This window comes from Podarcis melisellensis (assembly GCF_964234715.1).
Source record: "Podarcis melisellensis genome assembly, chromosome: 13".
Classification (NCBI taxonomy): Eukaryota; Metazoa; Chordata; class Lepidosauria; order Squamata; family Lacertidae; genus Podarcis; species Podarcis melisellensis.
Genome location: NC_138545.1, coordinates 5410151 through 5464166, shown reverse-complemented (window position 1 = coordinate 5464166; position 54016 = coordinate 5410151). Strand labels below are relative to the sequence as shown.

At 48.3% G+C, this 54016-nt stretch overlaps 2 protein-coding genes across 2 annotated transcripts in view; both read left to right on the top strand.

The window, feature by feature from the left end:
* LOC309355737 (polyunsaturated fatty acid lipoxygenase ALOX15B-like) overlaps positions 1 to 9796 on the top strand; it is a 43140-nt gene extending 33344 nt beyond the window's left edge. Inside the window, exons 11-16 of the mRNA XM_081886829.1 lie at positions 781 to 984; positions 1914 to 2000; positions 3919 to 4088; positions 6137 to 6359; positions 7256 to 7426; positions 9280 to 9796. Coding sequence (XP_081742955.1) covers positions 781 to 984; positions 1914 to 2000; positions 3919 to 4088; positions 6137 to 6359; positions 7256 to 7426; positions 9280 to 9459 — 1035 coding nt within the window. The 3' untranslated portion in view covers positions 9460 to 9796. The remainder of the gene's footprint in view (positions 1 to 780; positions 985 to 1913; positions 2001 to 3918; positions 4089 to 6136; positions 6360 to 7255; positions 7427 to 9279) is intronic.
* A 6834-nt stretch (positions 9797 to 16630) lies between these two features.
* On the top strand, positions 16631 to 52951 carry LOC309355715 (hydroperoxide isomerase ALOXE3-like). The gene is made up of 14 exons (XM_081886790.1): positions 16631 to 16982; positions 25518 to 25722; positions 27449 to 27533; positions 28747 to 28869; positions 32896 to 32999; positions 35664 to 35836; positions 37550 to 37693; positions 39336 to 39539; positions 42607 to 42693; positions 45635 to 45804; positions 47386 to 47507; positions 49217 to 49317; positions 50059 to 50229; positions 52253 to 52951. The coding sequence occupies exons 1-14, from the start codon at positions 16836 to 16838 to the stop codon at positions 52430 to 52432; spliced, it is 2016 nt and encodes a 671-aa protein (XP_081742916.1). The 5' UTR covers positions 16631 to 16835; the 3' UTR covers positions 52433 to 52951.
* The last annotated feature ends 1065 nt before the right edge of the window (positions 52952 to 54016 follow it).

The following is a 54016-nucleotide window of genomic DNA, read 5'->3' as shown; positions in this document are numbered from 1 at the left end:
TATGATACCAAACAGCCATGGCTTCCCTCAAAGGATTGTGAGAGCTGTACAGTGGTACCTCGGGTTAAGAACTTAATTCGTTCCGGAGGTCCGTTCTTAACCTGAAACTGTTCTTAACCTGAGGTACCACTTTAGCTAATGGGGCCTCCCGCTGCCACCACCACACGATTTCTGTTCTCATCCTGAAGCAAAGTTCTTAACCCAAGGTACTGTTTCTGGGTTAGCGGAGTCTGTAACCTGAAGCATCCGTAACCTGAAGCGTATGTAACCCGAGGTACCACTGTATTCAATTCCAAATAAGAAATTGCTTTATAGACTAATAATTTTGCAAAAATTCCATTTTGAGACTGAAATTCAAGAGTTTAGTTTGTTAAGGGGGCTGGAAATTGTGAAGAGACCCCTATTCCCCTCGCAGAGATACAATTCTCAGAGTGACTTGACAACCAATCCCTCTTGGGATTTATGGGGGGGGGGGAGTCTCCCAACCACTGTAGCAAACTACAGCTCCCAGAATCCTTTGAGGGAAGCCATGGCTGTTTAAAGGGGTACCGTAGCGCTTGAATGGAATGTGGCCTCAGCCTCCTCCGTATTTGAGGTTACTGGCAGTGGAGAGGTTTGCCCCCCCAACACAAACACAACATGCTCTGGCAAAGAAAGTAGCCACTTTGGCTCGAACCCCAAACCTGCTGGAGGGGGAGCATTTCCCAACCTGCTACCCCACCCTCTCTCCTCAGCCACCCCGACCACCCCATCACAAACTCCTCTCCTTCTTTCCCTCAGCTGAGACAAACTCCAGGACCCAACAACCCCATCTTCCTCCCCAGCGACTCCGTGTGGGACTGGACCCTGGCTAAGATGTGGGTCCGCAACGCCGACTTCCACGTCCACCAGAACATCTCCCACCTGCTCCAGACACACCTGGTGGCCGAGGTCTTTGCTATCTGCACTCTGAGGCATCTGCCATTGTGCCACCCGGTCTTCAAGGTACGTCGGCGGCGAGGGTGGGGAAGGAACAGCGTCCGGCCCTAGGGTCACGTTAGGGTTCGCACAGCCAAGTGAGGAAAGGCAAGGAAAAGGTTTCGCTGGACCCCCCCCTCCTGCCGTTGCGGCAGCCCCTGGGAAACCCAAAGGTTGAACGGGAGCGACTCCATCTTGGAAGTGCCGGCGGGATGAGGGTAGAGGGGTGTGCCGCTGCCTGAGGGCGAAGGACAAGAATCTGTGCCCCGCGAAAGGATCTTTCTTGCCGCAAGGCTGGGCCTGTTTTACTTGTGAGTCGAGCACAGCCCAGTACCTTTTTGTGTTGTGACCTGTTGAGAGGTGTGCAATCGCGCTGCCTGGTTTTGGGACTGAAAGGGAGCTGGATCCAGTGCCTTGGCTGAAGGTTTCGGCTGTGTGACTTTCAAGTCTCTCTCCAGGCCAAGGATTCCAACAGTGTTAAGTACTGAAGTTCTCACCCTGGGACAGCAGGGGGATACTGTAGATAGGTATGCAAATAAGGGATCAAAAGTGACGTTCAGTGATTGGATAGTTTTAGAAAGTTGTTACAGTTGCGTTGTAGTGGAGCTCTATATAAGCAGGCTGGCTGAATCCTCCAGTTCAGTTCTGTCCTGGCCTGTGAATAAACAAGAGCTGTTTGGAGAATCGCTGTGTCGTCTGATATGTTCACCCACAACCTAACAGTTTTCACTCAGGTCCACATATGCAAATAAGGGATTGAAAGTGACATTCAGTGATTGGCTAGTTACAGAAAGTTGTTACAGTTGCGTTGTAGTGGAGCTCTATATAAGCAGGCTGGCTGAATCCTCCAGTTCAGTTCTGTTCTGGCCTGTGAATAAACAAGATTGAAGAATCGCTGTGTCGTCTGATATGTTCACCCACAACTTAACAAACAGGTTTTCTTTCCCGCCTTGCAGCTCCTGATCCCACACTTCCGATACACCCTCCAGATCAACGCTTTGGCCAGGGTCAGGCTCATCATGGAAGGTGGAATGATGGACCTGGTAAGAGAGAAGGCCCCTTTCCCCTTTTGAGTTTGCTTGTCTGTCTGGTGCATCAAAGGCAGAGCTTAGCTGCTGTGCATCTGGGGGCGGGGCTAGCGTCCCAGGGGGCGAGACGCCCATGGGGGCTGCTTCCTGGGTGAGGAAAGAGGGAGCTACACTGCTTTGCCAACAGCCTTCCTCCCTGTTGGAATCTCCGTTCTTTCTGCCGAGCTGATAAAGCTCACCTTCCGGAATCGCCTCCGGCGTGATTAACGGCCTCTAGGCATGTTCCCGTTACGCAGAGAATCAAAACAGCACGCGGAAGTGATGAGATTTATGGCTACATCGCTATGCTTTGTTTTCTAAGCTACGCAGACAGAAAAGAAATCATCCTCTCTCTGTGAGAGCAGAAAGCAACTGAACAACAAAGGAACAGGAAACCAGTAATGTTACATCCGTCTCCTGTCTTCCGTGAGAATTCCAACAGCCTGGAATGTCTCTGGAATGTAAACAGAGTCTTGTGACTCCAAAGCACTGCACAGGGGCATACAGAAACTAACACTCCCTTCCCTCTTCCTTTTGGCAGCTCGGGGGAGGCCTCCCCCCCCAGGAAGCAGCCCAGGCGCGGGGGCAATGGTGCGCCACCCGCCTACGACTCCCAAGCCTCCCCCAAGCTCTCAAAACAAAGGGAAAAGTGGGGAAGGCTGCCGACAAGGCAGCGTAGCTCCACGCCTTTTCCCGACAGCTCGGGGTAGGCTTGGGAGTCGTGGGCGTGCAGCGTCCCGAATGTAAACCCCCCCCCCCAGTGATGACACCCAGGGCGTACCGCCCACACCCCACCCCTCCTCTGACCCTGTGGTGCATCCTCCTGCCTGCTCTCAGAGATGGATTTTGAGACCCGAATGAGAATGTGCATCTTTCTGCTTTAGCTTGGGGCAGCACAGCCAGATTAGCTGCCCCCACCGGCCCAAATTGCACAAAGAAGCAAGCGATGGGAGAGATGTCCATGCAGAAAATGCTGTCTGCAGTTCAGCAGCTTTTCTTTGAAATCTGCACCCAAAGGGTCAAATTCGGAAATGTATCTCAAGTTGTTCTCCAGCTTGGACATTTTTGAACATGGGATCTTAAATCTCATGCACCTAAATGTGTCACACCAGAATCCAGCATTGTCCATGGCTAAGAACTTTGTAGCAACAACAGCATATAATATAAAAATTTGCCTCACCCTCTTATCACCATCCTCTTACGTCTATGCTCCTTGGATCCGAAAGGAGAGGGAAAGTGAAACAAACAACCCAAAATCAGTGTGCTAATTTCCACTTTTTAGTGTCTGGTCCCCACGTCCCCTCACCCCAGCCTCCCATCTAAATCTGTTGGTGCCCGTACTTCGGAATACCGATATAGATAAAATATTCCACGTTTTATCTTTAGAATGAGAAAGGCTTACTTGCAAATTTATTTTGCTGTGGAACTTATTCCACCTGCCCCCTAAGGCTGAACCCGACAACCCTTCTCCTTCAGTATCGTCATCTAGAAAAGCGGCACACAATTTGGAAATGGAACGAAATATACAGTGGTACCTCTGGTTGCGAACGGGATCCGTTCCGGAGGCCCGTTCGCAACATGAAAAGAGTGCAATCCGCAGCGGCGCATCTGTGTACACCGGGTTGCAATTCGCTGCTTCTGTGCATGCGCATGACGTCATTTTGTGCTTCTGTGCATGCGCGAGCAGCGGAAACCAGAACTAACCCTTTCCGGTGCTCCCGGGTCGCTCGCAGGACATAACCTGAAAGAACGTAACATGAAGCAACCGTAACATGAGATATGACTGTAATGACCTGGTTTTCTCGCAGTGCAGGGAGCTTGAAGATAACGCCTTTTCTTCCTGTCCTGTCCCACCCTTTGAATACTCACGTCTGACTGTTTCCCCCTCCCCCAGGCTACCTCAGCAGGCTACAAAGGAATCGTGCCCATAGTGGGGAAAGGAACCTACAGCATGGCTTATGCCTCCCTCTGCCTCCCCGACGACATTGAGGCCCGCGATGTCGCCTCCATCGCAAACTACCACTACCGGGACGATGGGCTGAAGATTTGGGCCGCCATAGAGAGGTGACGCCGGCAGGGATGGGAGCCGTAAACACCTAGATAAAATCGCTCAGATTCGGGAAGAAGTAGACTCCACCGTGGGAGCAGGGCCGGGGCGGGAGAGTGCTAGAGTCCTGTCTGGTCAAGTTGTGTGGGATCAATTTCAATCTGTTACCTCCGAGGATGTGGACAGGCTGCTTGGACGAGTGAAGCCAACCACCTGTCTCCTGGATCCTTGCCCATCCTGGCTTATAAAAGCTAGCCGGGAAGGACTGGGCGATGGGCTTCGTGGGGTGGTGAATGCTTCCCTCCGTGAGGGAGCCTTCCCAGACCCGCTGAAAGAGGCGGTTATCAAACCGCTTCTTAAAAAACCATCTTTAGATGCGAAGCCACAATGGCCAATTATCGCCCAGTCTCAAACCTTCCATTCTTGGGCAAGGTGATTGAGCGAGTGGTTGCGGAACAACTCCAGGCACGCCTGGAAGAAGCGGACCATTTGGATCCCTTCCAGTCGGGATTCAGGCCTCATCATGGGACTGAAACTGCCTTGGTCGCACTGGTTGATGATCTCCGGCGGGCTAGGGACAAAGGTGAGAGCTGTTTCCTAGTTCTGCTGGATCTCTCAGCGGCGTTTGATACCATCGACCATGACATCCTTCTGGACCGTCTTGGGGGGCTGGGAGCTGGGGGCACTGTCATACAGTGGTTCCGCTCCTTCCTCCTGGGCCGTGTTCAGAAAGTGGTGGTGGGGGATGAGTGTTCAGACCCCTGGCCGCTCACTTGTGGGGTGCCTCAGGGTTCTGTCCTCTCCCCCATGCTTTTCAACATCTACATGCAGCCGCTGGGAGGGATCATCAGGAGGTTTGGGCTGGGTGTTCATCAGTATGCAGATGATACCCAGCTCTACCTCTCTTTTAAATCAGAACCAGTGAAGGCGGTAAAGGTCCTGTGTGAGTGTCTGGAAGCGGTTGGAGGATGGATGGCGGCTAACAGATTGAGGTTGAATCCTGACAAGACAGAAGTACTGTTTTTGGGGGACAGGAGGCGGGCAGGTGTGGAGGATTCCCTGGTCCTGAATGGGGTAACTGTGCCCCTGAAGGACCAGGTGCGCAGCCTGGGAGTCATTTTGGACTCACAGCTGTCCATGGAGGCACAGGTCAAATCTGTATCCAGGGCAGCTGTTTACCAGCTCCATCTGGTACGTAGGCTGAGACCCTATCTGCCTGCGGACTGTCTTGCCAGAGTGGTACATGCTCTGGTTATCTCCCGCTTGGACTACTGCAATGCGCTCTACGTGGGGCTACCTTTGAAGGTGACCCGGAAACTACAACTAATCCAGAATGCGGCAGCTAGACTGGTGACTGGGAGTGGCCGCCGAGACCATATAACACCGGTCTTGAAAGACCTACATTGGCTCCCAGTACGTTTCCGAGCACAATTCAAAGTGTTGGTGCTGACCTTTAAAGCCCTAAATGGCCTCGGTCCAGTATATCTGAAGGAGCGTCTCCTCCCCCATCGTTCTGCCCGGACACTGAGGTCCAGCTCCGAGGGCCTTCTGGCGGTTCCCTCCCTGCGAGAGGCCAAGTTGCAGGGAACCAGGCAGAGGGCCTTCTCGGTGGTGGCACCCGCCCTGTGGAATGCCCTCCCACCGGATGTCAAGGCGATGGACAACTACCTGACATTCAGAAGACATCTGAAGGCAGCCCTGTTCAGGGAAGTTTTTAATATGTGACATTTTAGTATATTTTTCATTTCTGTTGGAAGCCGCCCAGAGTGGCTGGGGAAACCCAGCCAGATGGGCGGGGTACAAATAATAAATTATTATTATTATTATTATTATTATATTAGAGCAGCCTTTCTCAACCTGTGGGTCCCCAGATGTGTTTGAACTACAACTCCCATCACCCCTAGCTAGCAAGGTCAGAGCTCAGGAGCTGTAGTCCAACAACATCTGGGGACCCACAGGTTGAGAACCGCTGACCTAGAGAGAACCTGGTTGGGAGGTGGGGCAGCTGCCATCTTGGATCGACGCCTGGCAAGGCCTCACAGCATGCACTTTTTTCATGTACCAGGTTCGTGGCCAGCCTTGTCCGGTTCTACTACAAGAGTGACGACCGCGTCCAGAGCGACCCGGAACTCCAGGCCTGGATCCGAGAGATCTTCAAGGAAGCCTTCAAGAACAGGAAGACCTCCGGTGCCCCCTCGTCTCTGGAGACCATGGAGGAGCTGACCAAGTTCTTGACAATGGTGATCTTCACCTGCTCAGCGCAACACGCTGCTGTCAACTCTGGCCAGGTGAGAGGCCACACTTACCGTATTTTTCACTCTATAAGATGCACCCAGCCATAAGACGCACCTAGTTTTTAGAGGAGGGAAACAAGAGAAAAAATAATTCTGAATCAAATGTTGAAGAGGGAGGATCACGCTAAGACATCACAACAAGAGGCACTCTGCAGCTCTCCCTCTTGCTGTGCTGGCTTCAGCGATAGCTGCACAGTCTACATTCACTCCGTAAGACGCACACACATCTCCCCTTACTTTTTAGGAGGGAAAAAGTGCGTCCTATAGAGCGAAAAATACGGTACCTTCCTATCCTCATCCACGTGACTCACTCCCCTCTTGAGCAGCAAAGCATAGATTTGGCCTCTATTTGAAGCACCGCCCTTCTGCGTCTCTCCCCATCCCCTCCTCTTCTTCCTCAGGCCGCCTCCTCAGTCGCCTCTGGCTTCCCCTGGCAGCGTGGCGGAAGTCTCGCAAGAGAGGGGCTGCCCGCCCGCCCGCCGCCACCCGTCTCCTCACAACGCGCCCCTGAGGGGGAAAGGGAGAGACGGAGATGCAGCAGCTCGTGTGCGCTCTCTCTCTCTCACGGCGGAGGACCCTGAGCTGCTGCTTCCCTCCCCAGCCGGGCGAGCATGAAACCCGGGAAATTTAAGGGACATCATCAATAAGGGGCAGCAGCAGAACACGGTGCTGGGATAAGGGAGTTTCCCACCAAATAAGGGACGGTTGACAGCTATGCTCCGGGCTGTTGAGACTGCTGCTGCTGCGTTTCCCGGGGACATTAGATGAAATCCAGGGACATTCCAGGGACGGAATTTGTCCGTGGACGTATTCGCAAATCCAGGGACTGTCCCCAGGAAACGGGGACGTCTGGTAACCCTAATTTAACTTGGTCCTTTGCTTGCCCACAGTATGACTATGGCGCATGGATCCCCAACAGCCCGCCCTCCATGAGAAGACCCCCACCCACCATGAAGGGCACAGAGACCTTGGAGACCGTCCTGGAGACCCTCCCTAAGGTCAACACCACCTGCATCGCCCTCTGCTCCTTGTGGTTGCTAAGCAACGAGGCAGGAGACACGGTAAGGATTTGGAGTGAAGGAAGCACTCGGTTAGGTACCAGATTTTCTGTGTCAAGAAACTTCGAGCCAGATCTCCCTTCCAGTTCCTTGCCAGCAATATTCTAGCTGCGGCCGTGGCGTATAAAAATAACCTTTTCTAATCTTGTGGACTGTCCCCACAATGGAGGATTGGATAAACAAATTAAGTGATTTTATAGGATTGGCCAAATCAACGGCAGGCGTAAGAAATCGGTCTAACCAGAATTTGAGGAAGGAATGGCAATGTTTTGAGGATTATATGGAAAAAAACACTGGTCCAAAGGTAATGTGTCGGTATGCCTAGATAAAGTATGTGAAGATGAATCAATCTAAAATAAAACTAACAATGGATAGATAATTATTAGTATAAAGACACAATGTAAAACAGAGATTATTGTTTTAAGGACGTAAAGTTGAGGTGGAGGGAAGCCACACGGGTGTATAGTTTTGTTTTTATTGTTTTGATGAATACAGGTTTTGAATCGGTAAATTTGTAATTGTAAAATTATGTATTTTTTGTTGCTGTTGTTTTGTTTCTTTTTTGTGAATAATAAAAACTAAATAATAATAATAATAAAAAGAAACTTAGGGCCAGATACACCTCATATATTGAAAGCACATTCGATGCACCTTTAAAGCACATGACTTCTCCCAGATGATACAGAAAACTGTAGTTTGTTAAGGTGCTGGGAATTGTAGCTCTGTGAGGGGAAAGCTCCATTTCCCAAGATTCTTTGAGGGAAGTCATGTCTTTAAATGTTGGTCAAATGTGTTCTGAATACAGACGTACCTTGGAAGTCAAATGGAATCCATTCCAGAAGTCCGTTCGACTTCCAAAACATTCGGAAACCAAAGCGCAGCTTCTGATTGGCTGCAGGAAGCTCCTGCAGCCAATCGGAAGCCATGGAAGCACCATCGGACGTTTGGCTTCCAAAAATACTTCACAAACCAGAACACTCACTTCCGGGTTTGCGACGTTCGGGAGCCAAAATGTTCGAGAACTAAGCTGTTTGACTTCCAAGGTATATGTTGTGGATCTGCCCTTAGCGCTCCATGTTTATATCTAAACTCTTGAATTTCAGCCTCAAAATGGAATTTTTGCAAAATTATTAGTCTAAAAAAACAATTTCTTCTTTGGATTCTAATAAATTCCACAAAGAAAAGGTACACAAGAGAAAAAATGGGTGAGAACCACAAACATTAAAATGCTTGTTTCAAAACTCCGTGAAGAATAATATCAGGCAATACTATCGAAACTCTTATTTCCCCCACAATCATTATACAATTGTTAATTAAAATGAATTATTGTGGGGAGAATAAGGGTTTCAACAGTATGTCTGATGATTGCTTTAAATTAAGGTCCCTTACAAATTTGAATAAAAGGATTGATAACTTTCAGATCTTACGAAGTCATACTCAAATCATTAACTCAAAGACACAAATCTATATATTTATTGGCTCACATTGGGGGGACTACATTTAAGTACAGGCAGGAAACCTGTGGCCCTCCAGATGTTGCTAAACTCCAACTCCCATCAGCTCCCAACCAGCATAGGCAGTGATCATGGATGATGGGAGTTGTAGTCAAGCAACAACTGATGAACCACCAGCTCAACATCCCTGCATTACAGCAGTCTACATTTGGCCTAGCAGTCCCATTAAAAAAACCATACGAGGACAAAAACTTGACTTCGTTGTGAATATTTCCAAATGTGGGGGTGTCCAAGGAGTTTTACATTTGTGTTTTAGGATTGTGAATGTGAGACATTCACTGCAACTTAAATGGGAGTTTGAGGCACGGTCTTCACCACTGATTTCTCCCGAATCTTTTCCAGAGACCTTTGGGCCACTATCCCGATGAACATTTCACTGAGGACGAGCCAAAGCGGCTCATTGTGGACTTCCAGAACGACCTGGCTAAGATTTCTGAGGAAATCAACGAGAGGAACAAATCGTTACCCCTCCCCTACAACTACTTGAACCCGCCTCAGATTGAGAACAGCATCTCGATTTAGGTCTCGGGTGTGTTTAGCAATGTCAGCCTGACCTGCGTTACAAAGTCGGTCCGTCTTGTAACAGCGCTAAGCTATATTACGAGTTGATTCCTCTCAAAAGTTCAGAATGTAAAATGAGACACGACAAGATCCTCTGTCTTCTGTATGTAGTGCACTAAGCATGTAGATGTTTGTCAGTGTTTAAGATTTTTCCGAACTCCTCTCTGGCTAATGTGAAGTTACATAAACTGAAAGGCACCTTCAAACTTTTTTTAACGGTAATTTTCGTTGAGACTCTCTTGTCGATTCTGTGAACTAAGGCTGCATCCACACCCCAGAAATCCAATGGGACTTACAATCTTTACATTTATAGGATTGCTTGCAAGTGATCGTAGAGTGTCCTCTCTATTCAGTCAATTGCTTGCTACCAATGTGCCTACTGCTCCCTGTTCATGTCTAGAAAACCCTCTTTACCTATTCCAAGGTATGTTAGTTTGGGGAGGTAGGGTAAAGGTAAAGGGACCCCTGACCATTAGGTCCAGTCGTGACCGACTCTGGGGTTGTGGCGCTCATCTCGCTTTACTGGCCGAGGGAGCCAGTATACAGCTTCCGGGCCGTGTGGCTTCTGGCGAACCAGAGCAGCGCACGGAAACACCATTTACCTTCCCGCCGGAGCAGTACCTATTTATCTACTTGCACTTTGACGTGCTTTTGAACTGCTAGGTTGACAGGAGCAGGGACCGAGCAACGGGAGCTCACCCCGTGATGGGGATTCAAACCGCCAACCTGATCGGCAAGCCCTAGGCTCTGTGGTTTAACCCACAGCGCCACCCGCGTCCCGACAGTTTGGGGAGGAGGGGCAATTAAAATGTGCAAGGGGCTTTGTCTTGTGCCTGATGCTGGGAACTACAATTCTTGGTGGAGGCAATACAGTAAGGCACATTCATGTTCCAGCATCGTAACTTAGGAGAGAACTTTCAGACAGAAGATGAGCTTTACCCCAGAAATCCTTCAAGAAAGCTGTTAAATGCCAAACTGAGCCGAGCCGATTCTGCCATGAGTTGGGGATAGTCGTCTTGGCTGTGAATGCTTAAACGACTGTAGGAAGAAGGCCCATCACTGGGAAGGCCCATCACTGGGAAGTCATTTTAGACCAGGGGTCGGCAAAGTTTTGTGGCTTGGACCGGTTCACAGTCCAACAGATGCCATAGTGGGCCGGAGTGCGCGTGTACATGTGCAAACATGATTTCCGGCGCTCCTTCCAGCGCGGCAGGGGTCCATGGGCCAGTTAAGCGACCCCCATGGGCTGCTCGTGGCCCATGGGCCTTAGGTTGCTGACCCCTGTTGTAAGACAGTCCACCAGAGCATAGCTGTCAACCGTCTCTTATTTGGCGGGAAACTCCCTTATCCCAGCACCGTGTTCCGCTGCTGTCCTTTATTGATGATGTCCCTTAAATTTCCCTGGTTTCATGCTCGCCCGGCTCGGGAGGGAAGCAGCGGCTCGGGGTCCTCCGCTGCGAGAGAGAGCGCTGACGCCGTCGTCCTGGCGCAAGGAGTTCCATCGGCTTTTCCCCACCCAAGAGAGGGGTGGAGGGAGAGAGACTTTCGCCCACACCACCCGCAAGCCCTGAGGCGGCAGCAGTGGTGGCAGCTGAGGAGGCGGCCTGAGGGAGGAGGAAGAGGAGGGAATGGGGAGGGACACAGAAGGGCGGAGCTTCAGCGGCCGTCGCCGCACCGCAACCACCTCATGCCGGATTGACAGCATCTGTCAATCCTACCAATGTATGTACTCTTTGCAATAGCAAAATCCCTTATTTTGGCTGCTGATCCCTTATTTTCGAGGCTGCTGGTCCCTTATTTTCAAATCTGCAAGTTGACAGCCTATGCACCAGAGCAGCGCACTCCCTTTCCTCTCAGATTTCCAGGCGCCTGGCTACTGGCCACAATGGCTATGCTCTGCTTCCACAGGAACTATTCTGAATACCAGTTTGTGGAAACCACAGGAGGGGGAGAGTATTGCGTGGTGAGTTCCCGCCTCCCCCCAGTAGAACCGGAGTCGCTGAGCGGCAAAAGAGGGAGATCCACGGCCGCGCCTGCATTAAATAGCGCAGGCCACACCCCCTAGGCCAGCCGATTGGCTGGCCAAGGGATGACGTGGCCAAGGATTCCCTCAATCGCGCGGAGGCTGAGAGCCAGCCCCCGCGCGCATGGTGGGGGCATGAAGCCTGCAACACCACCTCCTTTCTACGTCGGAAGTGGCTTTACTGTATTGTGTTCGAATCCTGCTTGCGGGTTTTCCAGAGGCCTCTGGGTGGCTCCTGTGAGAATAGGTTGCTGGACCAAACTGGGGCATCAGCCTGACCCCACAAGGCTCTTCTTATGTTCTTAACGTACAATCGGTTGGCTTCAATGTTAACTTTCACAGGCTCTTCAAATAACCCAGTTGGTTAGAGCATGGTGCTGATAACGCCAAGGTCGCAGGTTCGATTCCCCATAAGGGACAGCTTCACATTCCTGCATCTGCAGGGGGTTGGTCTAGATGATCCACAGGGTCCCTTCCAACTCAGATCTATGATATGTGACTCAATAAATAAAATAAGTGTACAAACACAGTCCTCTGCATACTGAATCCAAATGAAAATGAGATGCATCCTTTCGGATCGGGGCAAGATTGCCGTCGTGATTTCAGGGCCCAGCTATATAGAGTCCAGGACACATTCCAGATTTAAAGCCAAACAGTCCCGTGCAATTTAAGAGAAGCTTGTCATCGTTTCCTCTCCTTTAGAAAAAGTCAATATAATAATTAACCACTAACCTGTAAGTGAAGGATTTGCATCTTACGATACGATAATCTTTATTGTCATTGCAACATCTTTATTGTCATTGTCCCATACAGAACAATGAAATTGAAAAAATCTACACCAGACTTTCAAAAACCAACAAGCCTGCTATCCCAGATATCCCAGCTTGGTTAACCACCTAAAAACTCTGATACCGCATAATTAAATACAATATAATCCCACAGAGACTACCTTACACTGCATTTAAAACCAAAATCTCATTTGTATAGAAACTGTCTCACAGGCGGCTAGTCCTAGTCTTTATAACCCTGTCCCTTCTTCCTGAAGGCAGAAGCTGAAAGAGATCATTTCCGGGGTGTGCACTATCCTGCGCTATCTCTGCAGCTTTCTTACGGCACCTGGAAGCATAGATTTGATCCAAGGTGGGAAGAGTGCACCCAGTTATTCTCTCCGCAGTCTTTACAACCCTGGACAGTGTTGTTTTTCCCCCTGACCGTGCAGCTCCCAAACCACACACAGAGACCATAAGTTAATGTACATATACATATACCCTGGGTTCACAGAGGCCATTTCCATTCTTTGTCACTCCCTGTGTTGACAGAGAAATCGAGGCACTCCTAGTCACATGAGGCTTGGATGAATCAAAACCAAGCCGTGTGTGGGAATAGGGCTCAGCGCCCTAATTAACGATTAGGAGCAGGAGTAGTTAAGATGAAATCGTGCTGTGGGAGGCAGCAGAACAGCTAGGTTGGGTTGAGTGAGCCAAGCCACACATGAATCACAGCAACCTTTCCCAACCTGGTGCCCCTCCAAGTTTGATGGAATACAACTTCCACCAGCACCAGACAGAGCCATAGTCTGAAATATATGGAGGACACCTGGCTAGGATTGTCATTAAAGGGATGCTTCATCCATCCATGGTCAGAGGCAACTTAGGAAAAAAACAAATTGACCTCGCAGACCTGATAAGAAAGCAGGTGTGCGGGTGGCGCTGTGGGTTAAACCACAGAGCCTATGACTTGCTGATCAGAAGGTCGGCGGTTCGAATCCCCGTGTCGGGGTGAGCTCCAGTTGCTCGGTCCCAGCTCCTGCCAACCTAGCAGTTCGAAAGCACGTCAAAGTACAAGTAGATAAATAGGTACTGCTCCGGCGGGAAGGTAAACGGCGTTTCCGTGCGCTGCTCTGGTTCGCCTGCAGCGGCTTAGTCCTGCTGGCCACATGACCCGGAAGCTGTACGTTGCCTCCCTCGGCCAATAAAGCAAGATGAGCACCGCAACCCCAGAGTCGGTCACGACTGGACCTAATGGTTAGGGGTCCCTTTACCCTTTACCTTTATGGGAATGCATGTTTGAATGGTTCCACACTTGTGGGAAACAAGTACAGTCGTTCAACGTCCAAAATGTTCGGAAACCAAAGCGCAGCTTCTGATTGGCTGCAGGAAGCTCCTGCAGCCAATCGGAAGCCCCATCGGATGTTTGGCTTCCAAAAATCGTTCGCAAAGCGGAACAGTCACTTCCAGGTTTTGATCGTTCAGAGCCAATTTGTTTGGGATCCAAGACGTTCAAGATCCAAGGTACGACTGGACAGGCAACTCCCCACTTAGGCACGGGTTGTGATCTGAGGCACCGCATGTTTAAGTGAAATTGTGTATATTGAGAACACCATTCAAATAACCAAAAAGCCACCAAACTCCACCACAGTTGCTCCTTCCCGTCCTCCTTGTTCAAACTCCCAACTCTTCACTGGTCTCAAAGGTTGGTGCAAAGACTCCTGAGGTTGCACTTGCAAAGGCTTGTGGGATTGTTAGATACTATTTTTGCACCATTTTTGCGCTCTTTTAGGGCTGTTTCCCCCCTTTCATGCCACTTCCAGGTTTGCAGCATGCCTCCAACTGATGAAAATGGGGAATTGGCTGTATCCCAAGGAGTCGTCTAGGCTACCTTGACAGCTGCAGAAACTGACCAGGAACTCACCTGCTACATCACCCTCCATAGCCACCAGGTGGCGCCACTGCTCCCCCCCTCTGACTGCAGGCCTCTTTTTCGTGTTTTCAAAATTGCTTAAAATTTGGGTATAGAGAGAGAAATGTCTCCCATTCCTGGCAAATGAACCCAGAGCAGGGATTCTTGGGGTACGCTCAGTTTGCTGAACGTACAGTAGTCCGAGAAAGCGCATGTACTGAGGCTATCTTTCCACAACCGCCAATACTGATGCCGAAATCCAGCATCACCTGAGCTCTGTGAGTGTGGCTTCCTTCTGATTGAAGTGCAGAGTGTTTGAGGACATTTGCAGGAAAACCAAAATGTTCGTTTTCAAAGCTATTGTACTACCAACCTTACTATACGCTTGTGGAACGTGGACCTCTTATAAACTTCATCTCCAACTCCTCAAAAGATTCCAAAGTTGAAAATTTTTACACATCATTTGGGAAGACAGGCGAACTAATATCAGTGTACTGGAAGAAGCAAAGATCACCAGTGTTGAAGCAACAATTCTTCAACATCAACTTCATTGGACTGGTCATGTTGTGCGGGTGCCTGATTATCGTCTTCCATAGCAACTACTCTATTCCAAACTTAAAAATGGAAAGCGTAATGCTGGTGGTCAACAAAAGAGGTTTAAAGACTGTCTCAAAGCAAACCTAAAAAAAATGTAGTATAAAACCAGCAATTGGGAAACACTGGCCTGCGAGCGCTCCAGTTGGAGAACAGCCTTTACCAAATATGTCATGGACTTTGAAGACGCTCAAACTCAGAACGAAAGGGAGAAACGTGCTAAGAGGAAGGCACGCTTGGCAAATCCACACCGTGATCAACTCCTGCCTGGAAACCAATGTCCCCATTGTGGAAGGATGTGTGGATCCAGAATTGGCCTCCACAGTCACTTACGCACTCATTGTTAAAACCGTGTTTAGGGAAGACAATCTTACTCGGCTACAAGTGATTGCCAAAGAAGAAGATTAACCACAACGGTTGCGTTCTCCCTCCATTGTCAGAAGCAGTAAACTGGGCATTATTGGGATTTCAAAGGTGGAATTGATGTCCAGCAAGGGGGGGGGGCGATTTCCAGAAGGCAATGCCCTGATCTTAGGCAAGTCAATCGAAAAATTGTGTTTTGGGGGTGCTTTGTCTTAAGAAAAGCTCAACAACCTCCGGGTCTTCTTGAAAACAGGTCTACAGGTTGGGTGGTTTCCTAAATAAAATCTCCTCCTAAAAAAAGCTCATCAGGGGTGTCCTGGTTTTTACTTTTTGAAACATGGCAACCCTAGAATGTTGTTGTTGTTGTTGTTTAGTCGTGTTTAGTCGTGTCTGACTCTTCGTGACCCCCTGGACCAGAGCACACCAGGCACTCCTGTCTTCCACTGCCTCCCGCAGTTTGGTCAAACTCATGCTGGTAGCTTCGAGAACACTGTCCCACCATCTCGTCCTCTGTCATCCCCTTCTCCTTGTGCCCTCCATCTTTCCCAACATCAGGGTCTTTTCCAGGGAGTCTTCTCTTCTCATGGTCATGAGGTGGCCAAAGTCTTGGAGCCTCAGCTTCAGGATCTGTCCTTCCAGTGAGCACTCAGGGCTCATTTCCTTCAGAATGGAGAGGTTGGATCTTCTTGCAGTCCATGGGACTCTCAAGAGTCTCCTCCAGCAGCAGAATTCAAAAGCATCAATTCTTTGGCGATCAGCCTTCTTTATGGTCCAGCTCTCACTTCACGGATCACTGCCTTGCCGTGGCGAAGGGGCTTGAATAACTCAGAGAAGCTATGAGCTATGACGTGCAGGGCCACCCAAGATGGACAGGTCATAGTGGAGAGTTTTGACCAAATGTGATCCACCTGGAGCAGGAACCGGCAAGCCACTCCAGTATCCCTGCCAAGAAAACCCCATGGACAAAGATAACCCTAGGATAGCCATCTTCAAATATCAAGTTGCAAGAAAGGAGATTTAGACTAAACATTAGGAGGAACTTCTCTGATGTTAAGAGCTGTTCGATAGCGGAGCGGACTCCTTGGAAAGGTGGCGAATTCTCCTCTTTTGGAGTTTTTGAAACAAGGGTTGGGTTGCTGTCTGTAGGGGGTCGTACGAGATGACATTTGACGGCACCTTCCAACTTTACAGTTCTGTGACAGCAACAGCGACAACGATGTGAAAAAGTATTGCAATATTCATTTTGCTCCTGCTGTGCTCATCTAAGCCAGCGAGTTGCATGCAACAAGTTGCTTGTGTGTGTTTGCAGGGATGCAGCGATGTCCCAATGAGCCAGAAAGTTATGAAACAGTTACACAATCAGCCGGTGCGGTCTCTGCCTTGGTCTTTCTGCATTTCGTTCTGGGAGCAAATCTGTCTTATTGTCGCCACCGAGCCCAGAAGTGGTCACAGCAGAACTTTTGCAGCCGAGACCCGGGGAATCCGATCTGAGTCACACCTTTCCCATCACAGCAGCTTCTGCCTGTGGCCTAAACGGCTCTGGAGGAGAGTTGAGAGAGGCGGGGTACTTGTGTGTGCAACAGCCCTTGAGGAGGAGCAGGCGAGGCTGTTCATACCTGCCTCGGCACTGACACTGCATAAACCTGTGCAATCGGAGCCTCGTCTCACCTCTTCCCAAATGGCTGCTTACAAGGTCCAGGTGGCCACCGGAGACATCTTGCTGGCCGGTACCTACAGCAACATCTCCATCACTCTGGTGGGGGCTCGCGGGGAGAGCCCCAAGCATCACCTGGACCACCAGGGCAGAGATTTTGTCCGTGGGGCTGTGAGTACCAAGAACGGAGGGGCTGGGGGGGGGTAAGGTGGCAAACCAGGCATCCTCTCTGGGCTGGGGGCATCTCAGGTGAACGCTCCTCACTGCTCGTGGGGCGGGGTAAATGGGCAAGTGGTTGCTTTTTTATAATACCGTATTTTTTTTGTCTATAAGACTCACTTTTTCCCTCCTAAAAAGTAAGGGGAAATGTGTGTGCGTCTTACGGAGCGAATGCAGGCTGCGCAGCTATCCCAGAAACCAGAACAGCAAGAGGGATCGCTGCGCAACGATCCCTCTTGCTGTTCTGGCTTCTGAGATTCAGAATATTTTTTTTCTTGTTTTCCTCCTGCAAAAACTAGGTGCGTCTTGTGGTCTGGTGCGTCTTATAGAGCGAAAAATACGGTAATTTTTATTAGTTTTAACATATAAATTATGATACATACCACAAAACATCACCTCTTATACAATCTTTTTTGGACTTCCATCAGCACCTCTGATGATCCACCGTTTTAACCACTTCTTATGCATTTCTTAAATTCATATTGCCTTTAATTATCTTAACTAACCATCCTCCCCTTTATCCATTTTGGCAATCGTTCTGATAATTCTCCTCACAAAACGTCTTGCAAACCTACAAACGTAGTCTGATCATCACAAATACTTTTCAAATAGTCCGTAAATTTACACCAGTCTTCTGTGAATTTCTGGTCCCGCCGATTTCGAATCCTTCCTGTTAGTTTATCTAATTCTGCATAGTCCACTAATTTCATCCTCCATTCTTCTTTCGTCGGTAATTCTTCTTGCTTCCATTTTTGTGCCGATAATATTCTTGCTGCTGTTGTTGCATATAAAAACAACTTACATTCTTTTCTATTTATATCACCTCCTACAGTGCCCAGTAAAAATGATTCTGGTTTCTTTATAAGTGTATATTTCAACATTTTTTTCATCTCATTATATATCATCTCCCAGAAGTTTTACATTCGGGCAAGTGGTTGCTTCTTGTTTGGGGGTGACAAACGCTGTCGCTTCTAGGTCTCAACGGGAGGAGGTTGTAGGAAAGAAACTGCAAACGCCATGCTTGGGGGAGAATTGGCCCAAGTGTCATTTGGGGGAGGGAGTGTGATATCAAACTGTTGGGGAGTCGCGGCGCCTGCTGCGGCTGCCGTGACCGATACGGGAGAGACATGTTTTGTTGCAGCTGGGGCAGAGAAGGAGTCCGGTTGTGCTACTGCAGACGAAGCATGCCGTTTCTTCTCTCGGTGCTTTGCCCAGAGGTCCTTCCTCTTCCGGTCACCGCTGTGGGTACACAACTTGGCTGGTTGTCTCCTGTCGGTTGACTGCAGGGGATGCCCACTCGGTGGGGGCCAATGTGGCCAGGCTCCAGGTCCCGTTTGCAGATGTCTTTGTAACACAGAGTTGGTCTGCCAACAGGCCTGGGGCCTGAAGCCAGCTCCCTGCAGGCTCACCAACACTAATAAACTTAGCAAGCAGTGGAAGTTTCTCTTTCTTTCTTTCTTTCTTTCTTTCTTTCTTTCTTTCTTTCTTTCTTTCTTTCTTTCCTTCTCTCCCTCCCTCCCCCCTCTCTCCCTCCCTTTCTCCCTCCCTCCCTCTCTCCCTCCCTCCGTCCCCCCTCTCTCTACCTCCCTCCCTTTCTCCCTCCCTCCCTTTCTCCCTCCCTCCCTTTCTCCCTCCCTCCCTCCCTCTCTCTCTCTACCTCCCTCCCTTTTCCCCTCCCTCCCTCCCTCCCCCCTCTCTCTCCCTCCCTTTTTCCCTCCCTCCCGCTCTCTCCCTCCCTCCCTTTCTCCCTCCCTCCCCCTCCCTCCCTTTCCCCCTCCCTCCCTTCCTCCTGCTCTCTCCCTCCCTCCATTTCTCCCTCCCTCCCTCCCTTTTTCCCTCCCTCCTGCTCCGTCCCTCTCTCTCTCTCTCTCTCTCTCTCTCTCTCTCTCTCACACACACACACACACACACAGAAACACAAACACACACACACACTTTTTGCTAGGATCAACTGCCAAGCAGCACTGGCCAAGCCTCAAACCACCCAAACATCTTTAATTTTCCCATAATGTTCCTGATTCCGCCTTCATTGGTTCCCGAGCACACTTCAAAGTGTTGGTGCTGACCTTGAAAGCCCTAAACAGCTCAGGATACCTGAAGGAGCATCTCCACCCCCATCGTTCAGCCCAAACACTGAGTTCCAGCACTGAGGGCCTTCTGGAAGTTCCCTCACTGCGAGAAGTGAGGTTACAGGGAACCAAGCAGAGGGCCTTCTCAGTGGTGGCACCCGCCCTGTGGAACGCCCTCCCTTCAGATGTCAAGGAAATAAACAACTATCTGATGTTTAGAAGACATCTGAAGGCAGCCCTGTTTAGGGACGTTTTTAATGTCTGACGTTTTATTGTATTGTTAATCTTTTGTTGGAAGCCGCCCAGAGTGGCTGGGGGAACCCAGCCAGATGGGCAGGATATAAATAATATATTATTATTATTATTATTATTATTATTATTATTATTATTATTATTACTATTTCAGGACTGCCAGGCATTTTGGGGGAAAGAAAATGGCCACTGGCCACAGCTTGAGTCAGCTTCTTTGTTTCATAGAACAATTGCCATTCTAGTACTGTAATAATTTTAAAAGAGAAAAGGACCAGTGTTGGCCCTGATGGACCTTCCTGGGTCTCATAGACACCCAGCATTGCACAGACTGTTCGTGCTGCCGCTACCACACCTGCCCTGGCAAGTTAACTTCTAGATTTGGCAATTAACATTATTGGCTGAAGTTGTGTCTGCAAGACTTAACAGCGTCCCTTTTGATGCAAGAATGTAAAAGCACAACTTTCAAAAACAGGGGGGGGGGGGAGAGATAAAATATTAACACCATCAGAAGAGCCCAGATGTTATCTCAAGAGCCTAGTCCAGACTCCTGTTCTCACAGTGTTCTCACCAGATAGCCCCAAGGGAAGCCGCAAACAGGTCCTGAGTGCGAGAACACTCAGCCTTATAATTATAATAATAATTTTTATGCCTTATCCTCCTTTGCAATGAAGTCTTTGCCACAACACCTGCACACCTTGCCCTCCTTGACCTCCTGCCACTGAGCCTAAAACGCCACACACTTCTCAAGTATTAAGTCCTTCGTTCTACCTGAATCCCTCGCTGTCTCCCCCTCCTCTGCCACCTGACTGGTATTAAAAGTGAGATTGTAAACTCTGAGGGAGCAGAGACCACACCTCTTGCTCCTCATAAAGGACCAGGCACATTGACCTTGTGGGACATTGAGCTCAGGAGTAAACCCTACACTAATAATAATAATAATAATAATAATAATAATAATAATAATAATAATAATTTATTTGTACCCCGTCCATCTGGCTGGGCCTCCCTAGCCACTCTGGGCAGCTTCCAACAAAGATTAAAATACATTAAAATGCCACACATTAAAAACTTCCCTGAACAGGGCTGCCGTCAGATGTTTTCTAAATGTCAGGTAGTTGTTTATCTCTTTGACATCTGGTGGGAGGGCGTTCCACAGGGCGGGTGCCACCACCGAGAAGGCCCTCTGCCTGCTTCCCTGTAGCTTTGCTTCTTGCAGTGAGGGAACCGCCAGAAGGCCCCCGACGCTGGACCTCAGTGTCCGGGCTGAACGATGGGGGTGTAGATGCTCCTTCAGGTCTACTGGGCCTTGGAGGCCTTTTAGGGCTTTAAAGGTCAACACCAACACTTTGAATTGTGCTCGGAAACATACTGGGAGCCAATGTAGGTCTTTCAAGACTGGTGTTATATGCCGCTCCCAGTCCCCAGTCTAGCTGCCGCATTCTGGATTAATTGCAGTTTCCGGGTCACCTTCAAAGGTAGCCCCACGTAGAGTGCATGGCAGTAGTCCAAGCGGGAGATAACCAGAGCATGCACCACTCTGGTGAGACAGTCTGCGGGCAGGGAGGGTCTTAGCCTGCGTACCAGGTGGAGCTGGTAGACATCCGAAGCAGTTGGACGACTTCCTGTTCGCCTCCTTCCAGCAACTCCTGCAGCCAGGCTGGTGCCAAACGTCTTGCTCTGCTTCCCTTTGAACCACATCAGCCATGACGAGAGGGTGGTTTTGTCGTCTGGGCAGACTGGGACCTCCAGACACTGCCCAGGCTTGTGCCCTGGGGAAGTCACTTCAGTGCTGCTAATGTAGCAAAAAACAACAGCGGTTACGAGTTCCAGGTCTCTGCAGGTGGTGCTGCAATTTTCCAGGTGTTTGGCTCTATCTCCGAAGGCATAATCCGTTGTCTCTCGAGGCAGACGGAGGCCAACAACAAGCTGAACCCCATCTTAGTTTCTGTCCAAGCCTACTCCCCCCAGGGAAACGTCCCTTGAATTCAAGGTGTGGCGCTCCTTCTGATAATCTCCTCTCTTTTCGCCCATCTTTTTACAGCCCCATTCTGTGTGTGTGTGTGTTTGTGTGTTTGTGTTGGAGGCCAAAAATAGCTTATCTCCTGAGTTTACTCGTTGCATCACATAATTTTAGACTGTGCTTTTCACTTACCGGCCAGGAGCAAGTTTCTTGCTCAATATCTTAAGGGAATTGCCGATGATACGACTGAAGCCAAACTGAGATATCTACTAATTGATGATAACCCCCTAAAATCACTCATGGTTGCCAGATTCCTGATCAGCGTCCTATCCCTAAAGAAGAGAAACTGTCTCCTGTGTGATTCGGATAACCCCTTTAAACCATGACCTATGTTTTAGGCGATATCACCATTGATATCCTTGATTAATTTATGAGCAGAGGGCGATGTATAGGTTACAAATTTATTGTAATGTATGATGGTGGTTTTTGTTTTTGTTTTGCTTTGGTTGCTGTTTGTCTTTTGTAAGTTTTGGTTTTTAAATTTGGAGGTTTAAGTATAATATGTTGGTATGGGAAACTGTCGTGTAACAGGCCAATGGCCGTAATAAAGATCAATCCAATCCTGAGTTTACTCCAATAAAACTCAGAAACGTGAGGAGTTAGGAGTCCAGTGTTGTTTATTGCAAAGCAATAGGTTGCAGTCGGATAGTTCCCCAAAACTGCAGCCCTGCCTGGAAGTCCAGGCTGTGGTATTTATACAATTCCAAACAAAGCATTTCAATTCTCACCAATCATATTATACACCATTACCGCATTTCATGTTTAATACACTTGCGCGGTAAGCACTGGCAATATCTGCTGATTAAGTTTTGATGCCCACCGTGTTCTCTTACATTGCGTTAGCATGCATGTTGGGAACCATTTGCCCCATGTCGCAACTTATGTTCCAACTTTGAGCTGTATCGTTTTGATTCACATATTAGCTGTAAAGTATTTCTGCCCCAATTTGGGAGGAAGGGTGGCAACTTGCAAAATCATCAGTTTCGTAAAGCAACAGGCTACCATAACTTGTCTATTAGAAGCACACTCAAGGATTTACAGGGGTACACATTATCACATTTATCGTGACAGATACACCTTGACAATCCTGAGTTCAATGGACCAGTGGTCTGACTCTGCACAAGGCCTATGTCCTATCAATAATAATAATAATAATAATAATAATAATAATAATAATAATTCAGATGTCTTCTAAATCTCAGGTAGTTGTTTATCTCTTTGACATCCGATGGGAGGGCGTTCCACAGGGCGGGCGCCACCACCGAGAAGGCCCTCTGCCTGGTTTCCTGTAGCTTTGCTTCTCACAGTGAGGGAACCGCCAGAAGGCCCTCGGAGCTGGACCCCAGTGTCCGGGCAGAATGATGGGGGTGGAGACACTCCTTCAGGTAAACTGAGCTGTTTAGGGCTTTCAAGGTCAACACCAACACTTTGAATTGTGCTCGGAAACGTACTGGGAGCCAATGTAGGTCTTTCAAGAGTGGTGTTATGTGGTCCCGGTAGCCACTCCCAGTCCCCAGTCTAGCTGCCGCATTCTGGATTAGTTGCAGTTTCCATGTCACCTTCAAAGGTAGCCCCACGTAGAGCGCATGGCAGTAGTCCAAGTGGGAGATAAACAGAGCATGCACCACTCTGGTGAGACAGTCTGCGGGCAGGGAGGGTCTCATCCTGCGTACCAGATGGAGCTGGTAGACAGCTGCCCTGGACACAGAATTGACCTGCACCTCCATGGACAGCTGTGGGTCCAGAATGACTCCCAGGCTGCGCACCTGGTCCTTCAGGGGCACAGTTGCCCCATTCAGGACCAGGGAATCCTCCACACCTGCCTGCCCCCTGTCCCCCAAGAAGAGTACTTCTGTCTTGTCAGGATTCAACCTCAAACCATTAGCCGCCATCCATCCTCCAACCGCCTCCAGACACTCACACAGGACCTTCACCGCCTTCACTGGTTCTGATTTAAAAGAGAGGTAGAGCTATCCAACTCTCTCTCTCCAGAACACCTAAAGATTTTCCTTGGGTGGTTATTAGACTGGGAGAGGGTGCTGCAGAAATGGGTGGTCTTTTGTGACTTCTAGGCCCCCGACATGCTTATGCATGCGAAAATAAGAAGAGCCTCTTGGATCAGGCCAGGGTCCATCTCGGCCGGCATCCAACCAACAAGCAGGATCCGCGCATGAGAGCAAAACTCTCCCCGCTTGTGGTTACCGGCAACTCGTCTTTCGAAACTTCGCTGCCTCCAGCAGAGCACAGCCATAGTGGCCAGATGCCATCGGCAGCCCTCTCCTCCCCCATGAATTGGCCTAATCCTCTTTTCAAGCCATCTAGGCCTCCTGTGGCAGGGAGTTCCACAGTTGAAGTGGGCGGAGGAGGACTTCATCTGTCCCGAATCTTCCGACTATAAATTCCGTGGCCTCGTTTGCAAAGGCTGGCCTACATAGCGTAAGGAAGAGTTGTTGACCAACTTCTCGTCCTCACGTTCCTTTTCTCAAACGGGCAGTGTTATGTACTGAAGTTCTCACTCTGGGCCAGCAGGGGGATACTGTAGATAGTTATGCAAATGAAGGATCGAAAGTGACGTTCAGTGATTGGATAGTTTTAGAAAGTTGCAACAGTTACGTTGTTCTGGAGCTCTATATAAGCAGGCTGACTGAGCCCTTCAGTTCAGTTCTGTTCTGGCCTCTGAATAAACAAGAGCTGTTTGAAGAATCGCTGTGTCGTCTGATATGTTCACCCACAACTTAACAGGCAGGGATGCTGTTTGCTCTAGTTTACGGTTAAGGGTATTCACCACAAGGCCAGAAGGAGGAGGAGGGGACACAGAAGACCCCAGGAAGAGATAAATTAGCTGGCTTGGAGATGTACACAGGATCGGTCCAAGACATTTTGGCACCTGAGGAGAACCAGGGAACAGCGTCCCCTGCCAATTGAGTGGGGTGGAGGTGATGGTGTGGAAGGAATTCTGCTTCCACTGAAAAATTAAGTACAAAACCAGATTTCTAAACACACTACTCCAGGGGTCAGCAAACTTTTTCAGAGGGGGGCCGGTCCAGTGTCCCTCAGACCTTGTGGGGGGCCGGACTGTATTTTTTTTGGGGGGGGGGAAATGAACGAATTCCTATGCCCCACAAATAACCCAGAGATGCATTTTAAATAAAAGCACACATTCTACTCATGTAAAAACACTAGGCAGGCCCTACAAATAACCCAGAGGTGCATTTTAAACACATTCTACTTATGTAAAAACACACTGATTCGTGGACCATCCGTGGGCCGGATTTAGAAGGTGATTGGGCCGGATCTGGCCCCTGAACATCGTTTGCCCATGCACTACTCTGTAGCCCCCACACAATGAAATGTGGCATTTTGGGCCCTTAGTGGCTCACCAGGTTTATTTGTTTAACTTGTATACTTCACCACAGTTTAAGGGAGATGTTGACAACTTGGGACAGATCAAGGTCATCAAGGGCCTAGGAACCAAGCAGGAAAGAAAGGATTCGCTCATTCATTCAATTTAGCTAAACTCCTGCTTTCCAAAACCAGTACAGTGGTACCTCGGTTTCCGAGCGCATGGGAAGTTGAACGTTTTTGTTTTCGAACGCCGAAAACCCGGAAGTAATTGCTTCTGTTTTCAAACGTGCCTCAGCAGTCGAACGGCTTCCGCGGCGTGTTGTGGTTTCGATTTTTCCAATTGAACTTGCAGACTGCCCTTTGCGCCTCGGTTTTCGAACGTTTCGGAAGTCGAGCGGTCTTGCGGAATGGATTGCGTTTGAGAACCGAGGTACCACTGCAGCTGAGAGACCTTAGGAAAAGCTACTTTTAGCTCCTTCTCTTCTCTCTGTAATCTGAGCTCTGCTTGAGTGGTGGCCCAAAGTTTTTGGCTGGGTGAAGGGGTGGTTGGAGAGGAATCTCACAGTGGCGTAGCGTGGGGGGTGCAGGGGGGCCGGCCGCACCGGGCGCAACATCTGGGGGTTAGGGTTAGGGGGCGCAAATCCACGGGTTAGGGGGTGCAAATTACTTGCCTTGCCCCGGGTGCTGACAACCCACGCTACGCCACTGGAATCTCTGTATTTTTTTCTTCTTCTTTTGCAATCTAGTGCATTGCACTTTCAAAGTTCCCCTTCCAGACCAGGTTCTCCTTTTTGTGTCCAGGTGGACGACTACGAGGTACCGTTCGAACAGGACCTGGGCCCCATCCATCTGATCCGCCTGCACAAGGAGCCCTACTTATTCTTCCCGACGGACAACTGGTTCTGCAACTTCGTCAGAGTGACGACCCCAAAGGGGGAGACCTACAACTTCCCTTCATACCAGTGGATGGAGGGCTCCTGCACCTTGACCCTGAGGGAGGGGGCAGGTACTGTTCCCCTCTTTCCCTTCCCAGGGGTTGGGGGGTGGGTGCTCACTGAACCAAGCAGGCCCAAAGCTTTGTGGGTTTTCATTCTGCAGAAGCTGTGACTGCTGCTTTTGTCTGCGCTGGTTTGGTAATGGTAAACAGAACTATAAAGGGACCATTAGGTGCAGTCGTGGCCGACTCTGGGGTTGCGGCGCTCATCTCACTTTACTGGCCAAGGGAGCCGGCGTACAGCTTCCAGGTCATGTGGCCAGAATGACCATTGGGCAGTGTGAGATAGCTGCCTCAGGCGGCACATTCTGAGAGGCGGTGGTGCCCCTCAGCTCTTCCTCCTGAGCTTCCTGATCCTCTCCTTGGAGAAGAGAGCTGTGTCTCACACCCCTGACCAGTCCAGTCACAGACGACTCTGGGGTTGCGGTGCTCATCTCGCTTTACTGGCCAAGGTAGCCAGCGTTTGTCCGCTTCCGCAGACAGTTTTTCTGGGTCATGTGGCCAGCATAGTGAACCAGAGCAGCACACAGTTTACCTTCCCGCCAGAGTGGTACCTATTTATCTACTTGCACTTTGACGTGCTTTCCAACTGCTAGGTTGGCAGGAGCAGGGACCGAGCAACGGGAGCTCACCCTGTCGCTGGGATTCGAACCGCCGACCTTCTGATCGGCAAGTCCTAGGCTCTGTGGTTTAACCCACAGTGCCACTCGCGTCCCAACCAGAACTATAGCTAGCAGGCAAATGAGGGGCTCGATCCGTGATGGGAGACTATGTCAATTTTGCTCGCTTTCTCATTTTTCCAGGCTTAAGCTCAGCCCCTCCACATTTCCACACCAGTTTGCAAGTTAGAGCAAAAACGCAAGACCTCATGAAAATTCATGTTAATGTGCAACATTCCCTCTTTGCGTATGGTTTGGCCTCGTACGGACATTTCCGCAACACTGTTTTCTCCGACACGTGCATTTTCAGACACATTGCTTGCCTGCATTGCAAAAGATCAGAGAAGTGCAAATTTCGAAGGGCAGCTGCTCATCAGTTTGCACTTAGGAAAGGGCAAATCACACACAAAAAATCTGCCTTTATGTGTGAATGGGAATGAATTTCTTCCCAGGCTTGAGACATCTTGCTCTCTCTCTCGCTTGCTCTTGTGCACAAACACACGTTCATAGAATCGTCATGGATTCATCCATGGAAACTGTGTAATTGGAATGGTTATCTCTGGGCATGTAGAGAGGGCACATCATTCAGGAGTAACTACAGCATGTAGGGACGCTGGTGGCGCTGTGGGTTAAACCACAGAGCCTAGGACTTGCCAATCAGAAGGTCGGCGGTTCGAATCCCAGCGACAGGGTGAGCTCCCGTTGCTCAGTCCCTGCTCCTGCCAACCTAGCAGTTCGGAAGCACGTCAAAGTGCAAGTAGATAAATAGGTACCGCTCTGGCAGGAAGGTAAACAGTGTTTCTGTGCGCTGCTCTGGTTCACCAGAAGCGGCTTAGTCCTGCTGGCCACATGACCCGGAAGCTGTATGCCGGCTGCCTCGGCCAATAAAGCGAGATGAGCGCCGCAACCCCAGAGTCGGCCATGACTGGACCTAATGGTCAGGAGTCCCTTTACCTTTACAGCACGTTAGTGGCAGGGCTTTGCTAGCAAAGAATATCCCCCGCCTTCTCACTTGGCTCATTAGATTAATTACCATTTACCTGGTCTCCTTTTCTCTCTCTCTATCTCTGCCCCTCCAGCCAAAACGGTTTCCGATGACAAAGGAAACCCCCAACTCGTGGAGCATCGCAAGGAAGAGCTAAAGAAACGGCAGGAATCCTATGGGTCAGTAAATCACATCCGTTTAGGCTGGGGGGGGTGGCAGGGAACCTCTGGCCCTTGGGAAACGCATGCGGCCCTCCAATGCCTCTCTTTGTGGCTCCCAGAACTCTCTCCACAAGCCATGACCTCTCTCCTACGTTGCATCCCTTACTGGCCCTGGCGGCCACATTAGAATCATAGAATCCTAGAGTTGGAAGAGACCACAAGGGCCATGGAGTCCAACCCCCTGCCAAGCAGGAAACCCCATCAGAGCACTCCTGACATATGGTTGTCAAGCCTCTGCTTAAAGACCTCCAAAGAAGGAGACTCCACCACACTCCTTGGCAGCAAATTCCACTGTCAAACAGCTCTTACTGTCAGGAAGTTCTTCCTAATGTTTAGGTGGAATCTTCTTTCTTGTAGTTTGGATCCATTGCTCCGTGTCCGCTTCTCTGGAGCAGCAGAAAAGCTCCTTGAGAGCTTTTCCCTGGCAGGATTTATTGAGTCCATGCTTGCTGTTTTTTAATCTACCGGGTTCTCCACAGAAATGGTAATTGCTCCATAAATAAGATGGGATGGCATTTTGAGGCGGACGGTGTTGCGTGAGCACCGCGGAAAGCTTGCACACGCGAACAGGACCAAGTCCACAATGAACTGCCACGCGGACTTGGAATCATACCATTAGGTCAGCAGGGCTAAAAGTCCATTTTGATAATCCTGTGGCAATGAGTTCCATAGCTGACTTTTTTAAAAAAAATGCTTTTTATTGAATTTTTCACAAACATAAATAAAACTTGATCTTTTGCAGTCATCATTTTATGTCATCTTATTTACACTGCGTAAATGCACGCCCAGACTTCCTTCCTCCCCTTCTTCGGTTTTCTTAATATATATCTTCTCTTGCAGATTCTTATTTACCTTCTATACACATCACAGGATTTATGTTAACCCTGCTACAGTTTTCAGACTTCTACAGTTAATTCTTATGTATGCAACAAATTTACCCCACTCTTCTTCAAACTTTGTCCCTTTTTGGTCTCGACTTTTATAAGTCATTTTAGCTAATTCTGTATACTCAAAAAATTTAGCCTGCTACTCCATTACCGTTGGGGTCTCCTGTAATTTCCACTTTTGAGCCACGAGGATCCTACCATAGCTGACTTCTGAGTTGATCAAAGATGGACTTCCTTCTGGGTGACCCCCCCTCCCCGCGGGGGCTGTTCTTTGTTTGCTGCAGCTGGAAGGAGTACGCCCCAGGTTGGCCGAGGTGCGTCGACGCGAAAAGCACCGATGATCTGGATTCCAATTCGAAGTACTTGTTCACCAAGTCTTCTGTCTTTGCCATGCGCACCGTCAAATCGTGAGTTGCTTTGGTTGTGGGGCTTGTTGGATCGGGAGCAGGGGGTGGGATCCACAGCTCAATTTTCTCCTAATTTGAAGAGAGAGAGAGGGGGGCGTGATTTCACTCTCTAATTTGTCAGAAGCCGGAAATTAAATTCAGATGGCGGACCAAAACATCACTTTTGGTATGGCGTCATCCATGTTTTTGGCGCAGGTTCAGACACCTCTCGAGATATTGTCTCCAAACTCAGCACAATAATTTCCAAGGTGTGGTGGTGTTCCTTGCCGATGTTTTCGATGCTGGCGGCCATTTTGATTCAAGATGGCGGACAGAACCTTGACTTTGGCATGGCATCCCCCACTTTTTGCCCTGGTTCAGCGGCCTATCGAGATATACCCACCAAACGTGGCATGAGGGTTCTCAGGGCAGTTGTGGACATTTAGCTGCCGTGCGCCCTTTGGCGGAATAAACCGTGACGTTGACCTAACTTCACCCGATTTTAGGCACGGCTGTTCCAAATTCACAAATTACACTACCCATTTAAAAATACCGGTATTCCTTGTTTTCTAAAGATCCGCGGGCAATGCCAGGTGCTCCCCACTAGTTAAAAAAAACTAAAGAAAAGAAAAAATGAGGACCAGAAACTTGAAACCGATTTGTAGCACAGATGCAGTGGTACCTTGGTTCTCAAAATTAATCTGTTCCAGAAGTCCATTCCAAAACCAAAGCGTTCCAAAACCAAGGCATGCTTTCCCATACAAAGTAATGCAAAATGGATTAATCCGTTCCAGACTTTTAAAAACAACCCCTAAAACAGCAATTGAACATGAATTTTACTATATAACGAGACCACTGATACATAAAATGAAAGCAATAATCAATGTACTCTACTATAAAATAAATGAGACAGTGTTGTAGATGATAAAAATTAAAATTAATTTTTTTTCTTACCTGCACCGATGATAGTCATTGTTTGGATTGGGGGGGGGGCTTTTATCTATTTCTGCAGTCGATCATTCAATCAATCAATCAATCAATCAATCAGTAGCTGAACTGGGTTCCACACAGTCACAGAAACAAATGAACCCTAAAAGCCTCAAAAACAAAAACGCAAAATAAATAGCAATCACAAAAGTGCCAAACTTAATCCGTTCCGGAAGTCCGTTTGACTTCCGAAATGTTCGAAAACCAAAGCGCAGCTTCTGATTGGTGCAGGCGCCCCAGAAACAATAGAGTGGTACCTCAGGTTACATACGCTTCAGGTTACAGACTCCGCTAACCCAGAAATAGTGCTTCAGGTTAAGAACTTTGCTTCAGGATGAGAACAGAAATCGTGCAGCGACGGCGGGAGGCCCCATTAGCTAAAGTGGTGCTTCAGGTTAAGAACAGTTTCAGGTTAAGTACGGACCTCCGGAACGAATTAAGTACTTAACCCGAGGTACCACTGTAGCTGACAACCACATCGGACGTTCAACTTCTGAAAAAAATTCAGAAACTGGAACACTTACTTCTGGGTTTTCAGTATTTGGGAACCAAGGCGTTTGAGAACCAAGGAACCACTGTCCTGCTGTTTGAGCTGAGGCCCATTGTGTGCTTTGATCATGCCAAGGCCTCTGAGCTGGTATGGAGTTGGCAGACTCCTTCCTACCGCCTCACACCATCCCAAGCAAACAGGTGAACCATCCTGTTCCCCAGGAGCGCCACATTTCACAATCCCAGGGCACCTCCGCTTTTTTCAACCCACACTGCATAGGCAGCCCTGCCTGAGAGCAGCGATGGCATCAGTGCCTCTTGCCTAACCTGTCCATCTGGGTCAGAGAGGTTTGGAAATGGAGACTTGGCTGAGCCACCTGCAGTTTTCCTCCCACCTTTCAGGAAATTTTCAGGGTTCACAGCAACAAAACACCGAGAGGAATTCCTGCCCCTGCGCTCTGTGCGTCCTTCACTCTCTTCATAATTTCCAACACTCTGGGCAGCGAGTTCAAGAGACCGGGCTGCTTTGAGGAGAGAAACACGAAGCAGATGGATAGTTTTAGACGCCACAGACTTAAAGAGCTGGTGGTGGTGTAGTGGTTAGAGCGCTGGTCTTGGACCTGGGGAGAGACCAGGGTTCAAATCCCCACTTGGCAGTGAATAATAATAATAATAATAATTTATTATTTGTACCCCGCGCATCTGGCTGGGTTTCCCCAGCCATTCTGGGCGGCTTCCAACAAAGATTCAAAATACATTAAAATGTCACACATTAAAAACTTCCCTGAACAGGGCTGCCTTCAGATGTCTTCTAAAAGTCAGATAGTTGTTTATTTCCTTGACATCTGACGGGAGGGCGTTCCACAGGGAGGGAGCCACCACCGAGAAGGCCCTCTGCCTGGTTCCCTGTAGCTTCACTTCTCGCAGGGAGGGAACTGCCAGAAGGCTCTTGAAGCTGGACCTCAGTGTCCGGGCTGAACGATGGAGGTGGAGATGCTCCTTCAGGTATACTGGGCCGAGGCCAAAACCAGTCACTGCCTCTCAGTCTACTGGGTGAAGCCTAACCTACCTCATAGGGTTGTTGTGGAGATTAAATGAGGAGTGGGAGAAGAACCATGTATACCACCTTGAGGAAAAGGTGGGGATATAATAATAATAATAATAATAATAATAATAATAATAATAATAATACCTTTACCTTTATTTATACCCCGCCCATCTGGCTGGGTTTCCCCAGCCACTCTGGATGGCTTCCAACAGAACACTAAAATACAATAACCTACAGTATTAAACATTAAAAGCTTCCCTAAACTGGGCTGCCTTCAGATGTCTTCTAAACGTTTGGTAGTTGTTTATCTCTTTGACAACTGGTGGGAGGGTGTTTCACAGGGAGGGTGCCACCACCGAGAAGGCCCTCTGCCTGGTTCCCTGTAGCTTTGCTTCTAGTAGGGAGGGAACCGCCAGAAGGCCCTCAGAGCTGGACCTCAGTGTCTGGGCAGAACGATGGGGGTGGAGACGCTACTCAAGCAATACATAAATAAAGCCTCTAATATTCTTGGGTTCATTTTTCTTCACCACAGAAATAAGGGACAATATGAGTTCTGCATTGGTGCATGAAAAAACAATGATGATGTTTACTAGTGAAAAATGCAGGCCTTTGGCTGATTACTGTTCTATAGACTTCTAAATGTGTTTGTGGGAGAAGGGTTATTGTTTTGCCGCTTCTGGTTTAGCTATTTATCTGTGCTTTTATCTTATGTTTTTATCTTGTGAACCACTCCGAGATCTTTTGATAAATCAAATAAATAAATAATTAGGAATAAATAAATTTTATCATTAGATACAGGCAATAAGACATCTTGGTAGCCCAACCCCACATATCAAACTTTCCGATGGTTCACGCTGGCATAACTGCCCACTGAGAGATGCCTTTAAATAAGTCCCTTCCATTTCCACAGACATTTAATTATTCAACTTTAAGGAAAACATCACAGACTTTCTGACCAATCAAATGCATGCCTGCGCCCTCCTGGCTTTGTTCAGTAACGCCACCTGCTGGCGTTTCCTGGAAATTAAATAGGGCACGGCATGCAAGATGTGGTTGACTCATATGGAGAAAAGGTAAAGGTAAAGGGACTCCTGACCATTAGGTCCAGTCGTGGCCGACTCTGGTTGCGGCGCTCATCTCGCTTTATTGGCCGAGGGAGCCGGCGTACAGCTTCCGGGTCACGTGGCCAGCATGACTAAGCCACTTCTTGCAAACCAGAGCAGTGCCCGGAAATGCCGTTTACCTTCCCTCCGGAGCAGTACCTATTTATCTACTTGCACTTTGACGTACTTTAGAACTGCTAAGGTTGGCAGGAGCAGGGACCGAGCAACGGGAGCTCACCCCATTGCGGGATTCGAACCGGCAACCTTCTGATCGGCAAGTCTTAGGCTCTGTGGTTTAACCCACAGCGCTACCCACGTCCCCATATGGAGAAAAGCAGGGTTCAATTGTTGGAGAAAAGCAGGGTGCAATCGTTAGATTTCGAAGCTATCCCCCTCACTGATTGTGCTCCTTCCCCTCAGGGAACTTGAAATGCGGCTGAAAGGCTTCAACAACCTGGCGGAATCGTGGAAGAACCTGGATGACATTCGCAGAGTCTTCTGGTTCATGAAAACACCTGTCACAGGTGGGTCCCCTCCCTGCCCTGAGCAGGAAAAAGCAGCTGGATCCAACCAAAAGCTTCTAATGCGCCATTCTCCCCGGCCACCACTCCTGCCACTCGCTGCCTAACGTTAATTTTACTCGAGGATTTAAATATGCACGGCACTCCTTTTAAATATACAAGGTGTGACCGGAAAGTTCGGTGAATGGTCACAGAAATCGGAAAACGAGAAATATTTGAACATACAGTGGTACCTTGGTTTTCAAACTTAATCCGTTCCGGAAGTCCGTTGCAAAACCAAAGCGTTCCAAAACCAAGGTGCGCTTTCCCATAGAAAGTAGCGCAAAACAGATTAATCCGTTCCAGGCTTTTAAAAACAACCCCTAAAACAGGAACTGAACATGAATTTTACTATATAACGAGACCACTGATACATAAAAAGCAATAATTAATATACTGTACTATAAAATAAATAAGACAGTATTGTAGATGATAAAAATTAAAATCAAAAATAAATTCTTACCTGCACTGATGATAGTCATTGTTTGGATAGGGGGCTTTTATCTATTTCTGCAGTCAATCAATCAATCAATCAATCAGTAGCTGAACTGGGATCCACATAGTCACAAAAACAAATTAACTGAAAAAGCCTCAAAACAAAAAATACAAAATAAATAGCAAAAACAAAAGCACCAAATATAAGCTCCACGTACCGCCTTAGAACACTGCGATCGGAAACGGAAGGCTTGAATTACAATGGGGGGACGCAAATTAGCAGCGCAACAGGAAACACAGGGGGACGCAAAACAGAGCATGTTCAGCTTCTGAAAAAAGTTCGAAAACCGGAACACCTACTTCCGGTTTTGCAGCGTTCGGGTTCCAAGTTCTTTGTGAACTAAGCTGTTCGAAAACCAAGGTACCAGTGTACAACCTTACAGGCCTTCAAAGTAACCCCCTCTGACACAATGCACAGTTGACAACATTCGTAGAACTGTTGGAAACTTCTGGAGAAGTCCTCTATTCGTACTGCTTACAGTTCTCCCGTCACAGCAGCTTGGATGTGTGAAATGTTGGACAATCTGTGCAGATTTCAGTTTTGGAAAAAGAAATAAATCTGGTGGGGCCAGATTGGAAGAATATGGAGGGTGGGACAACTCAGTAACCTCAGTAGCAATTTCACGTGGAATATGCCATTCTTCCGCCATCATTCGGACGCAGAAACGCTGATCCCGCATCAATATGTCACAAACCCTGTCAACGTTTGCCACCCTTCACAGAAACCATGTTCGAATTACAGCTACATCTCCCTGCACAATTGTGAGCATTATGTGGGTTTCCAATGCCAATCGTATGTTTTCGAATATTTCCTGCTGTCCAGTTTCTGTGACCATTCACCAAACTTTCCGGTCACAACTTGTACGTTGTTGTTTAGTCGTCTAGTCGTGTCCGACTCTTCGTGACCCCCTGGACCAGAGCACGCCAGGCACTCCTGTCTTCCACTGCCTCCCGCAGTTTGGTCAGACTCATGTTGGTAGCTTCGAGAACACTGTCCCACCATCTCGTCCTCCGTCGTCCCCTTCTCCTTGCACCCTCCATCTTTCCCAACATCAGGGTCTTTTCCAGGGAGTCTTCTCTTCTCATGAGGTGGCCAAAGTATTGAAGCCTCAGCTTCAGGATCTGTCCTACCAGTGAGCACTCAGGGCTGATATCCTTCAGAATGGAGAGGTTTGATCTTCTTGCAGTCCATGGGACTCTCCAGAGTCTCCTCCAGCACCAGAATTCAAAAGCATCCAGTCTTCGGCGATCAGCCTTCTTTATGGTCCAGCTCTCACTTCCATACATCACTACTGGGAAAACCAGAGCTTTTACTGTAGTGACCTTTGTTGGCAAGGTGATGTGTCTACCTTGTACGTACATTCCTTTAAATAAATAAAATAGGAACGGAGCTGAGATCGCATGAAGAGCCCTGGTAGATCAGGCCAAAGGCCTAGCTATGCCCTCATCCTGTACCCACAGTGGCCTTTCAGAAGTCCCCAGGCAAGTGGCGTGAGGTAATAGCCCTCTCCTGCTGTCGTTTCCCAGAAGCTGTTATGGAAAGGTAGACTGCGTCTAAAGTAGCAGGTTCTATTTAGCCTTAATGACTAATAGCCATTAGCAGACCCCCTCCTCCCTGAATTGTCTAATCCTTTAAAGCTGTCTAACATAATAATAATAATAATAATAATAATAATAATAATAATAATAATAAATTTTATTTATACCCCTCCCTCCCTGGCCAGAGCCAGGCTCAGGGCAGCTAACACAGTAAAAATACAGGTTAAAATGCAATTTAAAATGCAGCCTCATTTTAAAAGTAGCCCATAGATCAAAACCAAAAGGGGAGGTTTTGAGACTGAGTCCAAACCAAAGGCCAGGTGGAACAGCTCTGTCTTGCAGGCCCTGCGGAAAGATGTCAAGTCCCACAGGGCCCTAGTCTCTTGTGACAGAGTGTTTCACCAAGTTGGGGCCAGTACTGAAAAGGCCCTGGCCCTAGTTGAGACCAATCTAACCACCTTCCGACCTTCAAAATGTTGTCATTTGTGGACCTTACGTTCCTCCGCGGGGCATACCAGGTAAGATTTTTAAAAATTATGTTAAGCAGTATACAATTTAGATAATCAATAATCAATACTTTTTACTCTGCTTCAGAGTACGTCACAGAGCACTGGATGGACGATGAATTCTTTGGCTACCAGTATCTGAACGGTGTGAATCCGGTCGTGATCAAGAAATGCCCCGCGATCCCTGATAACTTTCCAGTGACCCCGGAGATGGTGGCTGGAAGCCTGGGGAAATCGACCAGCCTCCAGGAGGAGCTGAAGGTAAACACTCATGTTTGATCATCGCAAGAGACCACCTGCCCCTGCAAAATGGTGGATGGAAGTTTGGATCTGGAAGACCTGCGTTCAAGTCCTGCCTTTTCGCTGTGCGGCCTTGAGCAAGCCTTTTGGGCTCGGTTTTCCCTGGTGACCTCAGCAAGATTGCTCATTTGGTAGAGAATAATAATAATAATAATAATAATAATAATAATAATAATAATAATTTATTTATACCCCGCCCTTCCCAGTTCAGAAAACCGGGCTCAACAAATTTAAAACACTTAATTGATGCAACAAAAAACAACATAAAATGCAGTATAAAACATGAGTAACAATAATTTCAGAATTCAAAAATCAATTTTGGGGTAAATCCACCCAATAAACATTAGCTGATCACCAGGGCTAGCTGGCTAAATTAGTCCTATTTGGGCCAGTGAGGAGACCAGGGGAGAATTAGCTGTGGGATCCCAGAGCGGGTAATCTTCATAAAAAGGGGAGGGAAGGAAGGTTCTTAATCTCCGGGTCACGGGTTCAAGAGCTACGCTGGGCGGAATGTTCTTTCATATGTGGTGGACCTGTAAAAGGGTAAAAGAGTATTGGGAAATAATCCATAATGAATTGAAGAAAATGTTTAAAAGTACAACCAGAGAGTCCCTTTTGCTGGGGATAATTCAGACGGAAATTCATATATAGAATAAGAGAACAAGAAGAAGATTGGAAAATGTTTATCGAATACATTGGGGGGAATTGTGTACACGTGAAAACGCTGGCAGCATTAAGATAAATTCAAGAGTGTAAATAAGTTTTGATGGATGGAACAATGGAATACTGAACGGTTTAGTTTTTGTAAAACATGCAGGGATTTATGATAAGTGAAATGAACCGTGGAAAGAGAAGAAGGGAAGTCACTGATATCTTAAGGATGTTTCAATAGGTATTCTAAACTGCAAAACAGAAAAATTAATAACAATTTATATACTGTATTTTTTCTTGTATAAGACTAGGTTTCCCCTCTTAAAATAATGTCAAAAATTAGGGGGCGTCTTATACATGGAAAGGGACGCGGGTGGCGCTGTGGGTTAAACCACAGAGCCTAGGACTTGCCGATCGGAAGGTCGGCGGTTCGAATCCCTGTGACGGGGTGAGCTCCCGTTGCTCGGTCCCTGCTCCTGCCAACCTAGCAGTTCGAAAGCACCTCAAAGTGCGAGTAGATCAACAGATACCACTCTGCCGGGAAGGTAAACGGTGTTTCCGTGCGCTGCTCTGGTTCGCCAGAAGCGGCTTAGTCCTGCTGGCCACATGACCCGGAAGCTGTACACCAGCTCCATCGGCCTATAGAGCGAGATGAGCGCCGCAACCCCAGAGTCGGCCACGACTGGATCTAATGATCAGGGGTCCCTTTACCTTTATACATGGATACATCTCTCCCCCCCCCCATTTTCTTAAATCTGAGTCCCCCAAAATAAGGGGCGTCTTATACATGGGGGTGTCTTATAGACGGAAAAATACGGTACATACCCACACTGGGCAAAAAAAAATCTGCATTGATGGGCTTTGGACTAGATTACCATCAGGGTCCCTTCCAATTCTATGATTCTGCCTCTGGTTAGGGGGGGGAAATGCAACAGGAATGTTTTCACTGTAACAGCTAGCTGTAGGATTGATTCACTGCGTCTTGCTTGACCCGGTCCATCTCTTTCTCCGCCTCTCCCACAGAAAGGAAACATCTTCATCACCGACTACAAGATCCTCGAGGGCATCCCCACCTGCAAACTGAACGGGAAGCAGCAATATCTGGCAGCCCCCCTCTGCCTGCTGCACCTCAACCCCAAAGGCCAGATGATGCCCTTAGCCATTCAGGTAACAGGATGCTTCTCGCTTGTTGCATCCTGACCCGAAAGCCATTCAGGTAACAGGACGCTTCTCGCTTGTTGCATCCTGAGCCAAAAGCTATCTGTGCAGGACCGGAAGCATTCTAAATAATAATAATAATAATTTATTATTTATTATTTATACCCCGCCCACCTGGCTGAGCTTCCCCAGCCACTCTGGGCGGCTTCCAAAAGAATATTAAGATACTGTGATACATCAAACATTAAAAGCTTCCCTAAACAGGGCTGCCTTCAGATGTCTTCTAAAAGTCAGTTGTTTATTTCCTTGACCTCTGACAGGAGGGCGTTCCACAGGGTGGGCGCCACCACCGAGAAGGCCCTCTGTCTGGTTCCCTGTAACCTCACTTCTTGCAGGGAGGGAACCGCCGGAAGGCCCTGGGAGCTGGACCTCCGTGTCCGGGCAGAACGATGGGGGTGGAGACGCTCCTTCAGGGATACAGCGGCTACATCCCAGATAACAGCCTAACGCTGACACTACAGAAAACAAGGCAGTTTTAATGCATGTAACAATTATGCAAAATTCATCATCATCATCATCATCATTTATTTGTACCCCGCCCATCTGGCTGGGTTTCCCCAGCCACTCTGGGCGGTTTCCACAAAGACAAAAAGTACCCTAAGATGTCACAGATTAAAAACCTCCCTGAGCAGGGCTGCCTTAAGATGTCTTCTGAATGTCAGGTAGTTGTTTATCTTTTTGACATCTGCTGGGAGGGCATTCCACAGGGCAGGAGCTACTACCAAGATGGCCCTCTGCCTGGTTCCCTGTAACTTGGCTTCTTGCAGCGAGGGAACCGCCAGAAGACCCTCGGTGCTGGACCTCAGTGTCTGGGCAGAACGATGGGGGTGGAGACGCTCCTTCAGGTCTACTGGGCCTTTGAGGCCATTTAGGGCTTTAAAGGTCAGCACCAACACTTTGAATTGTGCTTGGAAACGTACTGGGAGCCAGTGTAGGTCTTTCAGGACCGGTGTTATGTGGTCTCGGCGGCCGCCCCCAGTCACCAGTCTAGCTGCCGCATTCTGGATTAATTGCAGTTTCCATGTCACCTTCAAAGGTAGCCCCACATAGAGCGCATTGCAGTAGTCCAAGCAGGAGATAACCAGAGCATGCACCACTCTGGCGAGACAGTCTGCAGGCAGGCAGGGTCTCATCCTGCGTACCAGATGGAGCTGGTAGACACCTGCCCTGGACACAGAACTGACCTGCGCCTCCATGGACAGCTGTGAGTCCAGAATGACTCCCAGGCTGCGCACCTGGTCCTTCAGGGGCACAGGTACCCCATTCAGGACCAGGGAGTCCCCCACACCCGCCCGCCCCCTGTCCCCCCAAAACAGTACTTCTGTCTTGTCAGGATTCAACATCAAACCATTCGTTTATTACCCTCACTTTCCCCCTAGGGAAGCCCTCTCCTCCCCCATGGAGCTGTTGGCGCCTTCGATTGCAGGGGGTTGGACTAGATGACCCGCCGGGGGTCCCTTCTAGCGTTCCGAATCTATGATCCCTCCTGCCGCTTGCTGCCCTCTGCTGGCAGTTCCCGGCCTTGCAGGTGTATATAAAACAGGACAACGTCCTCTCTGATCTCCTCCTCTCACTGGTTCTTTCCCGGTAGCTTAACCAGACCCCAGGGCCGGAGAACCCCATTTTCTTGCCCACGGACTCCAAGTGGGACTGGACGCTTGCCAAGATCTGGGTGAGGATGTCCAACTTCCACGTCCACGAGGTCAACACTCACCTCCTCGAAGCACACTTCCATTGTGAGGTCTACAGCATGGCCACCCTTCGCCAGCTGCCAATGTGTCATCCTGTGTACAAGGTAAGGGGTCTTGAGGGGATAGTCTCCCAGCGGGTGGTCAGACATGGGGGCGCCCTCTGCGATGGGGGCCTGTTAACAGCTGAACAACCCGACACCTTACTAGTGTCATATGAATTCTAAGGTCTCACATATACAGTGGTACCTCAGGTTACATACGCTTCAGGTTACAGACTCCACTAACCCAGAAATTGTTATGTACTGAAGTTCTCACCCTGGGCCAGCAGGGGGATACTGTAGATAGTTCAGGTCCACATATGCAAATAAGGGATCAGAAGTGACGTTCAGTGATTGGATAGTTACAGAAAATGGTTACTGTTGCGTTCTAGTGGAGCTCTATATAAGCAGGCTGGCTGAACCCTTCAGTTCAGTTCAGTTCTGTTCTGGCCTGTGAATAAACAAGAGCTGTTTGAAGAATCGCTGTGTCGTCAGATATGTTCACCCACAACTTAACAGAAATAGTACCTCGGGTTAAGAACTTTGCTTCAGGATGAGAATAGAAATCATGCTCTGGTGGCGCGGTGGCAGCAGGAGGCCCCATTAGCTAAAGGGGTGCTTCAGGTTAAGAACATTTTCAGGTTAAGAACGGACCTCTGGAACGAATTAAGTACTTAACCCGAGGCACCACTGTATATATAAAGCATATGTTCATAAATTTACTAGGCAAACACATGTATGTAAACCACATGTCTAAAATAGTAAAGGTAAAGATATCCCTGACCATTAGGTCCAGTCGCAGACGACTCTGGGGTTGCGCACTCATCTCGCACTATAGCTTTTTCCTTTTCTTGCGAGGAATCCTATTCGGAATAAGGGAATTTCCCTTTAAAAAGGGGGGAAAGTTGACAGCTATGCTCTATAGGCCAAGGGAGCTGGCGTTTGTCCGCAGACAGCTTCCGGGTCCTGTGGCCAGCATGACTAAGCCGCTTCTGGCGAACCACAGCAGCGCACGGAAACGCCATTTACCTTCCCGCTGGAGTGGTACATATTTATCTACCTGCACTGGTGTGCTTTCGAACTGCTAGGTTGGCAGGAGCAGGGACCGAGCAACAGGAGCTCACCCCGTCGCAGGGATTCGAACTGCTGACCTTCCGATCGGCAAGCCCTAGGCTCTGTGGTTTAGACCACAGCGCCACCCGCACCCCTGATATCTGAAATAGTACAGGAGAGCAATCCAGAAACCATTTGGACTCTCCCAAATCAACCTCAAACATTTCTCTGCAAGGAGGAAGGAAATGAGGAAAGCCTCTCTGTTGTGTTTTGCTTACCTGTCTGAGGGGCATTTTTGCGAATGAACAGGGTGAGCCTGTGACCTGGTTTCAGGAATTAAAGCATTTACCATCACAAAAGAATGGCCAGGCTGCCCAGGTAGCGCAATCAGTGACCATTATCAGGTATTCTGAGGGGGTTGGGGGGTCTGGCTACAGGGTGGGCAGTTTCAAAAGTCTATATAAGAGCTTGCACACCAATGTTCTGGGTTCCTCCTCCCTCCTGCGTGTGGGGAGTGGGGATCCTGTTGCAACAGTTTAATAAAGATCAGGCTTACTAGCTGCTTTGCTTCTCAATATATACTCTGGTTGGTCTCTGTTTTTTCCTTCTACTTACAGAGAACCTACATAAGGAATTTCTACGGGCTCTTGGGTACCCCATAAGGGGAAAGGAGCACTAGGGTGGTTTCATATGAGCTACGGAGTCTCCTTAGGTGACTGTGAAGAACTAGCATTTTGCTCTTTAAAAAAATCAAGGTCCTAGTCCTCATTTTTATGGGATAACACGACAACGATGTCTTTGGAAGACTAGGTCCCCTAGATTCGTTTTACTGAAAAATCCTATCTCTTTAAAAAGCCTATGTTACGACGCTGAACATGGGTGCCACAATTTAAGAAGGATGTTGACCAGCTGGGAGGTGCCCAGAGGAGGGCAGCCAAGATGATGAAGGGGTCTGGAAACCAAGCCTGATGAGGAACGGTTGAAGCAGCTGGATCTGTTTAGCCTGGAAAAGAGGAGACTGAGAGGAGATCATAGAATCATAGAATCATAGAGTTGGAAGAGACCACAAGGGCCATCGAGTCCAACCCCCTGCCAAGTAGGAAACACCATCAGAGCACTCCTGACATCTGGTTGTCAAGCCTCTGCTTAAAGACCTCCAAAGAAGGAGACTCCACCACACTCCTTGGCAGCAAATTCCACTGTCAAACAGCTCTTACTGTCAGGAAGTTCTTCCTAATGTTTAGGTGGAATCTTCTTTCTTGTCGTTTGGATCCATTGCTCCGTGTCCGCTTCTCTGGAGCAGCAGAAAACAACCTTTCTCCCTCCTCTATGTGACATCCTTTTATATATTTGAACATGGCTATCATATCACCCCTTCACCTCCTCTTCTCCAGGCTAAACATGCCCAGCTCCCTTAGCCGTTCCTCATAAGGCATCGTTTCCAGGCCTTCGACCATTTTGGTTGCCCTCCTCTGGACACGTTCCAGTTTGTCAGTGTCCTTCTTGAACTGTGGTGCCCAGAACTGGACACAGTACTCCAGGTGAGGTCTGACCAGAGCAGAATACAGTGGCACTATTACTTCCCTTAGCCATCTTCAGATATCTAAAGGGCTTTCACTTGGAGGATGGAGCAAGCTTGTATTCTCCTGCTCCGGAGTGCAGGACTCGAACCCATGGCTTCAAGATACAAGGAAGGAGATTCCAACTCGACATCAGGAAGAACTTTCTGGCAGTAAGAGCAGTTTGACAGTAGAACGGTCTCCCTTGGGAGGTTGTTGTTGCTCCTTCCTTGGAGGTTTTTAAGCAGAGGCCAGATGGTTTTCTGCCATGGATGCTTTAGTTGAGATTCCTGCTTTGCAAAGGGTTGGACTAGATGACTCTAGGGGTCCCTTCCAACTCTATGATTCTTTGATTTAGGTGTGAATCGGAACAGATGCATAACCTAGCAGAAAATGGCAGAAATATGGCAAAAAAAACTTGAGAACCTGAAATGTTTGCATTTGAGTGTGAGGAGGACGTCAGGAGATGCTTCCCTTCCCGTCTTAAACCCGTGTTTCTTCTCCTCCTCGCTTTCTCACAGCTCCTGATACCCCACACCCGTTATACTCTGCACATCAACACCCTTGCCCGTACCAGTCTTATCCAACCAGGAGGGGTATTTGATCAGGTAAGAGAGATTTGCAAAAGGAAGAGAAAGTCCTGGGTCCTGGTCCCACATCAGGTGTCTAGCCAGCAGCCAAAAACACCCCCCATAAGTTGGGACCTGGGCTGGGGTGCGCGGCTGGAGCTGGGCTGAGACCCCTTAATGCGTCGGGATGGGTTTGTGTCCAAAATGATGCTTGTGGGCCATGGCAGCTGAGGGACAGCTGGGCGTCCCAGGTAGGCTGCCACAGATGTAGGAAGAGGAGTCGGAAAAAGCTGCATCCTGGTGGACAGGAAGTGCCGCCATGTTGGCAGGAAGTCAGTGGAATGTCCAGGTCCTTCAGAGATGGAAACCCATAATAACAGTCACAGCTGTTACACAAATTTTAAGGTGCACACAGAGGGGGCATACACTCCACAGAAAACCAACCCTCCCACCGTCAAAATTAGGAAATATCCGTTCCCCCAATAGACACGTTATCTGAGTTCACAGAGCAATCCCGAAGCTATCTTGACTCTCTTGACGACTCCAGATATGCTATCTGAAGTAAACATGTCTTGAGGAAACCTTTCCCAATAGTTATTTTCACTTGCAGAACCCTCCAAAACATGTACAGGAACGTTCGAAAACCGGAATACTTACTTCCAGGTTTTTGGCGTTCAGGAACTGAAACGTTTGGCAAAGGAGCCATTCGAGTTCTGAGGTTTGACTGTAAATGGATAAACCTCTCACATGAATGGGGTAGGTCTGTGACAACGGATTCAAGAACTAAGATATTTACCATCCCGAAAGAATGGCCCAAACTGGAAAAGGAATTTAGCAAGCATCTTAGGGTATTTTGACAGGAGAAAAGCAATACTCTCAAATTTCTGTTGTAGACCGCCTCTAAATGTGAAACTGGTATGATGCTTTCGGGTGGTCTTTGGCTAAGGGGTCGGGCAATTTCTAAAATTTTTACAAGTGGTTACACACTTTTGCTCTGGGTCCAGTGCCGGATTTACGTATAAGCTAAACAAGCTATATCTTAGGGCCCCACTCTCTTGGGGGCCCCCCAAAAAATCAAACGGGGGAAAAACTGGATGTACATTTCCTAAATATAAAATAAAAAGCAAATAAAACAAAACCTACCTACAGCAACAGTGTTGTGTGTTGTGTAGGCTCCTGTGATGTAAGTCATGGGCCCCGCCTGCTAGCCTGCTCCCTAAAATATCACTGGTTTGCTCATTTCTATATATAGGGTGCCTACATTCTGCATGTGCGAATGGCTTTAGATACCTATTAGGTCTGTAAAGGACCATATAGCATATATTCAACACCAAAAACAGGGACAATTTGTTGTTGACAAAGGACAGCTGGACATATAAAGGGCCCCATTACCTTCAGTAGCTGAGGGCCTCATCAAACCTAAATCCGACCCTGTCCGGTTCCTCACCTCCTTGTAATGGGGGTAAGGATGGGGACGACCCTGTTGCAACAGAAAAATAAAGATCTGCTTTGCTTTGACTAGTTCCTGCCTCCACCCATCCTTCTCTGACCGATCATGGACTGGATACTGAGTCCCTTGGAGGAGATGGGCTGTAAAAGCCAACCCCAAATTTGCCCCAGCCAATCCGGATGCCAGGCTGGGAGCTAACCACGGTTCTGGAAACGCACGAATGAGCAGCGAAGGCCTGCCAAAAATCTGAAGGTCCCAAAACTGGAGTCCAAAAGCAGAGTTTTCATTTTGCAACACTGGGAGCAGAGGGTAGTTCAGTCCATAGCTGTCAAGCGTCCCTTATTTGGCGGGAAACTCCCTTACCCCAGCGCTGTGTCCCGCTGCTGTCCCTTATGGATGATGTCCCTTAAATTTCCCGGGTTTCAAAGGAAGCAGTTCCTCTCCCTCCCTCCCTGCTGGCCAGGGAGGAGGGAGGCTCCAACTGGGTTGCTTGGCTGCGTTGTTCACCTAATAAGGAGTCTAAGAACGACTGGGGGTGGAGCTTGCATGCCTCGTGCCAATCAAATTGGTCGCGTTGCCTGGGAACTCACCTTTGCTCAGCGCTTCCCAGCGGAGAGGGGACGGTGGTTTTCCTTGCGGCATCCCCTTTGCCGGGTTGCTGCGCTGTGGGAACCACCGCTTGAGGCTTCATTTGGCTGCTGGCTGGGCTTTCTGCCTTTGGCTCGGAGGGGCTCAGAAGTCGAATATACCTGTATTCTGAAAATCCCTTATTTTGGCTGCTGATCCCTTATTTTCAAGGCTGCTGGTCCCTTATTTTCAAATCTGTAAGTTGACAGCTATGGTTCAGTTGGTTGGTCCCATCGATCCTTTTTGGTTGAGGCTTTCAGGCAGCTTTCACCAGCCACTTGGAACCCTTTAGGCACTTTGGACGGCAGTTCTCAGCTGGGCTCAGGGCTTCCGGTTGGCTATGTCTGCCCGCGAGTGCTTCCAGTTAGTGGGAATCTGCCTTTATTTATTTTTTAGGTTTTTTATTTATACTCTTCAAATTCATACATTTCACTCGTTTCACAATCAATTTAACATTCAGAGTTTGACTTCCTTCCCCCTCTTTCTGCGGTTCCTTAAATTAATTTTTAAAAATATCTTCTGCATATCCAAATTCATTTAATTTGCACCTTTAATTATCTACTTTAAATATAAACTCTTACGAAACTGCAGGTTATTACAATAATCCTGCCAATGTTTTTATCTGTTTGCAATCTACCTGCAAATATTCAGTGAACCATTTCCAATCTTTTATTAAAAGTTTATTATCTTGATTTCTTATTCTTCTGGTAAGTTCTGACATTTTCCTGCATATTCCAAAAAGTTTTTGTATCCATTCTTCCTTTACTGGGACTTCTACTTCTTTCCACTTCGGGGCAAGTACCATTCTTGCTGATGTTGTAGCGTGCATAATTAAATTTCCATACAATTCCCCAGAGGGAATTTGCCTTTGTGATCCTTGCATTTCCCCCTGTTGGTCTGCAGGCAACAGCGACGGGACGGGATGGGATGATAAAGCTGCTTGCGAAAGGTGCGGAGGCCTCTACCTACAGCTCCCTCTGCCTCCCGGATGACCTGCAAGAAAGAGGAGTCGCCTCCTTGCCCAATTACTACTACAGGGATGATGGGATGAAGATTTGGAAGGCCATAGAGACGTGAGCCTTTGCGGGTTGGGGCCTGGGATCTGGGCACAGAAGGGGCTGAAGGAGTGTCTCCACCCCCATCGTTCTGCCCAGACGCTGAGGTCCAGCACTGAGGGCCTTCTGGCGGTTCCCTCATTGTGAGAAGCAAAGCTACAGGGAACCAGCCAGAGGGCCTTCTCGGTGGTGGCACCTGCCCTGTGGAACGCCCTCCCATCAGATGTCAAGGAAATAAACAACTACCCGACATTTAGAAGACATCTGAAAGCAGCCCTGTTTGGGGAAGCTTTTAATGTTTCATGTATTTACAGTGGTACCTCAGGTTACATACGCTTCAGGTTACATACGCTTAGGTTACAGACTCCGCTAACCCAAAAAAAGTGCTTCAGGTTAAGAACTTTGCTTCAGGATGAGAACAGAAATCGTGCTGCAGCGGCGCAGCGGCAGCAGGAGGCCCCATTAGCTAAAGTGGTGCTTCAGGTTAAGAACAGTTTCAGATTAAGAACGGACCTCCAGAACGAATTAAGTACTTAACCTGAGGTACCACTGTATCGTGTTTTTAATTTTCTGTTGGAAACCGCCCAGAGTGGCTGGGGAAACCCAGCCAGATGGGCAGGGTAATAATAATAATAATAATAATAATAATAATAATAATAATAATAATAATAATTAAAAAAAAACCAAAAATGTCTGATAGTTCTTATGACCAGGAAGTTCTTCCTAACGTGGGAAAATGAGGAAGGTAGGTTCAGAAGCAGCAGGAGCAAGGAGAATATTAGAGACAAATTGCACGATGAAGGTTTTTCTGGGTCCGATTCGAATCCCAAAGCAATCTGTTCACGCACTCTGCCCCCCCGCAAATAAACCCTGAAACAGAGGGAATTGACAGATGGCCTCATTCTCTGAGAAGGGAAAGGAAGTAGTTAACTGCGGAAAGCAAATTAGGGATTAAAATCACATTCCTCCCCCACACACACCTTTTTAGATTTGTTTCGACTAGTTCAGCTTAAGTGATTGCCTTCAGCAAAAGCTGGAAAGTAGATCTGCTCTTAATTAAGGATCAAGGGTGATGATTAAGATGAGAGCAGGTGTTAGGCTTGAAAGGAGGCCAAAACCTCCAGCCAATTTGAAAGGAATCTCTGTCAAAGCCTTTTCCCTGAGATGGTCTGGGAGAAACCTTTGCGAGAAGGTGCTCTGGGTGAGGGAAAAGCTCAGTCCGTGGAGCACGAGACCCTTAAGCTCAGGGCCGTGGGTTCGAACCCCACGTTGGGCGAAAGATTCCTGCGTTGCAGTGGGGCTGGACTAAATGACCCTCATGCCCTATTCCCACTGTACAATTTTCTGGTTTTCTGATGCTCTCTTAGGGCTCCCTGTTGCCCCTTGTCTCCCCTACTGCCAGGGTCCCTGTGCCTCTAAATTGCACATGAAAGGCAGAAAATAAACAGGTGGAGCTTTTCTTAGCCCACACTTTTGCTTGTCCCCCAGGAAAACCAACCCTTTACTGTTGAACCAGAGCGTGTGTCAAATTCCCAGGTGCTGCGCCAATTTCCTCCCATTCGTAGGTTCATGAATATCTCAAATTCTTCCACTTTCCAGGTTCGTCTCTGGAATCGTCGGTCTCTACTACAGATGTAACTCATCTGTGAAGGGAGACCCCGAACTGCAAGCCTGGGTTCACGAGATCTTCACTGAAGCTTTCCTGGGCAGGAAGGAATCAGGTAACCCTCCTCTCTGAAATATACTCAGAGTCGAGAGTGGATTTCATGCTCTTTATTCAGCTCATAGTGGTGAGGAGGAATGGAAGTTCCCCCAGAATGTCTGCTTTATATACATTATTTACACAATGGGCCCCACATGATTGGCTAATTCCGGGATTCTCCTGTAGGCCAATCAGGTTGCGGATTCACTTCCACCTGGAGCTGGATTGGGTGGCTCCTGTGGGCCAATCAGACTGCGGCATTCTGAATCCTATTGTTCTAGGACCAATCAGACTGCGGCATTCTGAATCCTATTGTTCTAGAACCCAATCAGACAGCTGCACTTTGGATCCTATTCAACTCAGTACATACCATAGTTCATGGTCCCTTTGCCGGGCAAGACAGGACAACGGTCCTGGAAGCTGGGCATCGCCAGCCCGAAAGGGTGATTGCCATGGGCACCCCCAGTTGTGCCTCCAGGTCTTCCTGGCGAAGGAAGGGAAGGAAGGAACGTTGTGGTTGCTGGCATAAGAAAAAACTGTTCCTTTCCCCTTATGGGGTACCCAAGAGCCCATAGGGAGTCCTTATGTAGGTTCTCTATTGGTAGGAGAAAATAACAGAGGCCAATCAGAGAATATTGAGAAGCAAAGCAGCTAGTAAGCCTGATCTTTATTCAAGGAACTGTTGCAACAGGGTCCCCCACACACCACATGCAGAAGGGAGGAGAACCCTGAAAAATGGTGCATAAGCCCTTATATAGACTCTAGAAATTGTCCACCCTGTAGCCCAAGGTAAAGGGACTCCTGACCATCAGGTCCAGTAGTGGCCAACTCTGGGGTTGCGGTGCTCATCTTGCTTTATTGGCTGAGGGAGCCGGCATACAGCTTCCGGGTCATGTGGCCAGCATGACTATGCTGCTTCTGACGAACCAGAGCAGCGCACGGAAATGCCGTTTACCTTCCCACAAGAGTGGTACCTATTTGTCTACTTGCACTGGCGTGCTTTCAAACTGCTAGGTTGGCAGGAGCAGGGACCGAGCAACAGGAGCTCACCCCATCGCCGGGATTCGAACCGTCGACCTTCTGATCAGCAAGCCCTAGGCTCTGTGGTTTAACCCACCCGCGTCCCCTGTAGACCACCCCCAAAGCATCATACATACATGACAGAAGGGGCGGTCTACAGCAGAATCCTGTCTGGCAGGAAACCTGTTAATGGGTTTACCTGGACAGCCCAGCCATTCTTTTGTGATGGTAAACACTTAATTCCTGAGCCCAGGTCACAGGCTCACCCTATTCATACCCAAATGTGTCCTTAAGGCAGGATTTGTGAGCACAGAGACAATGGGGAGGCTTTTCCCATTTCCATCCAAATTGCAGAGGAATATTTGAGGTCACTGAAAGAGTCAAAATGGCTTTAGGACCATTTTCCTGTACTGTTTCAGACATGTGGTTTATATATTTATATATGTGTTTGCCTGGTACATTTATGAACATTTATTTTGTATCTTAGACCTTATAATTCTCATAAGAGTTGCCGAGCAGTTACAGGGCTTTGCTTTGAAAGCATCATCACCTACAAACTTCCCCTCCCTCTCTTTCATCCCATTTCCTCTCCACAATCCCCTCTGCTCCATCACATCTCTAACCATAGACAGAACTGCCCACACACCATCCCTATAGGACACGGCTTCATGTTGCAGAATAGCTTAAACTTCCTGTCCATCCCAACAGGCGTTCCTTCCACCTTGGAAACCAAAGCCGAGCTCATCAAGTTCCTCACCATGATCATCTTCTGCTCCTCTGCAAGACATGCGGCTGTCAACAGCGGACAGGTATGTGACCTCACCTGGTCCTCTTTCTCCCCATCCCTTTCCTTAAACCCAATTCTGAATTGGACTGTGTCTGTTTCCCTGTGGTGCCAATACGTCCAGCACAAGGTCGAGAGGCAAAATTTCAAGGAACTGCAAGAGGGTGCATGAGTCTTCTCTTCTCATGAGGTGGCCAAAGTATTGGAGCCTCAGCTTCAGGATCTGTCCTTCCAGTGAGCACTCAGGGCTGATTTCCTTCAGAATGGAGAGGTTTGATCTTCTTGCAGTCCATGGGACTCTCAAGAGTCTCCTCCAGCACCATAATTCAAAAGCATCCATTCTTCGGGGATCAGCCTTCTTGATGGTCCAGCTCTCGCTTCCATACATCACTACTGGGAAAACCAGAGCTCTTACTATACGGACCTTTGTTGGCAAAGTGATGTCTCTGCTTTTTAGGATGCTGTCTAGATTTGCCATTGCTTTTCTCCCAAGAAGCAGGCGTCTTTAAGTTTCGTGACTGCTGTCACCATCTGCAGTGATCAAAACGTATAGTAGATTCTGCCAAAGACATCATTTTGCCCTCTGAAGAAATGGGGCCACAACCAGACCAGGCTGGCTAAAACACACCCACAACCGGTCTCTGTGGCACATGACAAATTCCCACACCGATTCTTTTATCATTGGGTTTCTCACCTGCTCTTTCCTGGACGCCACCTATTTTCTCCCACCTCCTTGACGCTGCCATTTTTTTCTACCGCACGACAGTTTGATTTTGCCGCCTGGATGCCCAACACGCCGGCCACCTTGCGCCAGCCCCCGCCCAAGGTGAAGGGATCCGCGACTTTGGAGAGCATCTTGGCCACGCTTCCCGAAGTCAACTCCTCCTGCGCTCTGCTGACGCTGCTCTCCATCGTGAGCTATGAGCCGGGCGACCTGGTGAGTGTGCTGGGGGCAGAGCAAAGGGAAAGGAGAAGCAGGGAGCGACGGAGATAAAATGCAGTGATTAAATGGTTTTTAATCAAGGGACGCGGGTGGCGCTGTGGGTTAAACCACAGAGCCTAGGACTTGCCGATCAGAAGGTCGGCGGTTTGAATCCCCGCGACGGGGTGAGCTCCCGTTGCTCAGTCCCTGCTCCTGCCAACCTAGCAGTTCGAAAGCACGTCAAAGTGCAAGTAGATAAATAGGTACCACTCCGGCGGGAAGGTAAACAGTGTTTCCATGCACTGCTCTGGTTCGCCAGAAGCGGCTTAGTCATGCTGGCCACATGACCCAGAAGCTGTACGCCGGCTCCTTCGGCCAGTAAAGTGAGATGAGCGCCGCAACCCCAGAGTCGGCCACGACTGGACCTAATGGTCAGGGGTCCCTTTACCTTTAATCAGGGAATCAGAGCCTGCAAAGTTAAATTAGGCAGCCGGCGTAGATAAACAATGTTCAAAATGGAGCTTCCATGCTAGGACTAAGGCATGGCCACAAGGGGCTAGAAGTGGAATTATCATGGCAGTTCCATGTTCCCCCTAGTATAATGCTACACAGAATTGCACAGTTGGGAGGGATCCCGAGGAACATCTAGTCCAACTCCCTGCAGGAATATTATCCAAGAATGCCCATCCCAGTGGCCACGACCTTGCTATATCTCCTCACCAGTAAGTTGTGTCAAGGGGGTAGAAGGCCAGATTTAGGCTTGATGCCCTAAGTTACTGAAGGTAACGGGGCCCTTTATATGTCCAGCTATCCTTTGTCAACAACAAATTGTCACTTTTGTGTCAAATATATCCTATATGGTCATTTATGGACCTCATAGGTATCGAAAGCCATTTGCACATAAAAAAATATGTATTTTATGAAAGTAATTGCTGAACTGAAATACAGTTAAGAAGAAGTATATGAATAGTGATTGCAATTAAGAAGAAATATATTAATAGTGAAATAATGATTAAGCTCTAACTTAAAATGATTTTTTTATTCATAACAAACTTAATAATGCAAACACATTGGCATTTGGCAATAACAAATGTTCCTTTAGAAACACCATTTGCAAAGACTCGTTATCTAGTCTCTAGAAACTTGCTGTAACATGAAATAATAATAGATGTAAATATATGATGCAAACTACTAACAATTATAAATAGCAGAATGTAGGCACCCTATATATAGAAAGGAGCAAACCAGTGATATTTTAGGGAGCAGGCTAGCAGGCGGGGCCCATCACTTACATCCTAGGAGCCTACACAACACAAAACACTGTTGCTGTAAAGGTAAAGGTAAAGGGACCCCTGGCCAGTCATGAACTAGTTAGGTCCAGTCATGAACAACTCTGGGGTTGCGGCGCTCATCTCACTTTACTGGCCGAGAGAGCCGGCGTACAGCTTCCGGGTCATGTGGCCAGCATGACTAAGCCACTTATGGCGAACCAGAGCAGCGCACAGAAACGCGTTTCTGCATGTAGGTTTTATTTCATTTGTTTTTTATCTTATATTTTGAAAATGTACATCCAGTTTTTCTTCCTTTAATTTTTTTTTGGGGGGGGAGCCAAGAGAGTGCAGCCCTAAACTATAGCTTGTTTAGCTTATACGTAAACCCGGCACTGAGGGGGTGGCATATAGAGATAAAGGGGAATGACAGAAGGCCTGTTCACATGGTGGACTGAACACAGGTCAGCTGTCTCCACACATGTTTGTTGAATGTAATGTATGAACACGCCTTGAGAGGAAGCAGGGTGACAAAAACAGAGCAGGTGGCAGCCACATGCCTATCTTTGCTTCAGCCCCTGCCAATATGTGGCCCTGGGCAGGCTAACTTTGGGGCAATGTGGCCCTTGACTGGAAAAAAAGGTTGCCTTCCTTTTTTCTTTTTTCTTTTGGGCCAGTGCGGTCAATACTGTGTTAGCTGAGCCAAGGGTCTAGGTAAGGCCTGCCTATCATGTTCCTGGTAATGTGTACTCCACAATTTTCTCCCTCAGAGACCCCTGGGCTACTACCCTGAGGAACATTTCACAGAGGAAGCACCGAGGAAGCTTATCGCCAACTTCCAGGAACGCCTGGCCGAGATCTCGAAGGAAATCGAGGCCAGGAACAAGACCCTGCCCATCGGGTACCTCTACATGAATCCCGCCGAAGCCCAGAACAGCGTCTCCATATAACCTCCATCTCTCACGCACCTTTCGCAAGCCGGAAAAGGGCTTCCCTCATGACTGCCGACTTGGAAGGCTGGAGCAGGAAGCCAAATGTCTGCAGTCTGAATATATTATCATTAAAAAAAGAGACTTGAGCGCTGCTTAATTTGCAATCTGCTGATTTCACGAAAGAGGGCGGTGGTTGAGCTGCAGGGGTGCAGTGCAGGTGACAAAGCAGTTTAGGTCAGGCACCCCCAAACTCGGCCCACCAGCTGTTTTGGGACTACAACTCCCATCATCCCTAGCTAACAGGACCAGTGGTCAGGGATGATGGGAATTGTAGTCCCAAAACAGCTGGAGGGATGCCTGGTTTAGGGGATATCAGTGAGAGGTTTTTGCAAAAGGTGGTACACGAAATCTGTGCTCTTTGATTCCTGGAAGCCCAGCCCAGGTTGGTTCTGAACATTTACTTCCATCGCTGCTCAAACATTTCCAAGTTTTGTTTCATGAGGGCTAGGCGCTTTTCCTTTTTAAGCAAATGTAAAAGTCTCTTGGGTCAGCACAACATTGTGCACGGCACAGAGAAGAATGGAGTAACATCTAAACCTTCTGCCCCTTCCTGCAACCTTCACATTTTGGGGCGCTTTTATTCTTCTTTAGGGTGGGCTCAATTCCTTGGTGTCCTTTAAAAAAAATTCACATGTCTGCCTACAGAGATGGGGGGAGAGGCACGGGGAGAAACCGGTGGAAAACTTTAAAAAATACTCTAGTGTTACAAAGTTTTCATTTCGATTTACAGTGGTGCCCCACGAGACGAACGCCTCGCAAGACGGAAAACCCGCTAGACGAAAGGGTTTTCCGTTTTGGAGGCGCTTCGCAAAACGAATTTCCCTATGGGGTTGCTTCGCAAGACGAAAAAATCTTGCGAGTTCCCGTGGGTTTTTTCGCTTCCCCCCCCCTTTTCCTAAGCCGCTATGCCGCTTAACAGCTGATCGCTAAAAGCCGCTAGACCGCTAATAGCGCTAACCCGCTAAGCTGTCAATGGGCTTGCTTCGCAATACGAAAAAACCGCTAGACGAAGAGAATCGCAGAACGGATTCTTTTCGTCTTGCGAGGCACCACTGTGGTCTGTTTCTGCTCCTTCATCTGCTTGCTTTGCCTGCAGTGTGCAAAGTGCTACGTGGCTTCTCGCTAATAAACGTGTCAAGATGCTAAGGTGCCTTTTGGAATGGTGGCTGTAAAACAAGTTTCCCACAATAAAAGACTTCCCAGGAAGGATGCCCAAATCCTTCTCTGCTGTCTCTCCTTGACTTTGTTTCCATCATCATCAACCTTTATTACGGTCCAGAGACCCAACAAATCGTTACAAAGCAATACACAATTCAGACAGCCTGCCTCCAGGTTAAACAAGCATTTCGTTCAGAATATAAGGATCGCTGGTTCTTGCAACCGCCGATAAAAACTTGGCCACTGCTAATGTTCTAGCATTTGTCCGGTCTTCCAATAGGAACCTGACACGGTGAGCCTCTGATTTTCCCGGGAAAGGTACCAGCAAGGGTAGTATCAGCTCAGCCCTGGCTTGCTCATATTTTGCACAAGTTTCTTCTGTGG

Excerpts from the sequence above, each read along its gene's own strand:
- LOC309355715 (XM_081886790.1), top strand. The coding sequence starts at position 16,836 with ATGGCTGCTTACAAGGTCCAGGTGGCCACCGGAGACATCTTGCTGGCC. Across the intron at positions 49,318-50,058 it reads CGGCTGTCAACAGCGGACAG|TTTGATTTTGCCGCCTGGAT; the intron begins GTATGTGACCTC and ends ACCGCACGACAG. Across the intron at positions 50,230-52,252 it reads GCTATGAGCCGGGCGACCTG|AGACCCCTGGGCTACTACCC; the intron begins GTGAGTGTGCTG and ends TTTCTCCCTCAG.